The 60948-nt window shown below is 44.5% G+C and overlaps 4 protein-coding genes across 5 annotated transcripts; 1 reads left to right on the top strand and 3 right to left on the bottom strand.

Moving 5' to 3' along the window:
* Window positions 1-6078: 6078 nt before the first annotated feature.
* On the bottom strand, window positions 6079-9187 carry LOC311104565 (uncharacterized protein; the record flags this gene model as incomplete). Its single annotated transcript, XM_084146440.1, has 3 exons — window positions 6079-6437; window positions 7125-7227; window positions 9053-9187. 3 exons carry the CDS (start codon window positions 9185-9187, stop codon window positions 6079-6081), a joined length of 597 nt encoding a protein of 198 aa, XP_084002566.1.
* A 1145-nt stretch (window positions 9188-10332) lies between these two features.
* LOC311104724 (E3 ubiquitin-protein ligase BRE1A-like) lies at window positions 10333-29968 on the bottom strand. Of its 2 annotated transcripts, none has more exons than XM_084146615.1 (22): window positions 29877-29968; window positions 29273-29465; window positions 29064-29132; window positions 28853-28951; window positions 28594-28741; window positions 23662-23847; window positions 23263-23378; window positions 22576-22722; window positions 22297-22371; window positions 22021-22140; window positions 21297-21476; window positions 19606-19741; window positions 19314-19435; window positions 18995-19151; window positions 18637-18913; window positions 18370-18487; window positions 14712-14861; window positions 13386-13598; window positions 13119-13244; window positions 12713-12853; window positions 12448-12552; window positions 10333-11547 (listed from the first exon to the last, which is right to left on the bottom strand). In XM_084146615.1, exons 2-22 carry the CDS (start codon window positions 29447-29449, stop codon window positions 11371-11373), a joined length of 3039 nt encoding a protein of 1012 aa, XP_084002741.1. In that variant the 5' UTR covers window positions 29450-29465; window positions 29877-29968; the 3' UTR covers window positions 10333-11370. The 2 variants fall into 2 exon arrangements, with proteins under 2 accessions (XP_084002741.1, XP_084002742.1); XM_084146616.1 differs by having other exon boundaries at window positions 13386-13595.
* A 1790-nt stretch (window positions 29969-31758) lies between these two features.
* On the top strand, window positions 31759-36974 carry LOC311105290 (fructose-bisphosphate aldolase B-like). The gene is made up of 9 exons (XM_084147380.1): window positions 31759-31937; window positions 32699-32811; window positions 32985-33190; window positions 33517-33571; window positions 35246-35406; window positions 35627-35710; window positions 35943-36117; window positions 36285-36484; window positions 36680-36974. The coding sequence occupies exons 2-9, from the start codon at window positions 32700-32702 to the stop codon at window positions 36773-36775; spliced, it is 1089 nt and encodes a 362-aa protein (XP_084003506.1). The 5' UTR covers window positions 31759-31937; window position 32699; the 3' UTR covers window positions 36776-36974.
* A 297-nt stretch (window positions 36975-37271) lies between these two features.
* On the bottom strand, window positions 37272-39260 carry LOC311104564 (L-asparaginase-like; the record flags this gene model as incomplete). Its single annotated transcript, XM_084146439.1, has 6 exons — window positions 37272-37361; window positions 37582-37744; window positions 38294-38377; window positions 38544-38704; window positions 38796-38891; window positions 39111-39260. 6 exons carry the CDS (start codon window positions 39258-39260, stop codon window positions 37272-37274), a joined length of 744 nt encoding a protein of 247 aa, XP_084002565.1.
* Between the last annotated feature and the right edge of the window lie 21688 nt (window positions 39261-60948).

Here is a 60948-nt window from a genome sequence, read left to right as displayed (position 1 = left end):
TGACTGTAGTACGACATCTTGGAACTTTTTGCATACTAACTATATCCATACCATGACCATTAAGCATACTACATACTCAGTTTACATCCCAAATAGTATGGTTAGTGCTGTTAGTATGAGTATTCGAGCACAGCTTTTGTCTCTCTCAACAGATACTGAACAGCCCTACTTTTATGGTATGTGATCGCTGCCATGTGATCGCTGCCATCCTTCTAGGAATCTGCTGTGTGAAGAGGATCTGCTGTAAAAATGACCCCAAACGCTCGACATCTGTACCCTCTGTAGATTTCTATCATGACTTATGTACCAACACAAATAATCTTACTTCAACTTGTTTGCATCACCGCTTGGTATTTCAACAGCTCGGCATCTGACCACAAGGCGCTACAGAGGGTAGTGCGTATGGCCCAGTACATCAATGGGGCCGAGCTTTCTGCCATCCAGGACCTCTAAACCAGACGGTATCAGAGGAAGGCCCTAAAAATTGTCAAAGACTCCAGCCACTCAAGTCATAGACTATTTCTGCTACCGCACAGCAAGCGGTACCGGAGCTCCAAGTCTAGGACCAAAAGGCTCCTTAACAGCTTCTACCCCCAAGCCATAAGACTGCTGAACAGTTCATCAAATTGCCACCCGGACTATTTGCATTGACCCCGTTATTTTATTCATATTTATTCATATTTTTTTGGCAGTGACTCTCTTTCACAGGCTCAGTGTACACTCACTGGACTCTAACCACACACTCACACATACTACACCAACACTCTGACAAACATACACATACACAAGGACACACACACATGCATATTGACGCCACACACACACATACATTCACACATACGCTGCTGCTACTCTGTTTTTTAGGTAGCCTAGCGGTTAAGAGCATTGGGCCAGTAAACAAAAGGTTGCTGGATTATATTACAGAGCCGGCCAGGTGAAAAATCTGTCTGTGCCCTTGAGCAAGGCACAAGAGCATAAGAGCGTCTGCTAAATGATGTAAATGTATTATCTATGCATAGTCACTTTACCCCTACATGTACATATTACCTCGACTAACCCGTACCCCTGCACATTGACTTGCTACCAGTCCCCCTTGTATATAGCCTCGTTATTGTCACGGCCGGCCTGCTCATTAGGCAGGATTTGCCGGCAGATTAACGAGGGCGACATTTTCTGAGCTAAACTGACCAGCGATGCGTCTCTCCAACAGCACCCTGGAGAGGTGTGTCCTGCACCTCCAACAACAACACATAAAACCTCACATAATTCTGCCCCAAAACAATGACAATTTCTCTCAACCCGTGGCATAAGTGCTTTTTAGGTGAGTATTGATGCCGCCCTGTGATAAAATATTTTGCTTGTACATTCCCAGCGCGCCTCTCCAGGGTGCTGTTGGAGAGACGCATCGCTGCGGCACTCCACCAACATTCCGTCACAAAAATCATCTAACATAAATCATGTAGCAGATATAGGATGTGGCCTTTTCTGTAGGCTACAGGCTGGAGATAAAATGTATGATAATGTATTGAGGCGGACACTTTTTACACCATACAGGTTTCTCTGATTAAATAGCCTAACCTAAATGGCGCCCAATTGAATAAAAAATGCGCTGTCATGTTAACAAACAACATATCCTAAAAACAGGACAGGTCAAAGTAAAATTGACAATATGGGATGGACAATCACAACTGTTCTCCAGGAGTTTGACCCCATTGTTATGATCATTGGTTTCAAGTTTCTATCTGTCAATGTTTGACAAGCTGATCATAGCGAAAAATAAAATAATAAAGTTGGGTAGCTGATATTCAGAGCTTAAATAGCCTAATTGATTAGTCACAGGAATCATGACTAATAAAGACAATGCAACGGCCTGCTTTACAAATGGTGGGCCTACCACATGGATGGGCATTCATAAAATTCCATTGTGGGCCGACATGGTAGGCTACACCCCAGTAAGTACGAGCCGACGTCTTTTGGAAGTCTTTTTTTGGTCCTGTCCGGACGTTTTTTGTTGTTGTTATTGGTGTTTTACAAACGGTAGGCTTAGCACATAGATGGGCATTCATAACATTTAATTTCAGGCAACACTGTATGCTACACTTCAGTAAGCACGGACCGGCCTTGATTTCAACATCCACGGACATAGATTTTTGGTCCAATCCGGACCAAATCTAAACCAATCATAGATTTTGTCCGGTCTGGACCAGCCTTGATTTGTCCCAAACATAGACGTCTATAAAGTTCATTCAGAACCAAAAATGATCCTGATTTCAACATCCGGAAAATACATATTTTCAACGTCTGGAAAATACGTATTTTCAACATCCAGAAAAGATTCCTTTTCAACGTCCTGGAAAATATGTATTGTAATTTTAGACGTATTTTCAACGTCATTTGGTTACTGGGACTATTCTAGTTTTGCTGGTGGCATTTTTTGGTCTCGCCTAGGGCGGCAGAAGGGCAAGGACCGGTCCTGGTTATTGTTATTTTATTGTGTTACTATTTTATTCATTCCGTTTGGAAGTGTTGTTATGAGATGCTGCTGCTGAAAACTTAGAATTAGACAAAACTGTGTTTATCGAGGATGATGATGAGATGCATTAACTGTAGTCCTTTTTCAGTTTTAAGTGTCTCAATATCTGTGGATTACTTAATGGTTTGGGGTAGTTTTGCAGTATCTCAACAACCAACGCCCTTCTTCCAGTTACCCTAGTCAACCTCCAGCATCTGTACATCACCCCCCTCTACACTGAGTTACCCCGACCAGCCCTCCGCACCAGCGCTACCCCATCCACCCTGAAGCTACAGATTGTCTGAGTCCCCAGGTAGGTCTATCATCAATGAACTTTTTTTATTACTGTGTCATGTTTTTCTCTCCACCTGACGCTCTCTATCCCATCTCTCTAGAACCTTCTCTCCCCCCTAATTGTTATTCTATTGTAAGTGTGTTAATTCTATATGTGTTTGTTTCAGGCCTTGTTGCTGGAGATGTGGCTCCTTTTTACCCTCTGGGTTCAGACTGCCTCTCTGACTCTGCGACCCAGTTTGAGTTGCCCACCTTCAACTACCCCTCTACTCCTCGCCTCAGCTCAGACACAGCCTCCTGTGGTGATGTCTAAACCTCAGACAAACTCAACTTCCTCTAACAAAATGAAATGCTGACAGCAGCAGCCTACAACCTGAGAGGGGAGTTGCCCCTTAACCACAGATAGAGGGTCAGCTATGATTTCATCCTTTAATGGTTAAGGTTGGGAATAGTGGAAGTGGTAATCTGATCCTAGATCTGAGGTTGGGGCAACTCCTTACCTCATTTAATCACCACCACTCAAAATCCACTGGGTAACACAGGCCAAACTAGCCTGTTTTTAACATGAATTAAAACTGTTCTTATCAGGTGTCTTCTTTTGAAAATAGTTTTAAAATATATATTTATTCTGTTAAATGTATAACATTTGTTTCACAGGTGGCCGGTGGCACCTTAATTGGGGTGGACGGGCTAATAGTATTGGCTGAAACTGAATGAATGGAATGGTATTGAACACATCAAACACATTGTTTCCATCTGTTTGATTTCACTCCATTCCAGCCATTATTATGAGCCATCCTCCCCTCAGCAGCCTCCTGTGATTTTTCTTTCAAAACAATTGTTTTCTTCTTTTAAAGGGAGTAAGGATAACAATTTGGAAAAGTGTGAGTGTGATCCATTTGATGGAATAGCAATAGGATCATGTTCAATTGTAGACCACACATTGCTGTATGGTATGCTGACATGTCGACCAAACTCTCTTCTAAGCACTCGTCTTGGTCTTGTTGTTGTATAACGGTCATGGTGCCAGGTTGAATTTCTGCTACCTTTCAAACTGCCTCTATTCTGTTCTTTCCAGCCTCTTCTCCGAGTGCCTTAATTCCAAGATCTCCTCTTTGTTACTGCTGCATATATTCTATGGTGCATTGCCTCAGCAGTATACACCACTATATATCTATGGTCTCTCTAGCAGGCCAAAATACAAAATTGTCATGTTGCTTTACCGCTGATCAGACCAGTGTGGAAGTGTCACTAGTATTAGTTTTATCTATACACTGTCGATTTACTTTTTCTTATGCATCCTGCCTTTGTGCATTAATGTATTGCACTGTGTTATAATGGTCTTCTGTGAGCTATTTAGAATCAATTTAGGCAGGATACTGTTAACACAAACACTGCCACAGCCTTGCGAAAGAGGTCCTTTGTAGCTCAGTTGGTAGAGCATGGCGCTTGTAACGCTAGGGTAGTGGGTTTGATTCCTGGGAACATGCAGATGTAAAATGTATGCACGCATGACTAAGTTGCTTTGGATAAAAGCGTCTGCTAAATGGCATATATATATATACACACTACTGTTCAAAAGTTTGGGGTCACTTAGAAAATGTCCTTGTTTTTGAAAGAAAAGCACATTTTTTGTCCATTAAAATAACATCAAATTGATCAGAAATATAGTGTAGACATTGTTAATGTTGTAAATGGCTATTGTAGCTGGAAACGGAATATCTACATAGGCGTACAGAGGCCCATTATCAGCAACCATCAGTCCTGTGTTCCAATGGCACGTTGTCTTTGCTAATCCAAGTTCATCATTTTAAAAGACTAATTGATCATTAGAAAACCCTTTTGCAATTATGTTAGCACAGCTGAAAACTATTGTGCTGATTAAAGAAGCAATAAAACTGGCCTTCTTTAGACTAATTGAGTATCTGGAGCATCAGCAATTGTGGGTTCGATTACAGGATCAAAATGTCCAGAAACAAATAACTTTCTTCTGAAACTCATCAGTCTATTCTTGTTCTGAGAAATGAAGGCTATTCCATGCGAGAAATTGCCAAGAAACTGAAGATCTCATACAACGCTGTGTACTACTCCCTTCACAGAACAGTGCAAACTGGCTCTAACCAGAATAGAAAGAGGAGTGGGAGGTCCCGGTGCACAACTGAGCAAGAGGACAAATACATTAGAGTGTCTAATTTGAGAAACAGATGCCTCACAGGTCCTCAACTGGCAGCTTCATTAAATAGTACCCGCAAAACACCAGTCTCAACGTCAACAGTGAAGAGGCGACTCCGGGATGCTGACCTAGGCAGAGTTGCAAAGAAAAAGCCATATCTCAGACTGGCCAATAAAAATAAAAGATTAAGATGGGCAGTCTGAGATATGGCTTTTTCTTTGCAACTCTGCCTAGAAGGTCAGCATCCCGGAGTCGCCTCTTCACTGTTGACGTTGAGAGTGAGATCATTAAACAGGTGCACCTTGTGCTGGGGACAATAAAAGGCCACTCTAAAATGTGCAGTTTTGTCACAACACAATGCCACAGATGTCTCAAGTTTTGTGGGAGTGTGCAATTGGCATGCTGACTGCAGGAATGTCCACCAGAGCTGTTGCCAGAAAATGTAATGTTAATTTCTCTACCATAAGCTGCCTCCGTCATTGCAGTATGTCCAACTGTCCTCACAACCGCAGACCACGTGTAACCACACCAACCCAGGACCTCCACATCCGACTTCTTCACCTGCAGGATCGTCTGAGGAGAGGTGGGGGGTGGTGAGGAGTATTTCTGTCTGTAGTAAAGCCGTTTTGTGGGGAAAAACTCATTCTGATTGGCTGGGCCTGGTTTCCCAGTGGGTGGGTATGCCCACCCATGGCTGCACCCCTGCCCAGTCATGTGAAATCCATAGATTAGGGCCTAATGACTTTCTTTCAATTAACTGATTTCCTTATATGAACTGTAACGCAGGAAAAAATGCAATTGTTGCATGTTGCATTTATATTTTAGTTCAGTGTAATTAAACCACTTCAATACTTGTCCATTTCCTTGTTTTTTTAAATCCCTGTATTCGCCATGTATCACAGATGTCAGATGATATTACATGTAACAGACACAAACACCTAACGGGATAAGAATTGAGAAGCCACTTTCGTACAAGCATTTTCAATCAAATAAATCCTGGAGGTTGCTTTATTTCATTTGAGAAACTGACACATACAGACCACCATCATCACCATCACCATCCGTTTCTTTCCAACTATCCTCCCCCTCTCTCCTTTCATCACTCCTCTCCCTTCCTCCTCTCCACCACCTTCACCCTTCCCTCCAGGATGCTCATGCGGTCTTCCACTTGGACTGTCTTTTCTGATCCAGAGCCGGCCAGCCCCAGCAGGGCACACCCCAGCACCAGGCTTGCTAGCCGGACGGCTGTGGTGTCTGAACCAGCCTTGGCATCGCTGACGATCAGGCCGAAGAGCCACAGCGCCGTGCCCATCTTCAGCATCCAGAACACCCTCCTCACCACGCCCACCAGCAGGCGCAAGACGATGGACAGCACCCAATAGCCAATCAGAGCCAGCAGAGCCCACTGACCAACCGAGGCCACGCCCTCTGCGGTGAAGTGAGGGAATGGCAGGTGGACTGGAGAGAACGAGGGAAGAGAGATGAGGGGGGAGAGGAGAGGGGGGAGAGAGGAGAGAAGGGGGAGGGAGGGAGGGAGGGGAGGGAAGGAAAGGGGGAGGGAGGGGAGGGGAGAGATGGGAGGGAAGAAAAGGGAGAGGGATGGGAGGGGAGGGGAGGGGAGGGGAGGGGAGAGAAGGGGAAGGGGAGAGAAGGGGGAGGGGAGGGAGAGAAGGGGGAGGGGAGGGAGATGAGGGGGGGTAAGCGTGTTTGAATATTGCTGGGGGTAATTCAATGATTTTGTTGTCACCATCTTCACTCTTGAACTTGTCAGTGCATATATTTTAAGGCGTGAGTGAATTTGAGGAGCAATCATTGAGACCGAATGGCATGTGCTGTTAGATCCTACTACAGAGAACAAGTCACAGACACAAGAGGAAGAACTCACACCTCCCAGTTCCCATACAGAGAGGGAGAAGCAGCTCTTCTCAGACAAGGCCAAAAAAAAATAATCCCTGGCACACAACATTTAATTAACTACAGATACTGGTCCGACGCCCTGAAAGTGAACATTTTCTGGTTGCCAGTGGTGTGGTGTGGTGGCAATACATGACAATTTTAGCTCTTTAAATCCAGAAAATCGATTCTATGCAAAAAGGATTCTCTCTCTCTCCCTCCCTCCAACTAAACACAAACTCTGTCACCCACCATCAACTCCTGTGACTCTGAGGATATCTGTGACATAAACAACGATGATATTCAGTCCGCTGGCAGCTCCCTCAGCCAGAAACCGGCTCAACATCTCAAAGAACTGAGGGAGAGACAGAGAGAGAGTGAGAAGAATGTTTGACATGTGTTGACATATTTGTACCATGACGAGAGAATTATAACTGTTACTCTGGTTAAACAATATTATATTCCCTTTCTAGAGTAGAGCAGACATTCCCTTTAAAATTACCAACAAAGTCACCACATTTCCCCCGCCTAGAGCTTATGTACAGTAACATTCATTTCTTACCATGATCCTCTAGTGGGGGTTAGTGCAGCACGACTGACAAGTGATACCATTAAATTAGAATGATAGCAACAGCTGTGGTCAATCAGTATAAATAGGTTGGTCACTGATTCAATCGTCTCACTCAATGCTGACCAAGATCTTTTTGTGGGTTTCAGGTATGTTTTATCCCACAATCATATCTACAGGTTGGCTTTGATCACACACAGGCCTTCAGTTAGTCAGTTAAACAATAGCCAGTCAGTTACTATACAAGTGCAGTCCTATGCACAAGTGTCTATCCCAGCTGGCATAATGGGGGTGTTGTTGATGCTGTAGGACGTGTGTGTAAGATCGAAGCTGTCCTATCACGTCAAAAAAGACTTGACAGCTGGACCGACAACCCCCCAGACTGCATAGCTGAGGTCAATGGTAGTCATAGTAGTAGGACACACAGACTACTCTGCACCTGTTGCTACTACACAAGCAGCACTGTTCTGTGTGTCAAACAGAGGAGGCTGGTGGGCGGAGCGAAAGGAGGATGGGCTCATTGTAATGGCTTATATTTGATGCGTTTGATACCGTTCCATTCATTCCAGCCATTGCAATGAGCCCGTCCTGCTATAGCTCCTCCCACCAGCCTCCTCTGGTTCAGAGCAGGACACAGACAAATATAGCTCCTCCCACCAGCCTCCTCTGGGTCAGAGCAGGACACAGACAAATATAGCTCCTCCCACCAGCCTCCTCTGGGTCAGAGCAGGACACAGACAAATATAGCTCCTCCCACCAGCCTCCTCTGGGTCAGAGCAGGACAGACAACTATCCATCTCCTGCAGCTTGTAATGTGTCTGCATGCAACTTTTAAAAAGGCCCTCTGACAATCTAAAACATGGGCATGAATACAGCTATGAATGTAGACTATATACTGTTACAAAACACATCAAACCATATACACAACTGCCATGATGTAGCCTACAATTCCAGAGTGATGTAGTCATTGTCTGTATGACACGCTGTATGAAGTGACTGACACGTGCCCTGTATACATTGCTATAAGGAGCTTTGTTTTGGGTCCATGTCAGAGCAGAGGTTATTCAGGTGAGGAACCTGGTGGTTTCTTACCATGACCACGGAATAGACGTTGTCTTGACCAAGCACTGACTCTAGATACAACAGCACACTCTGGGGTAGGGGCGCCGGGCGCACAGAGTAGTGGCAGCAGGGGAGGGGGTGCATGGATATAAGCAGACATGAAATTAGGGCAGAGTGGGGGGGGGGGGGGGGGGGGGTCAGAGGAGAGATTATCAGGTAGTGGGGCAAGGGTAGAGGGGGAGATGCTGAGAAGGGGGACGGGGAAGGAAAAAGGGGGTGAATGAATGAATGAATGAATGAATGAAGGAGGTGATGCAGAGAGGAATACAGTCATATTTGAGAAGGACCATTTTAGTCGACAGATAAAACCACAATTATGCAATGCTTTTAAAGGTAGCAAAGGTCACCCTTAGAAATAAGACAGAATATATGAATTAAGTATAGTTAATTGATGAATGAACACGCTAGAATAACAGGAAACAGGATTAGATGCTGATTAGATTTAATAAAATAACGACTATAAAGTAGGCCTTTCATTTCCAAACATCACCTCAGCAGTCGACTCGATCACATTGGTTCCCACCACGGATTCCACGTATCTGTGGACATCTTCGCAGGTCCCCGTGACCAGGGACCGGAGACTGACTGATGCCGGGGCCGCTTGAGAGCTCTCCTCGGAAGGCATGGCCTGCCCGACGCATCGCGCTGCCAAACCGAGCACCAAAACAAGCCTGGCTAATAAAACCCGTACTAAGGATGAATATGCACGATTGTAGGAAGTCATTTAGGAAAATCAGATTTTTAGGCTCCACGTTATAAATATAATGGACAATTATATAAAAACGTTTTCTATAGGATCAGCGGCTAAATCTATGGTGTACACAGATCGAGGTATGTGCAAATTTGCTTAAAAAAGGCGTAGAAATCAGAGATTTAAAAACGGCTTCGGTTGTCAGTCATTTAAACAAAACCGCCGAGATGTAGCCTACTATTACATCGGCGTGCACTGCAGGGGTAATACAATCTGGAGACACGAGCCTTGCAAACTTGAGAAAACAGAGTTATACTCTAAACTCTAAATTAGTGCTCTAAACTCTAAATTAGTGCTCGTGGGTTGTATGATCAAACATAACATTTGTCACGTGCAAGTGATTCAATTACTAAATATCATCTCAGCGTTTTTAATTATAAACTTTGGCAACCTTACCACAATCCTTACGCACCGTTCAAGGACATTTCATATTAACACAATGACTATATTTGGTATTGAACTGGTTAAGAATAGAACGACGGTCATTTAAAAAAAATGTTTAATTTTCCAGCGGTGGACAGTCAGTCTCTTTTGAACGACAGTGATGATCTTACGTGTCTCGTTTTTTCAGGTTTGCGAGATAAAAGGAAAGATTTGGCAAGCGCGATCAATGACGTGCTGACCATGCGCGGGTCCAATAAAAGTTTTTTGGCTAAAGTATTCCGCACGGATTTGATTATATATTCTTTTTTTCCTTGCATCAACTTCAACGCCACGATGGATTGTCTTGCAAAAAAGCCGCTACTACTCGATGGGCGCTCCTTTCAGTCAAGCGATGTTGGCTTCTGGTTTAGTTCAATCTGACAGATCTCCCTTCAAACCGGTCTGGGGGGCTACAGGGGGTGGGTTTAGAAGGCTGCATAAACAGATTTGTGATTTGCACGCTGGGATTTGTGGTCACTATAACGCAGGTTAAGGGTTAAAACATGAAGATGATTTTGATGATGACATTAAATGATATACTGTAGCTAATAAAAATGCACAAACTTTACAGATAAATAACTGATCACAAGACAAGCTTATAGATTTGATGGCAGTTTAATAACTTTCAGAGCAGCAATATTACACATCGGCATCAGTTCAAGGTATTGGTAGCATGTCTGTCTATGGCCTGATGAGGCAGCTTTCAAATACAAAAAGAGAAATACAAGGACAACATTGACTGGTCACACAGACAGAGTACAGGTGGAGCAAGGGTCCATGTTGGTCCAGGGACTCTCACCATTGATTTTCTAACCATCTAAGCAAATGGTTCCTCTGTTTTTCCTTCTCCCTCACACGTGTGTAAACTGACGTGCCCACACACACCAGTCTAAATCCAGAGCCCGAGGAAGGTCATCTGGTGTCTAGTTCCCTGGGGTAGGAGTACTGGGGAGAGAAGCTGACAATATCAGTCATTATAAAATGGTTATCAGGGTCTTCAGCACATCACTGCAGCCCTTCAGGACTGGAATTATTAAGTGAAAGAGGTCTGTATCTCTCTCTCCACCAACTCAGTGAGAGGAGATAGTTCAAAAAAACATCCCCCTAAATAGCTACATCAACTATGGAAAAGCTTATCTACGAGGATCTCTTCAAGTCAAACCTCACTGTTCCCCCACACAAGGCCCTAGGTACTGTAATCCTATTGTTGAGCCACAGGCAGTCTCTCCAACAGGCTTTTCTTCCAGCAAGGCAGGCAGTGCACAGCCAGCAAATATAACCATGATCATGATCTCTATAAGACAATGTAATGTACACCCAATCCAGAAACAACCCTTAGCTCCCCCCAGTATCGTGGAGATCTGAGAGTACTGAATAGGTGTTAGCAACTCCACATAGCCTATCAGAGAGCAAGGTGGATAGATTTCCATAATGATTACATGCCCATCCAAACCTCTCAGATTTCCACGTCTAGTCTCATTCCACCTCACTCTCTAGAGGGGTGATAACAGTTTTGTTTGGCTGGAGAGAAAGCCCGGTGTGTGGATACTGCTGACCTCCCGGCACCACTATCCTAACCCCTACGCTCCCTGCCGTCAGGTTGGCCCCTTCCTCCTCCTCTTCTTCCTCCCTCTCTAGCCGATGTAGATCCGGTGGAAGTCATTGGCGCCGAAGGCGGCGTTGCACTTGGGGCACTTCCTCTGGCGCGTGTCATAGCGCGTCTTGACGCACTCGAAGCAGAAGACGTGGAAACACTTGGTCAGGACGGCGTCCTTTACCCGGGAGTTACAGCACGGGCACGTCAGACGTGCCTGGGAAGTGGGTAAGAGAGGGAGAGGGAGATGGGGAGTGAGATTGATAAAACAGGTGAATTATAGTTGCATTATTACATAATATAAAATGGGGTGGTTCGAGCCCTGAATGCTGATTGGCTGACAGCCGTGGTATATCAGACCGTATACCACGGGTATGCAGTGGTGTAAAGTACTTAAGTAAAAATACTTTGAAGTACTACTTAAGTAGTTTTTTGGGGTATGTGTACTTTAATTACTATTTATAGTTTTGACAACTTTTACTTTTACTTCACTACATTCCTAAAGAAAATAATGTACTTTTTACTCCATACATTTCCCCTGACACCCAAAAGTATTTGTTACATTTTGAATGCTTAGCAGGCCAAGAAAATGGTCCAATTCACACACTTATCAAGAGAACATCCTGGTCATCCCTACTGCCTCTGATCTGGCAGACTCACTAAACTGAAATGCTTCGTTTGTAAATGATGTCTGAGTGTTGGAATGCGCCCCTGGCTATCCGTAAATAAATAAAAACACTGGTTTGCTTAATATAAGGAATTTGAAATGATTTATACTTTTACTTTTGATACTTAACTATATTTTAGCAGTTACATTTACTTTTAAAACCAAATACTTTAAAACTTTTACTCAATAAGTATTTTACTGGATGACTTTCACTTTTACTTGAGTCATTTTCTATTAAGGTCTTTACTTAAGTATGAAAATTGGGTACTTTTTCCACCACTGAGGGTATGACAAAACTGTTATTTTTACTGCTCTAATTACGTTGGTAACCAGTTTATAATAGCAATAAGGCACGTGCTTAAGAACAGCCCTTAGCCGTGGTATATTGGCCATATACCACAACCCCTCTGGCCTTATTGCTTAATTAAACATACAGTACACCTGGTATACCTTGTAATCATTGATTTCCTCGTTGAGGATGTCGTCTCCGTTGCGGACGGTCTCGGCTGGTTTCTTGGCCTTCTCGATCTTCCTCCGCAGTTTGGAGATGTCCTCCTGAAACACAACAAGGATAAGAAGAGCAGGGTCAGGCAGGGTGCTGCAATCTTTAAATAAACCAAAGTTCAATTCTGTTAAAGTGGATTTGAATCGTGTGTGTGGTTACATGTGCACGTGGGCAGTTACCTAAACATGGCGAGTGTGTGTGTGGCCTGACCTGTGCGCGGCGCGCGTTGAAGGACTCCTTCTCTCTGGAGATGCTGTTCTCTATGACCTCCTCCCTGACGGTGCCCAGTCTCTGCTGCACCTGGTCCAGCTGACTACGCACTTCCTCCGACAGCACCGCTGACTCCTGGGTCTGGAGAGGGGAAGGAGAGAGAGCGGAGGGGAAGGAGAGAGGAGGGGAAGGAGGGAGGGAGAGAGGAGGGGGAGGAGGGAGGGAGAGAGGAGGGGGATTCAAAAGCAGATATGTTGTATGTTGGCATTTTTCAAGGAAATAGGTGTTCTTTGTGTTGGTGCTTATCTATAACTGTGTTTGTTTACCTGTGCAGTTACCTAAGCCTAGTAAGAGTGTGTGTGTGTGTGCATAAGTGTCATTTTACACAGGCGTGTGTTTTACCTACCTTGCGTTTGTTCATGTCTAAAGCCTGTGTCCTCAGAGCCAGCTCTCTCTCTGCAGTACTGATGGTGCCCTGGAGGAGGCGCTCTTTCTCCTCTAGCTTCCTCACCACCTGCAGCTGGGCATCCACCTGAGAGAGCGAGAGAGAGAGATTATTTGCTACTGTCAAGTTACTGTCTTTCACTAACCCAAACTTTATCTCTCAATTTGTGCCGCTGACATTTTGACGCTCAAATCATTTTACTGCACCGTTTCAATCACTTCCTCTCACCTGTGTTTTGAGCGTGAGCAGCTGGTCGGCGAGCTCCTCCTTCTCCTCCTTGAGCAGCTTGTGGATTTGGTTGGACTTGATGCGTTCCGACATCAGCTTGAAGTTGGCGTCGTCCTTCTCCCTCAACTGCTGCATCAGCCGGATGTTCTGCTCCTGCATGTCCTCAAAGGCCTGGCCCGTCACATCCATCTCACTCAGCAACGCATCCTCCTCCTGGGGAGAAGGGGGAGAGACAGGGGGGAGGGGATAGGGGGGGGGGGAGAGACAGAGGGGAGGGGATAGGAGGAGGGAGAGGGGGAGGGTGAGGAGGGAGAGACGGGAGGGGAGGATGGGAAGGGAGGAGTGGGGAGGGAGGAGTGGGGAGATGGGGGGAGTGGAGGGGAGAGACGGGGGGGAGTGGAGAGACGGGGGGGAGGGGATAGGAGGAGGGAGAGGGGGAGGGTGAGGAGGGAGAGACGGGAGGATGGGAAGGGAGGAGTGGGGAGGGAGGAGTGGAGAGACGGGGTGAGTGGAGGGGAGAGACGGGGGAGTGGAGAGACGGGGGGAGTGGAGAGACGGGGAATGGAGGGGAGAGACGGGGAATGGAGGGGAGAGACGGGGGGGAATGGAGAGTGGAGAGACGGGGGGAGGGAGAGGCGAGAGACGGGGGGGGGAGAGGCGAGAGACGGGGGGAGGGAGAGGCGAGAGACGGGGGGAGGGAGAGGCGAGAGACGGGGGGAGGGAGAGGCGAGAGACGGGGGGAGAGGGAGGCGAGAGACGGGGGGAGGGAGAGGCGAGAGACGGGGGGAGTGGAGGGGAGAGACGGGGGAGTGGAGGGGAGAGACGGGGGAGTGGAGGGGAGAGACGGGGGGAGTGGAGGGGAGAGACGGGGGGGAGTGGAGGGGAGAGACGGGGGGGAGTGGAGGGGAGAGACGGGGGGGAGTGGAGGGGAGAGACGGGGGGAGTGGAGGGGAGAGACGGGGGGGAGTGGAGGGGAGAGACGGGGGGAGTGGAGGGGAGAGACGGGGGGGAGTGGAGGGGAGAGACGGGGGGGGAGTGGAGGGGAGAGACGGGGGGGAGTGGAGGGGAGAGACGGGGGGGAGTGGAGGGGAGAGACGGGGGGGAGTGGAGGGGAGAGACAGGAGTGAGGGAGAGGGGTGGTGGAAGAGGAGAAGGAGGGGTGGTAGAGAGGGAGTAGTAGACAGAGACAGTGGGGTTGAAGGATGGATGGAGGGGGGAGGAGCAGAGAGGGGGGGATATGATGGTGAGAGAAATTAGTGTATTTAAAATGCTTAAATGTACATATGTAAATACCCCCCCCCCCACACACACAACCCACACACACACCTGCTTGGCCAGGGATAGCTTCTTGTTGAGGATGTTGATCTGTTCCTCCACAGAGCGGATTTTCCTCAGTGCCTCCTCGTCGGCCATCTTCTTCCCCTCTCTTCTCTCCCTCTCCTCCAGATCCCTGAGACGCTGCTTCAGCTCCTCCGCCTGACACACAGAAAACACAGCCGTCATCACAATCAATAAATCACTTCTAATCACCCAACAGTAAGTTTGGTGACCTGGCTGGTCTAGCAGTAATGCCACAGGCTCCGCCACACATCTTCAGTTTGAATCCAGCCTACTTCCCTGTGATTCAACCTCTATCTGTCCCCACAGTCATTCTCTCTCACTATCTGTTCAATCAAAATTAGAAAATACCTTCAATATAGACTAAGTCCACAAAACATTAGGAATACCTTCCTAATATTGAGTTGCACCCCATTTTGCCCTCAGTACAGCCTCAATTCGTCTGGGCATGGACTCTACAAGGTGTTGAAAGCGTTCCACAGGAATGCTGTCCCAAGTTGACGCCATTGCTTCCCACAGTTGTGTGAAGGGAAATCTTAACGCTACTAAGCTAACATATGGAATTGTTCTAAGATGGTCATCCCAAGGATCATTTAGCTATTTGATTTTGAATTTTAAAGACCCCTTAAGGTATCAAAAATATATACACTACCAGTCAAAAGTTTGGACACACCTACTCATTCAAGGGTTTTTCTTTATTTTTACATTGTAGAGTAATAGTGAAGACATCAAAACTATGACATAACACATATGGAATCATGTAGTAACCAGGAAAGTGTTAAATAAATCAATATTTAGCCACCCTTTGCCTTGGCAGAAGAGGCTATACCAACTTCAGACGAGTCTTGTAAGGCTTCTGGGCGTCCTAGAGCAAAACGGAGAACACCATCGTGTTCGTGAGAGGCTCAGTTTTCTCATTTCATGTATGTTTTCATGGAAAACAAAGCAATGTCTAAGTGACCACAAACTTTGACATTTCTTTTTTTCCATGAAAACATACATGAAATGAGTTTGAATAGGAAATATAGCAAAATGCATAGGAAATGTAGTCATTGATAATGTTAGAAATATGATTTTTAATAGAAATAATAATTGTGTCCTTCAAACTTTGCTTTCGTCAAAGAATCCTCCATTTGGAGCAATTACAGCCTTGCAGACCTTTGGCATTCTAGTTGTCAATTTGTTGAGGTAATCTGAAGAGATTTCACCCCATGCTTCCTGAATCACCTATCACAAGTTGGCTTGGCTTGATGGGCACTTCTTACGTACCATACGGTCAAGCTGCTCCCACAACAGCTCAATAGGGTTGAGATCCGGTGACTGTGCTGGCCACTCCATTATAGACAGAATACCAGCTGATTGCTTCTTCCCTAAATAGTTCTTGCATAGTTTGGAGCTGTGCTTTGGGTCATTGTCCTGTTGTAGGAGGAAATTGGCTCCAATCAAGCGCCAAATGGAGTGATAGCCTTCCTTCTTCAAGATCAATTTTACCCTGTACAAATCTCCCACTTTACCACCATCAAAGCACCCCCAGACCATCACATTGCCTACACCATGCTTGACAGATGGCATCAAGCACTCCTCCAGCATCTTTTCATTTGGTCTGCGTCTCACAAATGTTCTTCTTTGTGATCAGAACACCTCAAACTTCAATTCGTCTGTCCGTAACACTTTTTTCCAATCTTCCTCTCTCCAGTGTCTGTGTTCTTTTGCCCATCTTAATCTAATATTTTTATTGGCAGTCTGAGATATGGCTTTTTCTTTGCAACTCTGCCTTGAAGGTCAGCATCCCTCTTCACTGTTGACGTTGAGACTGGTGTTTTGCGGGTACTATTTAATGAAGCTGCCAGTTGAGGACCTGTGAGGCATCTGTTTCTCAAACTAGACACTCTAATGTATTTGTCCTCTTGCTCAGTTGTGCACCGGGGCCTCCCAATCCTCTTTCTATTCTGGTTAGAGCCAGTTTGCGCTGTTCTGTGAAGGGAGTAGTACACAGCGTTGTATGAGATCTTCAGTTTCTTGGCAATTTCTCGCATGGAATAGCCTTCATTTCTCAGAACAAGAATAGACTGATGAGTATCAGAAGAAAGTTATTTGTTTCTGGCCATTTTGAGCCTGTAATCGAACCCACAATTGCTGATGCTCCAGATACTCAACTAGTCTCAAGAAGGCCAGTTTTATTGCTTCTTTAAATCAGCACAACAGTTTTTAGCTGTACTAACATAATTGCAAAAGGGTTTTCTAATGATCAATTAGCCTTTTAAAATGATAAACTTGGAATAGCAAACACAACGTGCCATTGGAACACAGGACTGATGGTTGCTGATAATGGGCCTCTGTACGCCCATGTAGATATTCCATAAAAAAATCAGCCCTTTCCAGCTACAATAGCCATTTACAACATTAACAATGTCTACACTATATTTCTGATCAATTTGTTGTTATTTTAATTGTTAAAAAAATTGCTTTTCTTTCAAAAACGAGGACATTTCCTAGTGACCCTAAATGTTTGAACGGTAGTGTATATATATATATACATTTTTAAAAATGACCCCCTTTTCTCCCCAATTTCGTGATATCCAATTGGTAGTTACAGTCCTGTCCCATCGCTGCAACTCCCGTACGTACTCGGGAGAGGCGAAGGTCGAGAGCCAGCCGCACCAATGTGTCGGAGGAAACACCGTACACCTGGCGACCATGTCAGCGTGCATGCGCCCGGCCCGCCACAGGAGTCGCTAGAGCCCGATGGGTCAAGGACATCCCAGCCAGCCAAACCCTTCCCTAACCCGGACGACGCTGGACCAATTGTGCGCGGCCTCATGAGTCTCCCGGTCGCGGCCGGCTGCGACACAGCCCGGGATCGAACCCGGATCTGTTATGACGCCGTTAGACCGCTGCGCCACTCTGGAGGCCCACTAGTCTCAACTTTCAACAGAGTGGTTTGTAGACCATTTTCGTGAGAATACTAATTTTCGGGATGTCTCATGGTCTGACAAACACCACTGTAGCTCTGCCACCTTTCACCGCAGATGCGTAAGGGTGATATCGGCGGACGTGGTGGATTGAGACGCAACCCATGCAAAAAATAAATCTCTAGCTTAAACAGACAGATTTTGATCTGGATTTTTGTATTATGTTCATTTAATTTCCGCGGGGGTGCGACCATTATAGGCCAAGGATTAATGCCCATGATTTTGGAATGAGATGTTCGAAGAGCAGGTGTCGACATACTTTTGGTCATGTAGTGTATATTGGCCATATACCACAAACCCCGGAGGTGCCTTATTGCTATTATAAACTGGTTACCAATGTAATTAGAGCAGTAAAATGAATTGTTTTGTCATACCTGTGGTATGCACGAACCACCCAGTTTATAATAACCAATAGTAACTCAATACACAGAGCACACAGCGGTTACCACAGTTATTCCATCAATCAATTACTACCGCTCAATACTAACAACCTAACACACAGACCATTACCATTAGTATTACTATCATACCATCACTTCAAATAACTAACCAATCAATAATACACAAATAATTCAATACTATCAACAACTATATGCTTCAATTGAAGAACTTCCAACACAATGCTTGCTAGCAAAGTTTCACTGTTTTGTTAGTAACGTCAGCTAAGTGTGTACCTCTGACTTGGCCTTCTTCTCAGCGGCCATGAGCTGGACCTTGTCCCTCTGCTCTTTGGGTGCTGACCGGTACATATCCAACAGTAGTTTCATCTCCCTCTGAGACTCCTGGGCTTTCCTACATGGGGACAAACCAGAGCCTTCCTCAGCGACGACATCATCATCAATATAATCATCACCATCATCGCCACCACTACTGTCATCTTCATCATTAATATCATCATAACCCCCATCATAAATCATGACTGTCATCATCATCAAACTTACTTTAGGTCCGCCCTGACAATTTTTAGTTGCTCCACCTCCTTCCTCTTTGGTCCTCCAATCACAGACGGGCGCTCCAGAGCCACCTCCTCCGATTGGTTGCTGGTCCCAGCCTTCTCCTTCTCTTCCTTCAATGCCCCACCCCCTCCACGGGTTGGCCTCTCTCTCTCCTTCTCTCTCTCCTTCTCTTTCTTCTCCTCTTTCTTCACTTCCTTCTCTTTCTCCTCCTCTTTGATTTCTCCCTCTGTCTCTGTCCCAGGCTCTGTCTTCACTGAGGTACCTACAGAGAGAGAGGATGAATATCAGTTAAAGAGTTAATAAAGAGTTAATAAATAGTTAATAAACACTTAATAACACTTACTAGTGCTGGTGGGCGTGGCTGATCCGTTGTCAGACTCCACCTTGATGGTGACATCACCAGAGGCAGCGGGCGTCAGGGGAGAGGTGGTCTCTTCCTTCACATCCAGCTCTGTACTGGATTGTGATTGGAGGATAGCACTGCCCTTCGTAGTGCGAGCCTATGAGAGGAGGGAATTGTACATAATTCAGATGACAGGATATGTGATATAGATTTTCTCTCTTTCTCTTAATGGGCTTCACTCCCTTAGTCTCTCTTACAGTCTCCTCCTTGCATGCCTCACTCTCCCTACCTCCTCTCTCTTCCTCTGTCTGTCTCTCACCTGGCTGAGGTCAGTCTGTGCCTCTCTCAGTCTCAGCTTGTATTTTACCACCTCTCCTTTCATCTGCTGGTTGTGTGTCTGCAGGGTGCTGATCAGGTGACGCATCTCCCTGTTGATAGGACCTGAGAGAGACAGATCGAGAGAGAGAGAGACAGATAGTGAGAGAGAGCGAGAGGGAAGAAATAGATGAGAGATGCTGTTTTCAAGGAGGATCTGAAACTGCAGGTAAACAGTAGCCGGTAAGGAGGAGCGTAAAGCCATATTTGTTTTCATGTGAGGTGAAGACGCCGACCTGCTTGTTCATTGGCAGCGAGGGTCTGTTCAAACTCGATCCGGAGCATCTCGTACTCTTTCCTGACCTGGGCCAGAGTGTCCTCTAGCTGGAACACCTCGGTACGCACCTTCCTCTGGAGAGACACCTCATCATTCTGGAGGAGAGAGGAGACAGTTACTACACACACACACAAACCCATTGCGTTTAAAGGGATACTTTGGGATTTTGGCAATGAGGCCCTTTATCCAATTCTCCAGAGTCAGATGAACTTGCGGATACAATTTTTATGTCTCTGTGTCCAGTATGAAGGAAGTTAGAGGTCGTTTTGTGAACCAATGCTAACTAGCGTTAGCGCAATGACTGGAAGTCTATGGGTATCTACTAGCATGTTAGCAGATACCCATAGACTTCCAGTCATTGCGCTAATGCTAGCTATCAATTGCGCTAGCGCTAGTTAGCAACTTCCTTCAAACTGCACGTAGAGACATTTTTATCAGTTTTCCGTTAAAACAATTAGAAACATTTATAAAATTCCATGTGAATTCACAATGCAGCTGCCCTGCTGCATTGGGTCTCACGGTGCGTCCCTTTCAGATGGTTAAGCATTGGACCTGTACTACCATTACTGTACCTCAATTTCACCTCGCTAAGTTAGCATTTCCTTGTCATTTAACTTGTCAAAGTATTGCCATACAGGACTTCCCTGCTGTCACTTGCCTTTCTCTGCCATTTTTCCAACTGTTAACTACGATGACGTAGTGGTGGAGAGTGGATTCCAAAATTATTGATTCCTCCACTCCCGGCGTCAACTCCCATTCCTGAGTGTCAAGATTCAGTATTTTTGGAACGGAGGAGACTGATTAGTTGTCGTACTTCCGAGAACAAACACTTGCATCTTTCATAGCAAGCTAGCGAGGGACGAAGAGAGGGTGTAGGCATCACGGCCACCAGGCAGACAGTCAGAACCGTACACTAGGACTATCTATCGGCAATCAAAAGCTGGATCTCGCAATTTCTTGGCTTGCAAACTTTGTTTTAAAGTGTCTGTCCTATATCTGAGAGATATAAGGAAGATGAGGAAATAATTTGTATATATTGTTTTACCCATATTTAACAATAATTGTTTGGCACTAAACTCATTCCATATATACTTCCATTCATTATTATAATTTTTTTAACATGTGAGGCTTGTGGGCGACCTAAAGCAAAACAACTGACATGTACGTGTTCGTGAGTCTCACCTTTCCAGAGGGGTCATATTAGTGTGTAGCCAAAAACTGTTCAGACATTACAGACAGAAGTTGGCAGATCAGCGGTACCGACTTCAGACGAGTCCCGTGACGCTTGTGGCGGTCGTAAAACACCATGTTCTTGAGAGTCTATTCTTTCCATAGAGTGGTCATAACAGTTTGTAGGCCAAACCGTTGTAGGCCAAACCATACAGACGTTTTCATGAGAAGACCAATTTTCGGGATGTTTCATGGTCTGACAAACACCGCTGTAGCTCGGCCACCTTTCACCGCAGATGTGAAAGGCTGCCATTGGTAGATATCTCTAACTTAAATTGACAGATTTTGATGGGGATTTTTAAATTATGCTAATTAGATTGACTATAGGGGGGTATTTTTCTTCTCATAAATAGCGTTAAGGATTCTAATTTTGTTTAAACGTTTAAAAAGTTCATAGCTCTAGCTCGCACACACACTCACCTCCATGTGTTCTAGCTGTCGGAGGCGTGCCGTTCTGGTGGTGTTGAGGCGTGTGCGCGTCTCGTCCAGCTGAGACTTGAGGCCCACAGACTCATTGTAGAGGACAGAGAACTGGGACTGGAGACAGCGGTACTCTGAGCTCTCCCTCACCACCCCCTCAGCACGACTCAACAACTCCACCTAACAGAGAGAAACAGAGGGAGAGAAGGAGAAACAGAGGGAGAGAAGGAGAAACAGAGGGAGAGAAGGAGAAACAGAGGGAGAGAAGGAGAAACAGAGGGAGAGAGAGAGAGAAATGTAGATGACAAATGGATTGAGAGAGAAATTAAGTGAGAGAGCGCGAGGTGAAGAAAGAGAGAGAAGGAGAGAGATAAGAGAATGACAGCGCAAAGAGAGGGAGAAGAGTGAGAGAGAGAGAGGAGACAGAGTGGTGGTGAGCAAAGCAACAAAGAAAAACAAGAACCTCCACCCATCTATTTACCTTCCTTTGACTGGTTTGGTTGACTGAGTAAGGATGTGGGACCTCAGGTAATCCAATGGCTGGGTTGGGGGAGAAGAGGCCCTGTCCCTGGCTCTGTCCCTGGCTCTGTCCCTGGCTCTGTCCCTGGGTCTGTCCCTGGCTCTGTCCCTGGCTCTGTCCCTGGCTCTGTCCCTGGGTCTGTCCCTGGGTCTGTCCCTGGGTCTGTCCCTGGGTCTGTCCCTGGCTCTGTCCCTGCAGGCTCACCTTCATGTTGTTGTTCTCCTGGTTGACCGTCTGCAGGTCCTGCTGAAGCCGCTGCAGCTCGCTCAGACGGTTCTCCGCCAGCTCCCTGTTCTCCTCCAACTCACTGTTCATCTCCTCAAACTGACAGACGGAGGGAGAGAAGAGAGAGACGGAGAGAAAAAGTGGGCAGGCGGAGAAAGAGGGAGGCAGGAGGAAAGGGAAATGAAAGAGTTATAACTCCAGGTCCATGTTGTTTCTGACAAGTACAAATGGCAGAAGAAAGAGGATGTTTTATACCTTTCTTTTGTTGATGGTGATGGTTCCACACACACTGCTGGCCTCCCCACACACCTTGTAGCCTTTACTGTTCACCTGGGAGAAATAACACATTGAATAAACACGCTACATTTACATTTACATAGATATAGTGCTGTGGTATATAAACCACATGACACAGAAATACTTCATTACAAAATGGTAAGCATAGGCTAGTGTCTGTCAAACACACTGCTGCAGAGAGATAGAGGGACTCCCAGTCTGACTTGGATTCACAAAAACACACAGCGGCAGTCTCACCCTCTCCAGGATTTCTCCCAGGTGTGTGTTGAGGCGGGTCTCTCTGCGTCTGATCTTCTCCATGTCCCACTGGAGCTCTTCGATGAGGCCCTGCAGCTCACTGACCCGTGTGTCTGCCCGCGCCACCGCCTGGCCCAGAGAACGAGACTACAGGGACAGAGTCACTGTCAATATGATGGGGGCTGGTGGGAGTGGTGGTAATCCACTAGTAAGGTACATAGTGTAGAGATCAACAAACAGAGAATCAGTACTAGTGTTGATGTAAGACAGGGATGGGCAACTGGCGGCCCCCCCCCCGCCCTTTAATTTTTTAGGGACTCAGTCGGGGACTCAACTTACTGTTGCGAGTTAGAATAGTAGAATACACAAGGTGCAATTTCGAAATGTGGTTGTGCATCTGCAGTTTTCCTGTTGTTATGTCAGTCACTGATAGTCAGTCAATTAGCCCATGTCAGCTAACAGTTTTAGATAGCTGGCTAGACTACCTTAGCAATCTACATTTAGTAATCATGGTCGAATTACCTGCCGGGGTGCCCCCATTGATTTTGTTAGTCAGTCTCATTCAGATATCATATTATGGATGTGGGTACGCAGGCCTGTGAGCAACTGCGGCCCCTCATGATGAGTTCAGATTTTTTTGTGGCCCACATCAAAGTTGCCCATCCCTGATGTTATGCATCAAATCACCTCGCTAGTCATGTGACTGTGCTTCTGCTGGAGGTCATCGGTCAGCTGACGCAGCCGGTCATTCTCATTGGACAGGAGGGTGTTGAGCTGGAGGGCGACCTGCCACACAGAGCCCTCTGGAAATACAAGACATGATGTCATGACATTACTACTCCTGACTTTTCTCACAACAATTACCTTACTAAATGCTAATACTAGCTTCTGTTCCAAAATGGCAACAACAAAAAACACTTACACCCTTGCTGCTCTCACCATCCTCACCTCCAACTTTTCACACCTACCCACAATCCTCACCCTCCTTCCCGTCTCATTCCCTCTTTCCTCTCACCCCCTACACTCCCCTCATTCCTCTCAAACCACCTTCCCCCCAGCCCCTCTCTCTCCCCCGTCCCCCGTCACCTGCTCCAGAGTCCTGGTCCTTCTTCAGCTGCTCCACGGTGGTCTTCAAGCTATCGTAGATCTCCACCACGCGGTTGGCCTGCTTCTGGCTGGACTCCACCCTCTCCTGCAGCTCCGCCTCCATCTCCTCGCTGCTGCTGCTGGCCAGCGTGGCCAGGAAGGACGTGGTTGTTTCTCCCTGGTGGCCTGGAGGACAGCCACAAAGTGCAGACAGGAGCTAGTATTCACTACCAAATAGGCTTTATTTAATCAATCTCTATGTATTGTCGTCTTCTACACTACATCATGTGTTAGGCACCCTGTCACAAACGCTTCAGAGTACCCTCTTCCTCTGTCCCTCACTCCTGATCCAACTCTCCTCTTAGTAGTGCTGGCACCATACCATAATTTTGACTTCGATACAAGGTTTAGTATCTCAAAACCATCACGATACTCGATAACAAAACGATACCACAGCAAAAAAAGAAGCCGTATTAGCTAAAGTTAGAGAAAGGCACTTGATCCAGACAGATAAACTCAGCTACTGCTCTGTTCAATCGTGAGGTATCTTTTGAGTTAAATATCAGTACATTTGAATAATTTTTTTTACATCCATGTATGCATTAATGATTCAATCAAACAATACATTTGACTTAGTTTTTAATCATTTATTTTAATGGTAAATCTCTATTGATAAACTGGGTAAATCAAGATGTAGCCTAGGCCTATCCACAATACAGGTGAATGCATATTCAATAAGTGTGTGCATGCATTGAGTTATTGAGCTTGTTTTGGCTGATTTCATAGGGTTACAGATTACAATCTGTTTCCCTTCCATTTGGGACATATTTTATTGGACTGATCAACAACATTAGCATAGAAGTAGCTTATTTTATAAAAATGTGCGCCGTCTCTTTAACCAGTAATGCAGTCATTCAGGAGGCAGTCAGTTCGCTGAGGCTAATAATAATAGGATAATCTTTGGGAGAGATGTGCGAGAGAGACCGAATAAGTGAATGAATAAAGTTTTTGGTGCCAATCAGCTTTGAAATCAGCATATTTTGAGTTATGGTTTGCATATTATCACAAACAAAAGTACTAGGGTTGTGAATTGATGTTAGCTTTAGCTGTCAGCTAGCAAGAAAAGTTAGCCTACAAAGCTGGACGCTACTGGTATCTTCTTCCATTGTAAAGCGTTCTAGCCTGTATGGACATTGTTTTGTGAACAGTAATTAACAGTTTCAACATTTTGTGTCGCATTATTCAAGACTGTGTTAACTTCATGAGTGGGGAGCTAACATGATGCAGCCCAGACTCCCAGTGCAGGCTAGCAATGAGTAAGTGGAGCAGGCAGGGTGCGCGCTATGATAAGATGTCAGCTGCTCTGATAGACAGGCTTGATCTGAGAGACACATTTAACAGAAGTACCGAAAGTAAGACAAATGTAGTACCAAACCGTTTTTCATGTTCTAGTATTGAAAAAGTACTGAAGTTTCGGTATATCGTGCAACCCTACCTCTTAGTATCCTCCTCTCTCCATCCTTCCCTCCCTCCTTTCTACATCTATATATATATATATCTATATACAGTGCCGTGAAAAAGTATTTGCTCCCTTTCTGATTCTCTATTTTTGCATATTTTTTATTCTGAACTTCATCAGATCTTCAACCAAAACCTAATATTAGATCAAGGGAACCTGATTTTACAAATAATTTAAAAAATGGATACCTATTTTATCTATTTAATAAAGTTATGCAACACCCAATTCCCCTGTGTGAAAAAGTAACTGCCCCCTTACACTCAATAACTGGTTGTGCCACCTTTAGCTGCAATGACTGCAACCAAATGCAGCCTGTAGTTGTTGATCAGTCTCTCACATCGCTTTGGAGGAATTTTGGCCCAATCTTCCATGCAGAACCCATGTCCTTTAAATGTTATACCTTTCAAATCAAATCAAATTTTATTTGCCACATGCGCCGAATACAACAGGTGTAGACCTTACAGTGAAATGCTTACTTACAAGCACTTAACCAACAACGCAGTTGTAAAAAAAAAGTGTTGTTAAGTAAAAAATGAAAAATAATTAAAGAGCAGCAGTCAAATAAAATAACAGTAGGGAGGATATATACAGGGGGTACCGGTACAGAGTCAATGTGCAGGGGCAGCGGTTAGTCGAGGTAATATGTACATGTGGGTAGAGTTAAAGTGACTATGCATAGATAATAAACAGAGTAGCAGCAGCGTAAAAGGGGGGGTGGGGTGGGACAATGCAAATAGTCCTGGTAGCCATGATCAGCTGTTCAGGAGTCTTATGGCTTGGGGATAGAAGCTGTTAAGAAGCCTTTTGGACCTAGACTTGGCGCTCCGGTACCGCTTGCCGTGCGGTAGCAGAGAGAACAGTCTATGACCAGGGTGGCTGGAGTCGTTTACAATTTTTAGGGCCTTTCTCTGACGCCACCTGGTATAGAGGTCCTGGATGGCAGGAAGCTTGGCCCCAGTGATGTACTGGGCCGTACTCACTACCCTCTGTAGTGCCTTGTGGTCGGAGGCCGAGCAGTTGCCATACCAAGCGGTGATGCAACCAGTCAGGATGCTCTCGATGGTGCAGCTCAGAACTTTTTGAGGATCTGAGGACCCATGCCAAATCTTTTCAGTCTCCTGAGGGGGAATAGGCTTTGTCGTGCCCTCTTCACGACTGTCTTGGTGTGTTTGGACCATGATAGTTTGTTGGTGATGTGGACACCAAGGAACTTGAAGCTCTCAACCTGTTCCACTACAGCCCCGTCAATGAGAATGGGGCACGTGCTCAGTCCTATTTTTTCCCCCTGCAGTCCACAATCATCTCCTTTCTCTTGATCACGTTAAGGGAGAGGTTGTTATCCTGGCACCACACGGCCAGGTCTCTGACCTCCTCCCTATAGGCTGTCTCATCATTGTCGGTGATCAGGCCTACCACTGTTGTGTCGTCCGCAAACTTAATGATGGCGTTGGAGTCGTGCCTGGCCATGCAGTCATTAGTGAACAGGGAGTACAGGAGGGGACTGAGCACGCACCCCTGAGGGGCCCCCGTGCTGAGGATCAGCGTGGCAGATGTGTTGTTACCTACCCTTACCACCGGGGGAAGGCCCGTCAGGAAGTCCAGGATCCAGTTGCAGAGGGAGGTGTTTAGTTCCAGGGTCCTTAGCTTAGTGATGAGCTTTGAGGGCACTATGGTGTTGAACACTGAGCTGTAGTCAATGAATACCATTCTCACGTAGGTGTTCCTCTTGTCCAGGTGGGAAAGGGCAGTGTGGAGTGCAATAGAGATTGCATTATCTGTGGATCTGTTGGGGCGGTATGCAAATTGGAGTGGGTCTAGGGTTTCTGGGATAATGGTGTTGATGTCAGCCATGACCAGCCTTTCAAAGCACTTCATGGCTACAGACGTGAGTGATACAGGTCGGTAGTCATTTAGGCAGGTTATCTTAGTGTTCTTGGGCACAGGGACTATGGTGGTCTACTTGAAACATGTTGGTATTACAGACTCAGTCAGGGACATGTTGAAAATGTCAGTGAAGACACTTGCCAGTTGGTCAGCGCATGCTCGGAGTACATGTCCTGGTAATCCGTCTGGCCCTGCGGCCTTGTGAATGTTGACCTGTTTAAAGGTCTTACTCACATCGGCTACGGAGAGCATGATCACACAGTCGTCCGGAACAGCTTATGCTCTCATGCATGCTTCAGTGTTGCTTGCCTCGAAGTGAGCATAGAAGTGATTTTGTTTGTCTGGTAGGTTCGTGTCACTGGGCAGCTCGCGGCTGTTCTTCCCTTTGTAGTTTGTAATAGTTTGCAAGCCCTGCCACATCCGACGAGCGTTGGAGCCGGTGTAGTACGATTCAACTCTTTGCCTGTTTGATGGTTCGTCTGAGGGCATAGCGGGATTTCTTATAAGTGTCCGGGTTAGAGTCCCGCTCCTTGAAAGTGGCAGCTCTACCCTTTAGCTCAGTGCGGATGTTGCCTGTAATCCATGGCTTCTGGTTGGGGTATGTACGACGTCATCGATGCACTTATTGATGAAGCCAGTGACTGATGTGGTGTACTCCTCAATGCCATCGGAAGAATCCCGGAACATATTCCAGTCTGTGCTAGCAAAACAGTCCTGTAGCTTAGCATCTGCGTCATCTGACCACTTCCTTATTAACCGAGTCACTGGTGCTTCCTGCTTTAGTTTTTGCTTATAAGCAGGAATCGGGAGGATATAATTATGGTCAGATTTTCCAAATGGAGGGCGAGGGAGAGCTTTGTACGTGTCTCTGTGTGTGGAGTAAAGATGGTCTATGTTTTGTTTTTTTATGAGATGGGTCCCATTATCCCTGGCGAAAAACACAGTATTCCACAGTAAGAATCTCATACCAACGGTCAAGCATGGGGGAGGTACTGTGATGGTTTGGGGATGCATTTGCTGCCTCAGGACCTGAACGACTTGCCTTAATAGAAGGAACCATGAAATCTGCTCTGTATCAGAGAATTCTACAGGAGAATGTCAAGCCATCCGTCTGTGAGCTGAAGCGCAGCTAGGTCATGCAGCAAGACTGATCCAAATCAAGTCTACATGAATATGGTTAAAAAGCAACACTTCTGCATAGAAGAGTGGGCCAACATTTCTCCACAGCAACGTGAGAGACTGATCAACAACCACAGGAAGCGTTTGGTTGGAATCACTGCAGCTAAAGGTGGCACAACCAGTTATTGAGGGGCATTGGGTGTTGCATAACTTTGTTTATGAAATAAATGAAATAAGTAAATCATTGTTTGTGTTATTTGTTCACTCAGGTTCCCTTTATCTAATATTAGGTTTTGGTTGAAGATCTGATAACATTCAGTATCAAAAATATGCAAAAGTAAAGAAAATTAGAAAAGGGGCAAATACTTTTTCACAGCACTGTATCTATATACTTCTCTCTCCCTCTTTACCTCTCTCTTTGGCTCTCTCCTGGTTGGAGTCGCCGTCAGGTTCTGGGGTGTCAGGCTTCAGGCTCCTCCCCTCTCCTGACGGGGTTTCCACAGGCTCACTTCCTGATTGGTCGTAGCGCCTGCCAATCTGGCGCACATTGTCATCAAACTAAGAGAAGGAGAGAGGCGGAAGTAGATGTTATTTAGAATATGCAGATGTTTATCTATGTGCAATGTTTTAATTGCATATTCTTCATTATTTGAATGAATGAATAGTTACCTGATTCCAGTATCTGTTCAGGATCAGCAGGCTGGCATCATCAGTAGCCTGACGAGTCTCCAGTCTCTCGATTCTCTCTCTCAGCTCATCCTCAATCACCTGCAGAGCAACGGTTTCATTATGAATGTATATAGTGAAAAAAGTTGTAGGTTTGTGTGTGCCTGTGTATTTGTTTTTGTGTGTGAGTGTGTGAGAGAGAGAGACTAAATACCTGTCTTTGATCGAGGGATTCTCCCAACTTCCTGTTCTTCACCTGGAGAGCTTTGACATCCTGTTCCTCCTGAACACAAGAGAAAGAGACCGAACAGATGAGAACAACACAATCAATGACACTGCTGAGAGTCACAACAACTACCATATGTAAAGGCAGACAGACATAGATAGGATAAATACAGGCTAGGTACTTTGCAGCTCTCTCACCGAGTTGGACACCCCTCCGAGTTTGATGACCGTTTCCACGGCAGTGCTCCCTCCAGCAGTAGCGCTGACCCCGGGAACCCCGTCCTCTCCTCCCTCTCGCTCCCTCCGTTTTTCGGGGGGCGCCCCGGACGAGGAAGAAGGGACGCTGGAGTCACACGGACGCTTCTGTCCCGACATCCTGCTCGTCACACCGCTGCAGTAGATATAGGGAGAGATTAAATACGTATTCACTGAGATTCTAGCTCGCTAGATAACACTAATTTACGTATTGGATCTTCGTGTAGGAAACCCCACGTAGCTACATAGCCACATAACGTTAGCTAGCTACAGTCATTAGCTTACTATATCATTTCGAAAGAGCAGACATTTGTTTGAATTAAAATTCAATTTCAGCTATTTGGCTATGTTAAATTTACCAGTTAGCTAGCTAATTCCCAAATACCTTTAAGATAGCAGTAGCTAACGTTAGCCAGTTAGCTAATTCAAATATACCACACGCTATAAAATAGCCTTTCTAAACAGAAAACTTGACTGGGGCACTTTACATCAATACATTTGATCTGTTATTTCTTGTAGAGTCATTGGTTTGATTTAAATTCCTTACCGATTTATTTAAAATAGTGTTATTTACTAATTCTGTCTGTGAATGTTGATGTTGCGGCTTCTTTTGGCTCTCTTCCGGAAACGGAAGTAGCCACTGACATTGAAAATCGAACCACTCATCAATTTAAAGAGCGCCACCCCGTGGTGGACGAAATTACATTCAGAATCATACAGACTAAACTGCAGACTGGATTTGGAGAACTAGAGACTACTATATTGCTACCACCCTTACAAAAAAAATTGCAATTTTGAAACTGCAGTAAAAGTGCAGTAACTGCAGTCGACTGTGGTATTTTGGACGCAGTAATTGCAGAATAACTGCACTCTAACTGCAGTTACACTGCAAAATTACTGCAGTAAAAAAACTGTGCTATTTTGGACGCAGTATTTGCAGGATACTGCAGTTATAATGCACTCTAACTGCAGTTATACAGCAATGTACTGAAGTTATACTGCACTCTGAATGCAATCTTTTTTTCGTAAGGGCAGGAATGTGACCAGGTCAGTGAGGGCAGAAAGTGTAGGTGTTATCTGCGGATGGAGAAGTGAAGTATGTAGTACTGTATAAATAAATGTTGGTAGCTGCTACAGGTGGCATATTATCTCACTGTTTTATTTGTGGCAGCAGGTAAACAACACTAAAGACTGTAACAGCATTTTCTGGTTTTGAGGATCAAAGTAGAGAAATAAAGTTTGTGCCTCATTTGTGCTTTCACGATCTCTCACACACACACACACACACACACACTTTCATTCATTCTCTCTCCAGTGAATGAGAGGATGATGGGAATAGACTCTGACCCAGAGTGTTTGTGAGACCATTGTTGGCGGTTCCATGGTCCATCTTGTGTAAGCTTGATTTGTAATAGGTTGTGCGTTAGTGTTCCACCCTGCCTACCTCATACCCGGGGTTCAAATACGTTTGTCTGATGCAGTCATTCACACAGCCCCTACTGTGTAGCAGAGCGCCCCCTCCCAATGCCATTGTAACACTCCTTTGTTGTTTTAGCCCATTATCTCCATCACTCTGAGTACATCTTTTATGAATGATGCCTATAGAGGGAACAGGAATTTAGGTTTATCCCTGTCCATAGCCAGTAAAATAATACACCATTCACATTATACAGTTTGGTTGGCACACATTTGTACACTTCAGTATCAGTTGACCTTACAGTCTTACTTAACGGTTGTAAAGTGGTAGGCTACCGTATGATTCTACAGGAACCTTATGAGAGCAATATATCAAATAGGTGTTGACCTAGACAGAGACACACATGAGCTATTCACTGAGTCAGGGGCTGTAATATTAAAGTAAGAATAAGTCACATGTCCATTTCATAATGGGGATTCTGTCATTTGACACCGATCCATTGTAGATGATAACCCCATTCACAAACCGACATATCCAGACATATTACGGAGATGTACAGACAGACATACCAACAGACACACACAACAGCAGGAAAGACACAAGACAGCATGAAAACCTGAAAAGCAACATTATATAGCCAAGCTGTCATTACTCATTGTGTATTTATTCCTCATGTCAATTTTTCTTCTTCTATTATAATACTTGTTTTATTATTGTATTCTGCATTGTTGGGAAAGGCCCATAAGTAAGCATTTCACTTAGTCTACACCTGTTGTTTATGAAGCATGTGACAATAAACATTTGATTTGATAATAAGGACTACCTGCATTTCTCTGCAAGCACACACACCATCATCATGCACTCAACGCACGCTGCTATGTATAACAAAGGATTTGCAGAGGGATGACCCTTTTATCTCGAAGTAATACTTTCAAGTTCTGATACAACTCAAAGTCCACAAAAGATGCATTATACACAAACACGCCCCCGTCCGACTGTCTCGACCAATAGCATATCCAGTGGGGATGCACGCCCGTGCCACATCACGCAGCGTCCGTCACCGGTCGGATAAATAGCACTTTGTATCCAAAAATCGTCCTTCTTCTCAATTATTCCTAATTACTGGGAGGCAGGAGAGGCCGTTTGTCTATTCATTTTCTGCTATTGGTGTTAACTTTGTCATATATTCAAGTAAGTTTTACTTTCAGCTTCATACTTGCATCATTTTGACGATTAACTTTTATCAATGGAAAGGCTCACAAATGGCAAAAAGGTTTCCCCCTGTTGCTGGGCTACAACGCTTAAAACCGAGGCTCTTAAATGTTGCAATGGAATTAAGGTTACAATGTTTCAACCCGATGTTGCAAGAGTCTCTTGGATGTTTGCAACATTTGAGGCTCCATGAGGTATGCGGAACTCTGCAGCCTATGTTCGCCACTTCTAGTCAAATTTTAATGCCTTGTAGGCAACCCGTTTTATGGCAAATGTACACGTTTAGCTGATTAAGGTAGATATGTAAACTTGTTTAATTGAAAACACAGGTTCTGTAACTAGTTAGCGCATGCATGGCCTTGTTAATGTAGCGTGAGATTGTGTAACTGCTAAAAAAATATATACGTTGAGTCCTCCTGAATCTGATCACATTTGATGGATATTTACCATCTGTATGGTGTCAGGGATTTCAGTGACTTCTATAGTGAACTGTGAACCTATTTGTCTTAGGCAGGGAGAGGGTAACTTATTAGCTTTCAGACTAAAGTTCAAACTGCAGACAAGCCAAATATTGACAGAGTTTGGGAGGGTGAAGGGTCCTGGTGGTGGATATACTGTCAGTGTCTGAGACTATGCAACACTTTAACAACCACCAGAACTAACTTGCCTACATAACTGGATTTAGGTTAATGGACTGAAGTGATTGAATTCTGTTTTCTTCTGCGTTCTCTCCTCCACAGGATGACTACCCAGTTCCCATCCCTCTCTCCGGCGCAGAAGAAGGAGCTCTCCGACATCGCCCAGAGGATTGTGGCTCCAGGGAAGGGCATCCTAGCAGCAGATGAGTCCACAGGTGAGGAGGCCATGCTGGGCATGGATGACTGGATGAGTGGGGGGGAGAAGAAACTACTGTTGTATTTTCTCAGCAAGTAGCGGTGTTGGCCATCTGAAGGGGGAGTGTTATTAGATGTAGACGTTAAGAAGTTATAGGAATCTGTCATTCTTTCCCATAATTTCTCCGGCTAGGCACCATGGGTAAGCGCCTGCAGAAGATCAACGTGGAGAACAACGAGGAGAACCGTCAGACTTTCCGTGACCTCCTGTTCTCTGCAGTTGACCCCAACTGCATTGGCGGAATAATCTTCTTCCACGAGACGCTGTACCAGAAGTCGGACAAGGGCGTCCTCTTCCCCCAGGTCATCAAGGACAAGGGCATCGTGGTCGGCATTAAGGTGAGAAGACCAGCAATGTCCGATCCCTTTTTGAATACCATCCTTGATCTGGGACAGTTTGATTGGTGAAAACAACAGGAGAGGTACTCAGACAGGACCTGAGGCTATGCTGCAGTTGTAATGAATGACTCTCTTCTCATAGTCTACTGATAAGACTGGTTGAGTGAAGACAATTATGACCACGCCCATCCAGCCAACAACTAATTACTGGAGTATCTGCTATACTGGCTTCACTTGTCAAGATTGGATGTGTGATGTTAATATAATGACACTAACAATTACACACTACTGGGAAAGGGGTTATAGTTTGAACATTTGGTTCCTAGGTGGACAAAGGCACAGCTGGTCTGAACGGAACAGATGGAGAGACTACCACACAGGGTAAGATTACGCTCTTAATTTCTGTTGCAACTCTGTAAGTAACAAATGCGTTATAGCCATTAATGTCAAATCTGAAACGCTTTTGTTATGAGTTTCTCGGGTATCAAAGAATCAAGGATGCAAGGATATACTTAGACATTCTGTGGAGATTTCATACCAAGTATTTATTGAATCACGAGCTCGTGGGTTCATCTAACCAACGGACATGGCTTTGCCCTTCGTCAGTTGAACCCACTTGAACAAAGGAGACACTCTACCTTATATACCCTTGGTTCTCATTCCTTTCACATACATCTGGAAACCATCATAGGCCTCACTGTCTCTGTTATTACCCTTTGCCCCCGGGTCACTACATCCTGTCCATCAATCATACTACCCTAAACTAAACATCAGTAATCTACTTTGACACAAGGAATGTAGACTCAGTGGAACCAAATCACTTATCCAGTAACTCTACCTCTGTCCCCACAATACTATGACATGACATCATTACAGCTTTGAAACCAGTTTCTCAAATCTCCCAAGACCACATTGAATCAGTTTGACACGATGGATTGTAAAACGTCAGTTAAATGCGTTGCATGACTATGAAAGCAAAGAAGACTGAACAAAAATATAAATGCAACATGTAAAGTGTTGGTCCCATGTTTCATGAGCTGAAATGAAAGATCCCAGACATTTTCCGTACACACAAAGCTAATTTCTCAAAAATGTGATGTACAAATTTGTTTCAATTCTCTGGCAAAAGCTGTGTTGGACATTCCTGCAGTCAGCATGCCAATTGCATGCTCCCTCAACTTGAGGCATTGTGTTGTGACAAAACTGCACATTTTAGAGTGGCCTTTTACTTTAACCAGCACAAGTTGCACCTGTGTAATGATCATTCCTTTTAATCAGCTTCTTGATATGCCACACCTGTCAGGTGGATGGATTCTCTTGGCAAAGGAGAAATGCTCACTAACAGGGATGTAATGTTCATTTCTTTAACATAAGCCGCCTCAACATCATTTTAGAGAATTTGGCAGTTCGTCCAACCGGCCTCACAACTGCAGCCCATGTGTATGGTGTCGTGTGGGCGAGCGGTTTGCTGACGTCAACGTTGTGAACAAAGTACCCCATGGTGGGGTTATGGTATGGGCAGGTATAAGCTACGGACAACTAACACAATTGCATTTTTTCAATGGTAAAATGAATGCACAGCGATCCTGGGACAAGCTCCTGGGGCCCATTGTCGTGACATTTATCCGCCGCCATCACCTCATGTTTCAGCATGGTAATGCACATGTTGCAAGGATCGGTACACAATTCCTGGAAGCTGAAAATGTCCCAGTTCTTCCATGGCCTGCATACTCAGACATGTCATCCTTTGAGCATGTTTGGGATGCTCTGGATCGACGTGTGCGACAGCGCGTTCCAGTTACGGCCAATATCCAGCAACTCCGCACAGCCTTTGAAGAAGAGTGGGACAACATTCCACAGGCCAAAATCAACAGCCTGATCAATTATGCGAAAGATGTTCCGCTGCATGAGGCAAATGGTGGTCACACCAGATACTGACTGGTTTTCTGATCCATGCCCCTACTTTTTGATTGAACTGTAACTCAGTAACACCTTGGAAATTGTTGCATGTTGCGTTTATTTTTGTTCAGTATAATATCATCCTTCTTTCATCAGGTCTTGATGGACTCTCTGAGCGTTGTGCTCAGTACAAGAAGGACGGTTGTGACTTCGCCAAATGGAGGTGTGTGCTCAAGATCTCCGACACCTGCCCCTCTGCCCTTGCCATCGCAGAGAATGCCAATGTCCTCGCCAGATACGCCAGTATCTGCCAACAGGTGTTTGTGCATGCCATGAGAACTTCTCCCTTCTAAAACTATAGTGCCCAGTACCCTAGGATAGGATGAACGTTAATGTCCCAGAGGGGAAATTGTCAGACGCACAGTACTACTGCTGTACCTGACTTCACAAAAACTAACAAATGATCAGAGAAATTCCTTAATGGCCAGGTTTGTCTACATAAGTGTGTCCATGTGATGTTAATTCTCCTCTCGTCAGAACGGCCTGGTGCCCATCGTGGAGCCAGAGATTTTGCCTGACGGCGACCACGACCTGCTGCGCACTCAGTATGTCACTGAGAAGGTGAGCTCATAACCTTGTTATACTCTCAAATCGGCCTTCAGTTAACACCAACTGTTATTTGAATCACATTTCTCAGTCATCGTTTTCTCTCCCTTCCACAAAGCCAGTGCTGGACTTGTTTAACAGCATGAAATTACAAACCCATCCCTCACTCCAAATCTCTTCTTAGTCACACTCCAATTTACATCACTGAACCGAACGCCTCTCTAAACCCAACCCTCCTTCTCACCAGGTCCTGGCTGCCACGTACAAGGCTCTGAACGACCACCACGTCTACTTGGAGGGCACCCTGTTGAAGCCCAACATGGTCACTGCTGGACACTCCTGCCCCAAGAAGTTCACCCCCCAGGAGGTTGGCATGGCCACTGTCACCGCCCTGAGGCGCACCGTTCCTGCCGCCGTGCCTGGTGAGACCGGGTTGTAGGGTTGGTGATGGGGATCAACAGAATGAGTCCCCAAAAAATGGGTTAGGTGGATTTAAAGGAGTAAAAACTGTATATTTGGTTACTATCAGGTGACGCCAAAATGAACCCCACCACCAAATTGCTTAACCCCCACCCCCCCCCACACTCAGGCATCACCTTCCTGTCTGGAGGTCAGAGCGAGGAGGAGGCCACCCAGAACCTGAACGCAATGAACCAGACGGCCCTCCACCGGCCCTGGAAGCTCTCCTTCTCCTACGGCCGCGCACTCCAGGCCTCTGCCCTCGCCGCCTGGAAAGGCATGGCCGCCAACAAGCAGGCAGCACAGGATGCCTTCACCTCCAGAGCCAAGGTAAGATGGCGGGGCTATTCTAGGGTAGGGTGGACGCCTTGCTTAGAGGTGCTGGTTACAAGCTATTGTATGGTGGAGGCCACTTGTTCACTACTGAATGAATTAGGTTCCAATTTGTGGTCTCCTTTCTCTCTCAAAGCTTCATTCTGGAACCACATACCTTTTTGTTTACTGAATCACAAATGTCAATTTCAGAGCAACGGTCTGGCCTCCAAGGGAAAGTACACAGCGGTCAGCAGCGCTGACCAGGCTTCCATGCAGTCCCTGCACACAGCCAACTACGTCTACTAACTAGAGCACACGGCAGACGCAAGGAGCACAAAACACAACCTTGATGAGAAATGTGTCACCTGTACACGGAGCAGGAAATTATTCCGCTGGGTTGTCTGGTCTTACTGGTCCCCTCCCTTCCATGATGACATTCCCTAATTACAAATCCAGTTGTACAAGTTATTCTCTGGAGTAAATAAAATAAATGGTATATGACCAAGCCGTTGTAAAAGTGTCATGCTGTTGGGGACAAAACACTTAAGGGGATTGTCAGTATATTCCTTTATCAATAGGCAAAGCATTGTACGATAACACCTTTTGCCAAAAGTATGACCTAAACAATGTACAGAATGAACATGTTGAACTCTGTCTAGGGTCATTGGCTGGATAAAAAGGGTGAAGTTCCTGAGGTGTGTGTACTTAAAGTGAATTTGATGTGAGATGGGTAGAGACGGGAAGTGGCTGGGACGATCCTGTTGGCCAGGTGCAGCGGGTAGGCCTGTTTGTTGAGGAACTGCTAAGTGAAGGGGTGGAACAGCTTCAGGATGCTGGGTAGGTTGTTGTTCTGGGCCTCGTCCACCGCAGTCCAACCCCAGACGTCACGCTCCTGAAGTGTGCAAATAGGGTTTCGGGGGGAGGGAGTGAAACTAAGGGTTGTGTAGGAAAGGATTACAAACTGGGAATGGAAACATTTTAACATTGGTCATAACAATGAGCGCTAAATGGTGAGGTCATTGAGCTGTTAATGCTGCCCCAGGACTGCAGCCACCATATCACTGCAGTAATAAACCGCTAAACCCTTCTCATATTTACAGACAAGACAGTACCAGAGGGGTGGCTCCGTAATCCAGCAGCCTGGACACCATGGTCCTCTCCCTCAGCCTGACTGCAATGTGCAGCGCTGTACGGCCGTTATAGTCACTCTGGTCCATGTTCACCCCAGACAGGTACCAGGCCTGCAACAGCTGGTAGTCCTTGTTTTGGACAACCCTGATCGAAACACAAATACATGGACATGTACCCACACATAAAATCTACAATTTAATTGAAAAGAAACTTGATTGATATTTTCATACACAAACACTTCTAGACACTTTCTTTACAGAATATCTTCAAGCTGCAATATGTAACTTTTTGGGTGACCTAACAATTCACATTTAATGTGAGTTATAGATCTGTCATTGAAAGCAAGTCTAAGTGATCTGTTCTATGTGCGCTATTTCTATGCTTCCCGTTTTAAAGTTTTGTTTTGTTCACCAGCTTCAAACAGCTGAAAATACAATATTTTTGGTTATGGAAAATATATTTAACAGCGGTTTAGATGGTACAATGATTCTCTACACTATACTTGATTGTTTTGTCACAAACTGAAATTAGGCAAACCATTAGAATTTTAGCAACCAGGAATTGACGGAGAGATTTCTGCATAGTGAATTTTTAAGGATTAGCATAACACCCTAATTGGCTTATAGACACTGACAGATAAGCAAGCTGTATATCCTGTGACCAAACGTGTAGCTAGATAAGAGGTAGACTCACTTGATCAGCTCCAGCCCGATCCTCACAAGCTCCAGAGACAGAGGGGCTCCCTTCAGACGCAGGATGCGGATGATGTCAAAGTGCCTGGAAGGAACAATTACAATGGGTTACTTTGTCATTCCAGGAACATGTATTTCAAATTATTTTAGACAGACACAATTGTATGCTTATTTGTCAGTCAGCTGGTATTCATATCGCAAAAGCAAATCCTCTAATTATTCACACAACAGCTAATGCATTCACACTGCACCTGTTCTTGATGGCCAGGTGAAGCGGTGTGTATCCAAAGCGGTCTTTGAGCTGGGTGCTGGCTCCTTTACCCATCAGGTACTTGACCATATCTAGCCTGCCCTTCTCACAGGCCTTGTGGAGGGGGGTGGTGCCATCGTAGTCCCCACAGTTCACATCCATCTGCAAGAGGAAGGGGGAGAGAGTGTGTGTGTTTGAGGAGTTTATCTCAGACAATGTGTAAGGTGTCTGTGTGTGGTGAAGAAATCCTCACCCTCTCCAGGATCTCCTGCAGCGAGAGGAAGTCATTGTTCTCCACACATCCACAGGCGAAGGAGGGCAGCAGCTCCCCGATCATCACCTTGACCTCCTGAGAAATAGATGGTGGATATCATCATGGGTGAACATCAGCCATATTATTGTTCTCTGTAGCTCAGCTGGTAGAGCACGGCGCTCGTAACGCCAAGGTAGTGGGTTCGATCCCCGGGACCACCCATACACAAAAAAAAAATGTATGCACGCATGACTGTAAGTCGCTTTGGATAAAAGCATCTGCTAAATGGCATATTATTATTATAAGAATTGCTACTTGGTAACACACTTCTTGGCTCTTGTTCTTCAGCCATTTCAGCTTCAGCACTTGGCCTACCCAGCGCAGAAACCTTCTGTCTCTGGTAGCAGTGCCCAGAATCATGATGGATTTGGTGACAATATCAGGTCCGTCCTGTGTGCTGTCCATCTCTGCAAGGATGATTTTGAAGAAGATGAGTTAATAGGGTGGTAGCCAATAAAATTGGCTACAACCAATGATGAAATGAACCCAGAAGTAAAGTTAGCTAGCCAGTTAATAAAAATATATATACAGTAGGAAGAGAGGAAGATGTTAAGTAAGCGGTAGCTTGGCCTACTAAAACCTTTGCTTAGCTAGCCAACTTTTTAGTGTTGACTCCTTGAAATAATTCTCCAACATTGTAAAGTTGCTAGCTAATTGACAATGTATTTCCGCAAAGTAAGAGCTCAAATACCCATTGTAGACTCGAATTGGACATAACACAATTCTTGCACTTGCTTGTTTGACTCACCTGCGGCCTGCTGAGCGCTCCTCTCGATACTTGATGCGATGATGGTCAACCCGACCGTTGACCACTTGGGTTGTCACTAGTTACCACAGTCGCAAAGTCATAATTATAATTATGGCTAAAACCCGCCTATTTCTACAATTTAACCTAACCCTAACCTTACGATTAACCCTAATCTTAAATTAAAACCAAAAAGCAAATGTTTGTTTTCATGGTCTTTTACGATTTTGTGGCTGTGCTAACTAGTGACAACCGTTGACTTGATCGCGAGACCAACTGGCTTAGCTAGCTAGTACCTTGAGACTAGCCTTGAGGTAGGTAATTTCAGCTGAAAAGAAAAGCACTCCTCTAATGGTCAATGTTGGCTGTAGTGGTTTATCAAAAGCAGCGTGGCGGGTCGGGATAAGTAACGTGGCAGGTTAGGAGAATTGGCGTGGCAGGTTAGGATAACTAACATGGCAGGTTAGGATAATTAATGTAGCCGGCTAGGATAATTAACGTGGAAGGCTAGGAGAATGAGGTCAAGGTTTATCAAAAATGCTACAAAGAAACAGCAAGCAGCCCAGTTACCTGTTAGGTTTCCATATACCCAATTATGTTGATCCTCCCACTTATTTCACAACGCCCACTTTGACACACTACATATGCAGTAACCCATGACTCACATAAACGGGCGTATCAACTCACGTGGGTGTATGGAAAGAAAACAGCTAATTTGGGTGGGAGAAAAATAATAATGATGCTACACATAGCTACACATACTAGCCACATAAAGCTTAGTCTTCCATTTATTAGGCTGGGTCAGCAGCTACCATCAACACATGATACCATGAAATAGGCTAGCCAGGCTATTTGCATTCCCTTCCATGAACACTTAGTGTTAAAATAATAATAATAATAATAATATTCATACGATCTTCATATGCCATTTAGAGTGCAGAGCAGCAAAGCATTTTCACCGCCCATACTGCCCCAATACCTATGTAAATAGGAGAGATTTTACCAAACACATTCCACAATGTGAGTCAATACATAGGCGAGTCCCAGGTTAAACTGTGAGATCCCTTAGGTATAACCAGTGTAACTGTGAGAGCCCCAGGTGTAACCAACGCAACTGCGAGAGCCCCAGCTGTAACCGGTGCAACTGTAAGAGCCTCAGGTGTAACTGGTACAACTGCGAGAGCCCCAGGTGTAACTACTGCAACTGTGAGAGCCTCAGGTGTAACCACTGCAACTGCGAGAGCCACAGGTGTAACCAATGCAACTGCAAGAGCCCCAGGTTCAACTGTGAGAGCCCCAGGTGTAACCACTACAACTGCGAGACCCCCAGGTGTAACAAGAGCAACTGCGAGAACCCCAGGTGTAACCAGAGCAACTGTGAGAACCCCAGGTGTAACCACTGCAATGGTGAGAGCCCCTCACAGTTGCACCTCACAGAGCCCCAGGTGTACCCATCAAGAAACCAGTCACTGAGTACCCACCAAGAAACCAATCACTGAGTACCCACCAATAAACTAATTACTGAGTACCCATCAAGAAACCAATAACTGAGTACCCACCAAGAAACCAATCAATGAGTACACACCAAGAAACCAATCACTGACTACCCACCAAGAAACCAATTCCTGAGTACCCACCAAGAAACCAATCACTGAGTACCCACCAAGAAACCAATCACTGAGTATCCACCAAGAAACCAATCACTGAGTACCCGCCAAGAAACCAGTCACTGAGTACCCACCAATAAACCAATCACTGACTACCCGCCAAGAAACCAATCATTGAGCACCCAGCAAGAAACCAATCACTGACTACCCGCCAAGAAACCAATCACTGAGTACCCAGCAAGAAACCAATCACTGACTACCCACCAAGAAATCAATCACTGACTATCCGCCAAGAAACCATTCACTGAGGATCCACCAATAAACCAATCGCTGAGTATCCACCAAGAAACCAATCACTGAGTACCCACCAAGAAACCAAACACTGAAAGGATGGTACACTACATTTATGACCATAAGAAATTGGCAGCTGTGTTACCACTGAAAAATAACTCCCTAAAAAATTGGTTCCCGAGGAGACCATCTGCAGAGATTGCCCAGGTTCTATTCCACTTACTGAACCATTGTTGATTACCACCAAAGCAAGGTTTCTCACAGGTCCAAAATGATTGGCACCCTTGATAAACATTTGTAAAAAAGACTATGAAATAAATAATACAAATACTGAGCTACGGTCAGGTCCTGTATATACAGTACACATACTATGTGCCTGATATCTGTCAACATTGATGCATGGTCTTGGCTGTCTCAGTAATCCATATCCTTTCCTTTGCATGCATTGCAGAGATACAGTGGGTGAAAAAAGTATTTAGTCAGCCACCAATTGTGCAAGTTCTCCCACTTAAAAAGATGAGAGTGTAATTTTCATCATAGGTACACGTCAACTATGTCAGACAAATTGAGAAAAAAAAAATCCAGAAAATCACATTGTAGGATTTTTAATGAATTTATTTGCAAATTATGGTGGAAAATAAGTATTTGGTCACCTACAAACAAGCAAGATTTCTGGCTCTCACAGACCTGTAACTTCTTCTTTAAGAGGCTCCTCTGTCCTCCACTCGTTACCTGTATTAATGGCACCTGTTTGAACTTGTTATCAGTATAAAAGACACCTGTCCACAACCTCAAACAGTCACACTCCAAACTCCACTATGGCCAAGACCAAAGAGCTGTCAAAGGACACCAGAAACAAAATTGTAGACCTGCACCAGGCTGGGAAGACTGAATCTGCAATAGGTAAGCAGCTTGGTTTGAAGAAATCAACTGTGGGAGCAATTATTAGGAAATGGAAGACATACAAGACCACTGATAAACGCAAGATCTCACCCCGTGGGGTCAAAATGATCACAAGAACGGTGAGCAAAATCCCAGAACCACACGGGGGGACCTAGTGAATGACCTGCAGAGAGCTGGGACCAAAGTAACAAAGCCTACCATCAGTAACACACGACGCCGCCAGGGACTCAAATCCTGCAGTGCCAGACGTGTCCCCCTGCTTAAGCCAGTACATGTCCAGGCCCGTCTGAAGTTTGCTAGAGTGCATTTGGATGATCCAGAAGAGGATTGGGAGAATGTCATATGGTCAGATGAAACCAAAATATAACTTTTTGGTAAAAACTCAACTCGTCGTGTTTGGAGGACAAAGAATGCCGAGTTGCATCCAAAGAACACCATACCTACTGTGAAGCATGGGGGTGGAAACATCATGCTTTGGGGCTGTTTTTCTGCAAAGGGACCAGGACGACTGATCCGTGTAAAGGAAAGAATGAATGGGGCCATGTATCGTGAGATTTTGAGTGAAAACCTCCTTCCATCAGCAAGGGCATTGAAGATGAAACGTGGCTGGGTCTTTCAGCATGACAATGATCCCAAACACACCGCCCGGGCAACGAAGGAGTGGCTTCGTAAGAAGCATTTCAAGGTCCTGGAGTGGCCTAGCCAGTCTCCAGATCTCAACCCCATAGAAAATCTTTGGAGGGAGTTGAAAGTCTGTGTTGCCCAGCGACAGCCCCAAAACATCACTGCTCTAGAGGAGATCTTCATGGAGGAATGGGCCAAAATACCAGCAACAGTGTGTGAAAACCTTGTGAAGACTTACAGAAAACGTTTGACCTGTGTCATTGCCAACAAAGTATTGAGAAACTTTTGTTATTGACAAAATACTTATTTTCCACCATAATTTGCAAATAAATTCATTAAAAATCCTACAATGTGACATTCTGGATTTTATTTCCTCATTTTGTCTGTCATCGTTGACGTGTACCTATGATGAAAATTACAGGCCTCTCTCATCTTTTTAAGTGAGAGAACTTGCACAATTGGTGGCTGACTAAATACTTTTTTCCCCCACTGTATCCCCATTCTGAAAAAGATGTCCACAATTCAACCTGATTTATCGTTATCAGGAATGGAGTGAGGGTTTACACAATTACAACGAACCATTGTTACACACAGCACTGACACACACACTTACCCCACCAGACATGCCACCAGGGGTCTTTTCACAGTACCCAAGTCCAGAACAAATTCAAGGAAATGTACAGTATTATACAGAGCCATGAGTGCATGGAACTCCCTTCCATCTTATATAGCGCAAGTGAACAGCAAACCTGGTTTCAAAAAACAAATAAAGCAACACCTCACAGTACAACGCCTCTCCCCCATGTGACCTACTTGTTGTGTGTATTTACTGCCATGCTATGTTGTCTGCCATGCTATGTTGTTGTCTTAGGTCTCTCTTTATGTAGTGTTGTGTCGTCTCTCTTGTCGTGATGTGTGTTTTGTCCTATATTTTAAATTTTTAATCCCAGCCCTCGTCCCCACAGGAGGCCTTTTGCCTTTTGGTAGGCCGTCATTGTAAATAAGAATTTGTTCTTAACTGACTTGCTTAGTTAAATAAAGGTTGAATAAAATAAAACAATTAATGTACTGACATGTACAGTGGGGAGAACAAGTATTTGATACACTGCTGATTTTGCAGGTTTTCCTACTTACAAAGCATGTAGAGGTCTGTAATTTTTATCATAGGTACACTTCAACTGTGAGAGACGGAATCTAAAACAAAAATCCAGAAAATCACATTGTATGATTTTTAAGTAATTAATTTGCATTTTATTGCATGACATAAGTATTTGATACATCAGAAAAGCAGAACTTAATATTTGGTACAGAAACCTTTGTTTGCAATTACAGAGATCATATGTTTCCTGTAGGTCTTGACCAGGTTTGCACACACTGCAGCAGGGATTTTGGCCCACTCCTCCATACAGACCTCCACAGTGGCGGCTCCTGAAAAAATTCTCAGGAGGGGCAATTTTTCTGATGATTTAGGTGACCTACACACATTTTAAAAAAGATATGTCCAGCAACAACATGAAGACAGGGGCAGCATATAAGTCAATACCAGAAGCATTTATTGACTGATCTGGGGAGATGGATTCCAGTTTCTGTGACAGATTATAAATAATCTCTGATGCCTTTGTTATATTAGCTTTTGGTTGAATGTACTGTCGTAGTAAATATATAATGTTATAGCTTGGTCTGACTAAAATCTTGTGCATGACCCATTTTGTGTTGGGCGTTTGTTTTCAATCAATGCTGTTCCTATCCTATAACAATGGACAAAAGAGTCCTATCTTGTCAGCCTTGTCAGCAGGTGGCCAAGGACAACACCCACGCCATAGGTCTCTCAGTTCTTCCAACTCACGAGTTCTTGCTCTGAGGACACACACACACACACACACACACACACACACACACACACACACACACACATCATCACTGATAACACACACACACACACACATCATCACTGTTAAACACACACACACACACACACACAAAAATCCCCTCTCTTTAGGCTGAACATTTGAAGACAGAGAACCCGACTCAGAGCCAATGCAACAGTGGAGGGGACCTCGCCCAACTCATCAGGACCAATCAGAAGATCAGAACTACTAGATTCAACCTACATCATTTATTGTATAAAATGTCTGCACACAATGTTTTCGGGGCTCTCTTCAGATAGCTCCCTAAGAGTTTGACGAACGAGTCCGTGCACGCGATTCCAGATATCTTTACCTCTGAATAAACTGCCTTTATTATACCATATCCACCCTGTCCAAAGTCTCTACTTGGTCTCAGTTCTCCAGTAAACTTGTGATTATCAACAGTACACAACGGTAACAAACAATTGGGGGAACTCACGGGGCAGATAGTAAGGTCGCAGTGACACAGAAAGCAGTTCAATGTCGGGGGTACAGAGTCGCTCTCTTACCAGGATCGATTTTCCCTGTGACTGTCAGATCGCGGTCCGCTATGACCAGGGTGAAGCCGGCCGGCTCCACTTCTCTGTCCGGGACTCTGTCATCCAGCCAAGTCTCCCAGCTGTATTGGATTCCGCTGCCAGCAGCGTTTTCATTATTTAGTCCGTTCGTAGCGGGTATGTACACGATCAACAAGATCAGTCCAAAACCCACCACTGGAAATCCATGGTTGGCAGAATGTTTGTAAACTAAGTGTACAAATTAAAAACATAAAATAACGCCACTAAGTGTACAAATTAAAAACATAAGATAACGCCACACTGCAGGTCGCAACAGAGACGCTGCTAGCCGCTATTTTCTTAGTTACGTTCATGGTTACGTCACGTATGACGAAAGCGCGTAAGTGCAAGCCCACAGACACCCATAGAGATTGTATTGAAAGCTTTGAAATTTGAAAAAAATAGATTTTACATGAGAGTCTATGACAGACTTCTGGGCGATTTTCAACATGACTGAAATCGCCCCAGAAACGGGCGGGGCCATTTGAAGCACGACTTTAGCCTGATTTGACATTTAGTGGCAGTCAGATCAGATTAGAACACTGATAACTACTGTTGCCGTGATATAATTGATTAGAAAAAAAATCCCTTCCTTTTCCCGTTTGGCAGTGCGTCGCCCATATCGCCCTATTGAACACACCGCCCCTGGACCTCCAGATCCTTCAGGTTTCGGGGCTGTCGCTGGGCAATAGGGACTTTCAGCACTCTCCAAAGATTTTCTATTGGGTTCAGGTCTGGAGACTGGCTAGGTCACTCCAGGACCTTGAGATGCTTCTTCCAGAGCCACTCCATAGTTGCCCTGGCTGTGTGTTTCGGGTCGTTGTCATGCTGGAAGACCCAGCCACGACCCATCTTCAATGCTCTTACTGAGGGAAGGAGGTTGTTGGCCAAGATCTCGCGATACATGGCCCCATCCATCCTCCCCTCAATACGGTGCAGTCGTCCTGTCCCCTTTGCAGAAAAGCATCCCCAAAGAATGATGTTTCCACCTCCATGCTTCACGGTTGGGATGGTGTTCTTGGGGTTGTACTCATCCTTCTTCTTCCTCCAAACACGGCAAGTGGAGTTTAGACCAAAAAGCTCTATTTTTGTCTCATCAGACCACATGACCTTCTCCCATTCCTCCTCTGGATCATCCAGATGGTCATTGGCAGACTTCAGATGGGCCTGGACATGCGCTGGCTTGAGCAGGGGGACCTTGCGTGCGCTGCAGGATTTTAATCCATGATGGCGTAGTGTGTTACTAATGGTTTTCTTTGAGACTGTGGTCCCAGCTCTCTTTAGGTCATTGACCGGGTCCTGCCGTGTAGTTCTGGGCTGATCCCTCACCTTCCTCATGATCATTGATGCCCCACAAGGTGAGATCTTGCATGGAGCCCCAGACCGAGGGTGATTGACCGTCATCTTGAACTTCTTCCATTTTCTAATAATTGCTCCAACAGTTGTTGCCTTCTCACCAAGCTGCTTGCCTATTGTCCTGTAGCCCATCCCAGCCTTGTGCAGGTCTACAATGTTATCCCTGATGTCCTTACACAGCTCTCTGGTCTTGGCTATTGTGGAGAGGTTGGAGTCTGTTTGATTTAGTGTGTGGACAGGTGTCTTTTATACAGGTAACAAGTTCAAACAGGTGCAGTTAATACAGGTAATGAGTGGAGAACAGGAGGGCTTCTTAAAGAAAAACTAACAGGTCTGTGAGAGCCGGAATTCTTACTGGTTGGTAGGTGATCAAATACTTATGTCATGCAATAAAATGCAAATTAATTACCTAAAAATCATACAATGTGATTTTCTGGATTTTTATTTTAGATTCCGTCTCTCACAGTTGAAGTGTACCTATGATACAAATTACAGACCTCTACATGCTTTGTAAATAGGAAAACCTGCAAAATCGGCAGTGTATCAAATACTTGTTCTCCCCACTGTATGTATAACTGATAGATGCACACACACTACCTGTTAATGTTTTTAAAAGTACACTGAACAAAAATATAAACACACTGAGTTACAGTTCATATAAGGAAATCAGTCAATTGAAATAAATTCATCATGCCCTAATCTATGGATTTCACATGACTGGGAATACAGATAGATATGCATCTGTTGGTCACAGATACCTTTTTTAAAAAATCAGGAAACCAGTCACTATCTGGTGTGACCACCATTTGCCTCATGCAGCGTGAATCATCTCCTTCGCATAGAGTTGATCAGTCTGTTGATTGTGGCCTGTGGAATGTTGTCCCACTCCTCTTCAATGGCTGTGTGAAGTTGCTGGATATTGGCGAGAACTGGAACATGCTGTTGTACACGTCGATCCAGAGCATCGCAAACATACTCAATGGGTGACATGTCTGGTGAGTATGTAGGCCATGGAAGAACTGGGACATTTGTCAAATTTTTTGTCAAAGACTCCAGTCACCCAAGTCAAAGACTGTTCTCTCTGCTACCGCACGGCAAGCAGTACCGGAGCGCCAAGTCTAGGTCCAAAAGGCTCCTTAACAGCTTCTACCCCCAAGCCATAAGACTGCTGAACAATCAAATGGCCAACCGGAATATTTAAATTGACACCCCCCTTTGTTTTTACACTGCTGCTACTCGCTGTTTATTATCTATGCACAGTCACTTTACCCCTACCTACGTGTACAAATTACCTCGACCAACCTGTACCCCCGCATATTGACTCGATACCGGTACCCCCTGTACATAGCCTCGGTATTGTTATGTTATTGTGTTACTTTTAATATTATTTTTTACTTTAATTTTTTAGTAAATATTTTCTTAGCTCTATTTCTTGAACTGCATTGTTGGTTAAGGGCTTGTAAGTAAGCATTTCACTGTAAGGTTGTATTCGCAGCATGTGACACATTTTATTTGAGTTTCAGCTTCCAGGCATGCCCATACCAAAACCCCACCGCCACCATGGGGCACTCTGTTCACAACATTGACATCAGCAAACCTCTCGCCGACACGACGCCATACAAGCTGACTGCCATCTGCCCGATACAGTTGAAACCGGGATTCATCCGTGAAGAGCACACTTCTCCAGCATGCCAGTAGCCATCGGAGGTGAGCATTTGCTCACTGAAGTCGGTTACAACGCCGAACTGCAGTGTGGTCAAGACCCTGGTGAGGACGACGAGTACGCAGATGAGCTTCGCTAAGACGGTTTCTGACAGTTTGTACTGAAATAATTTGATGGGCAAACCCACAGTTTCATCAGCTGTCCTGGTGGCTGGTCTCAGACAAACCCACAGGTGAAGAAGCTGGATGTTGAGGTCCTGGGCTGGCGAGGTTACAAGTGGTCTGCGGTTGTGAGGCCAGTTGGACGTACTGCCAATTCTCTAAAATGACATTGGAGGTGGCTTATGGTAGATCAATGAACATTCAATTCTCTGGCAACAGCTCTGGTGGACATTCCTGCAGTCAGCATGACAATTGCACGCTCCCTCAAAACTTGAGACATCTGTGGTATTGTCTTGTGTAACAAAACTGCACATTTTAGAGTGGCCTTTTATTGTCCCCAGCACAAGGTGCACCTGTGCAATGATCATGCTGTTTAATCAGCTTCTTGATATGTCACACCTGTCAGGTGGATGGATTACCTTGGCAAAGGAGAAATGCTCACTTACAGGGATGTAAACAAATTTGTGCACATTTTTGAGAAATAAGCTTTTTTTGCATATGGAACATTTCAGGAATATTTTATTTCAGCTCATGAAAAACTTTACATGTTGCGTTTATATTTTTGTTTAGTATATGTAAATTGTAAAGTATTTTGTCTGTAATGTCTTTTTTGTTATGTGTCGGACCCCAGTAAGACTAGCTGTCGCCATTGACGTCGGCAAATGGGGATCCTAATAAATCAAATCAAATGATGAGACAATAATCAGTTCACATTATGGACCACCACAGGTGAGTGGTCAACAACAGATTTGGGGTCAAAAAACATTTTCTCAGTTTGCCTGATGAGGTGGTGGTCATCACAACACTGCATAAACATTTGTCTCTCTGACCTATACACAGTAGTGTCAGTGTCTATACATTAGACCCAGAATGGAAGTATCATCAGAAAACTGGACAATATAGTTATCAGGGTGACTACTTCTACATGTATTTGCACAGTGTGAATAGCATGGGTGAACTCACACAGCCTTGGGGGACACCTATATTAATGACCTTGGGCTCAGACAGGATCTTGTTCAGTCGGACCTGCTGGGTCCTGTTGGTCAGAAATGAGTGACACCAACTGATGGTATAGGTGTTGACTGACCTCTGTCTGAGGTTGCTGAGTAGAATGTGTGGCTGCAAGGTTTTAAACTAAAATCCCCAAATAGCAGTTGAGCATAGGCCTTGGGGTTATCCAGATGTTGCAGGATGAGATGTACTATGCTGAGGACTGCTTCATCAGTGCCACGTTTGTATTTGTAAGCATACTGATACGGGTCCAACAGTGTGTTTAGTCAGACTGAAGCTTACACACCATGATCATTAATGGAGGTCAGAGCAACAGGTCTACAGTGTGTTTTCTTTGGGAGAAGGCTTTTTGGGAAGAGGGGTGATGATTGCCTCCTTCCACAGAGATGGAACTGTGTGGGAATCTACAGTGCACACACATGCACACACAAACACACGTTCACAATTTCTCCACAAAAGTAGCCTGTCATTACAGCCATAAACGGTGATGCATTTTCAAAATGCAAGATACAGAAATAAACAGCGTTTAACACCTGCATTTTGAGCTGAAAGTCATTCATGTTAGCTGCCAATATCTACTAGGGATATGTCACTTATCTGGAATCCAGAGCAAGCAGGATCATACCGCCTTCATACTGGTCCCGTGTGGCTCAGTTGGTAGAGCATGGGTTGTGGGTTCGATTCCCATGGGGGACCAGTACGAATGAAAATGTATGCACTCACTACTGTAAGTCGCTCTGGATAAGAACGTCTGCTAAATGACTAAAATGTAAATGCAGCGGAGGTTGCGGGATCGGATGGAAAGAATGGTCTGTCTGTAACAGCCTTTTTCTTCCTCAAAAATATCATCATAAATTCACCAGAATATGGTACATCTTCATCCCGTATGTATTGAAGGCAGTGCGATGTTACAGCCGTATTTAGACATAGCCAGTAGCCAGCCAAACTAGGCTTACCTGAAATATGAAAAGGATAATTGAAATCTCCAGGTAGCCTATTGTTCTGGCAAAGATGAGTCTATAGCAGATTGCTAAACAGAATTTTATATGGATAATATAAACGAAGGCCTACTCTGTTTTTGCCAAACAAAACCGGAGAAAATGAAACAAGATGTTTCTGGTCACTAATCTGGATATGTGTGCCTGCCTTTGCGTGCCAATTCTGATAACTGGTCATTGGTCAACAGCCAAGATGCAAAAGTTTTGGGTTCTGAAGCACACGAGAGGTTTTTGAGATAAGAATTTGGTACCATACCGTAGGCCTATGTTATTAACCAGATCGAATAGGCAAACTTATAAACATAAAAAACAAATGGTATACTTTAAAATATGTATTTTTCCATTCAGTTTCACACTCGCGATCCTCCAAATCCTTCTCGGGGCATCGCAACCCCCATTTGAGAACCACTGATCAAAGCATACCTCTTTACAATTGTCATTTTAGTTAATGATGCACATCGATTCTTTAAGAACTTTTAAGCCTTAGAAGTTTAGTACAACTGCCACTCTGGTATATAGTATAATTATTTGTTTATTTCTTTTTTAAACAAGACAAATCTGAGGGGGCACATGCCCTTGTGCCCCCTATGGACATGACACCACTGATTACTGTACAGTGTAATTGATATGTTCTTATCAATGATAATTTCCATTGATCAGTTATAGGACTATTTCTGGCTATAACTATACATCTCCACTAGGGGGAGTAGAATGCAAAAACAGGAGCCATCGGAACACGTTTTGTTGGTAGGTGATTATAGATAAGCCTGCTGAAGTGAAGATTATCAGGAGCAGGTGACCAGTATGTCTCCTCATTTTTAGGTTTCACTCAGACCTGGCAGGATAATATCCTCTTGTCCCCAGTCTCAATTGTTTCAGAGACAGCCGGCTGGACGGGATTAGCTGGACAACAACCTACAAAACATAAACAGGTAAAGGTGAGGTGAGTCAAGGTGAGTCAGTCGATAGAAGGCTAGGTTATCCGAGTATTTGAGGACTTCAGGGCAAAACGTGCCATGGCGGACAGGAAGATAAGGAGTGCCAAGACACACAGAGAGGAAGTTATAAAGATGATCTCTGTGCTTATGATCTGTCACTGAAAAAGAGAGAGAGAGAGAGAGAGAGAGAGAGAGAGAGAGAGAGAGAGAGAGAGAGAGAGAGAGAGAGAGAGAGAGAGAGAGAGAGAGAGAGAGAGAGAGAGAGAGAGAGAGAGAGAGAGAGAGAGAGAGAGAGAGAGAGAGAGAGAAGAAAGAAAGAAAGAAAGAAAGAAAGAAAGAAAGAAAGAAAGAAAGAAAGAAAGAAAGAAAGAAAGAAAGAAAGAAAGAAAGAAAGAAAGAAAGAAAGAAAATAGTCAGTCAAACAGAAGAGTATTGACCCAGAGCAGAGCATCTCTATAGCAGGTATTTTGATATATTGTTTTTTACACAGATTGCCATATATTCATACTGTATATAATATTCATATATTATCTTAACTCAGGGGTGTAACTTTCACTGGGGACGAGGGGGACATATCCCCCCACATTCTGAAATAGCATTTTTGTCCCCCAGTTTTATCATTGGAATGTGATACAAAATGAGGCAACAGTGTCCTTTAGGACCATGCGGATGCCTCCGAGCATTCGGGTAGGCTATTTGGAGTGTTTATCCGACTGGATAAAAAGTCGTTATGTCCCCCCCACTTCTAAAACCAAAGTTGCGCCCCTGTCTTAACGTAAGGATCAGAACACACATATCTGCATATGAGCCATCCCTAATTTGATATGTGAAGACGTTGTTGATAGAAGTACCGACTATTCGGAACAATGTACCGAATTCTGTAGCCAATGGAGACCAATACACCCAACAGGGATACTATGTAGAAGGCCAAACACACTGTCAGATGCAAAGACCCTCACAAAGACTCTCAAAAACGTTTACAGATGCCCCATTGAGAGCATCCTGTCGGGCTGTATCACCGCCTGGTACGGCAAATGCACCGCCCGCAACCGCAGGGCTCTCCAGAGGGTGGTGTGGTCTGCCCAAAGCATCAACGGGGGCACACTGCCTGCCCTCCAGGACACCTACAGCACCCGATGTCACAGGAAGGCCAAAAAGATCATCAAGGACATCAACCACCCGAGCCACAGCCTGTTCATCCCACTATCATCCAGAAGGCGAGGTCAGTACAGGTGCATCAAAACTTGGACCGAGAGATTGAAAAATAGCTTCTATCTCAAGGCTAGCAGACTGTTAAATAGCCATCACTAGCCGGCTACCACCCGGTTACTCAACCCGGCACCTTAGAGGCTGCTGCCATATGTACATATAGACATGGAATCACTGGTCACTTTAATAATGGAACATTAGTCACTTTAATAATGTTTACATATTGGGACACAAACATTTTGCTACACCCGCAATAACATCTGCTAAATGTGTGTATGTGACCAATACAATTTGATTTGATTTGAAAGGGAAGGAGATTGACATGGAGCATTAGGATTGGTGAGAGGGCTATTGCAACTGTTGCACAGACAGATAAAACCAATGTGAGAATACCATTTTCTTGGAGGGGTGTAAACCCGTATAGATTAAGAAATTGATAGAAAAAGAGCTGAGATTATAAATCACACATCTTGGCCATTGCACAACTAGTTAATCAACCCAGCTGTATTTGTTACATTAATAAAAACCTATTTATTCAAAGCACATGAGGATTTTCTTCTTACTGATTGAGTGTGAATGCTGAACTACAAAAACCAGCATGCCGTGCATTACATGGCCACGCCCCCTGGTGGTTATGGCGAGTAGCCTACGTTGGCTAGGTTACTCTAATGTAATCTGTTACAGTTACTAGTTACCTGTCCAAAATTGTAATCAGTAACATAACTTTTGGATTACCCAAACTCAGTAACGTAATATAATTACTTTCACCTTAAGAGGCGCAGGTTAGTGATTATGTAGGCTTATGTAGTGTTCTTCTAACCCATTGCTTTCTACTACAGATAATAATACGATGAAGGCTATATCTTCACATAAAAAAAAAAAAAACTGAGTCTGTCAGATTTCCAGTTATACCCCTTGATCTATGCTTTGAGCACTACCGAAAAGTGCCATTTGTATGTGAAAAACTAGATGGTAATTTTCCATGAAGAAAATAAAAGCCCCACTCCTGGTCTTCTTAAATTCAACTAGTTGTTGACAGTATGGAGCACAATACCACGGGGGAGTTTAGAAGGGAGGAACTCAAACTTTTATTCCATAGGCTGGGATCCGCACTATGCAGCTGTTGCAAGAGCGCATTTTTCACTGGCTGTCCACTGGCGTAGTCATTACTCTGATTCTGTTGCAAAATGTTTCTTAAACGTAACGAAACGGGGAGGGACCTGAATTTGTCCAATAGAAACTCTCGTGTTGCCCTGTTTGCTTCCATTTGGTTCTTAAACGGTAAACGGTTTCCGTACTAATACACCCCAGGTTGCAAAAACATAGGCAGCTTAAACTTCTTATATTCAACCATTATTGAGTTGAAATACACATATACAGTGCTTTCAGAAAGTATTCACACCTCTTTACTTTTTCCACATTTTGTTGTGTACACAACCTGAATTTAAACTTGATTAAATAGATATGTTTTGTCACTGGCCTACACACAATACCCCACAATGTCAAAGTGGAATTATGTTTTTATTTTTTATTTTTACAAATTATTAAAAAATGAAAACCTGAAATGTCTTGAGTCAATATGTATTGTTATGGCAAGCCTAAATAAGTTCAGGAGTAAAAATGTACTTAACAAGTCACATAATAAGTTGCATGGACTCAATGTGTGCAATAATAGTGTTTAACATTATTTTTTTGATGACTACCTCATCACAGTCGAGCAGTGAATTTCAAACACAGATTCAACCACAAAGACCAGGGAGGTTTTCCAATGCCTCGCAAAGAAGGGCACCAATTGGTAGATGGGTAAAAATAAGAACAAAAAGCAGACATTAAATATCCCTTTGAGCATGGTGAAGTTATTAATTACACTTTGGATGGTGTATCAATACACCCAGTCACTACAACTATACAGGCGTCATTCCTAACTCAGTTGCCGGAAAGGATGGAAACCGCTCAGGGATTTCACCATGAGGCCAATGGTGACATTAAAACAGTTACAGAGTTTAATGGCTGTGATAGGAGAAAACGGAGGATGGATCAACAACATTGTAGTTACTCCACAATACTAACCTAAATGACAGAGTGAAAAGAAGGGAAAAAAAGGAAGCCTGTACATACTCCAAAACATGCATCCTGTTTGCAATAAGGCACTAATGTAATACTGCAAAGAATGTGGCAAAGCAATTCACTTTTTGTCCTGAATACAAAGTGTTATGTTGGGGGCAAATCCAATACAACATATTACTGAGTACCACTCTCCATATTTTCAAGCATGGTGATGGCTGCATCATGTTATGGGTATGCTTGTAATCATTAAGAACTATGGAGTTTTTCAGGATAAAAAAGAAATATAGCTAAGCACAGGCAAAATCCTAGAGGAAAACCTGGTTCAGTCTGCTTTCCACCAGACACTGGGAGATAAATTCACCTTTCAGCAGGACAATAACCTAAAACACAAGGCCAATCTACACTGGAGTTGCTTCCCAAGAAGACAGTGCATGTCCCTGAGTGGCAGAGTTACAGTTTTGACTTAAATCTACTTGAAAATCTATGGCAAGACCTGAAAATGGTTGTCTAGCAATGATCAACAACCAATTTGACAGAGCTTGAAGAATTTTGAAAAGAATAATGGGCAAATGTTGCACAATCCAGGTGTGGAAAGCTCTTAGAGATTTACCCAGAAAGACTCACAGCTTTGAGTTAATGCACATTTTCTGGGATTAAAGGTCGAAAACGGTAATACAGCGCTAATTTGACCGCTGCACGTCAAAGTACATGACCCTACGGTGTAAGGAAAAATGGAACCAGCAATTTAACTATCGTAGTTTACGAGAAATCTTACAACGTCATCTTCGTGATGATAAAACAAATATTTTTCTTGTAGAAAAAAGTTATAGGTCCAGTTGAGGCGTGTTAAGGCGGATCCGTTAAGGCAGGTTTCAGAGCTCTACGTGATCTCTGTGATTTTATGTGATTTTCTGGGTAAAATTTTTTCATTTGCCATTACATATATTGCCAGTGCCAATATTTAATATTGCAATTGGACAGACTAACACAAGTACTCTTTTGAGACCCAAAGAACCACCCCAGAAGCCCAGGACACAGAGAAAGCACCCATAGAGACATGCTCTAGCCTGACAAGTGCTCACACTAGCCATCAGACCTCCGAGAAAAACTCACACACACAGTCAAGCTGGAGTGATACAGTGTGGGGCTTACAGACGCACAAAACCTGCAATAGTTACCTGAATTCGAACCATCAAAGAACCGTCAGACCTAGAGCTCTGAAACTTAAAAAAACTGTTCTAGAGCTTAAGTCAGTCCTGCACAGTGAGTTCTCCGGCCGAGAAACAGCCTCGTCCATTTGCAATATATTCAGTTCATTTTTATCATCACGAAAATGACAACATTTAGAAAAGTCCCAGAATCACAAGACTAGGTGCATTGAAACCACCCCTGCCCATAGAAATGGACCCTATACGTTTCTGGCCGATAGCTCATTCAGGGACCCCGTAGCAACTCCTGAAATAAGTGATTTTTCAGCACTAATTAAGGTCGCTGCTCGGGCTCGGAATGACCTATCAATCCGAAACTCGGGATTCCGGTTCGCCTCAGCTAGGCCTACACATAATGTCAGAATTGGACCCGCAGCTTGAATGTAACTACGTGTTTTATGTTTTTTTTATGGTTTCGAACAGAAGGCGCTATGTATTTTGGTCCGGCTCTGACATATGTGATAGTTGGACAAAACGAGTTGAACAAAGTGAGTTTGGTGTCAGTATGTATCCGTTTGGTGTCAGTATGACATTTTTTTGGACTTATGGCTGAGTTGATGGCTGACTGTCCAATTGCAGTATAAAATATTGGCAGTGGCAATATGTCATATGGCAAACAGACACTCTCCCTTACCCATCTGTTTAAACAGGGAGTCACCATCACCAAATTGTCAGGCTAAAATCATCACTGAAAGGCAAATGGATGGCGTCACTGTAGTCTCTAGGCCGTTCCGAGTTCAACGAGGTGCCCCACTTGACCGTAGCTCGCTCGGTCTGACCGCAGCAACTGTGCAAATAAGTAGGCCGGTAATGAAGCCTGACTAGTAGTGATTTCAACATGATTTGACATATTGCGGCCTCTGGGTCTCACAGAGACACGCCCTCATCGGGGGGAGGTTGGGGTGGACAAGCCACAGAGTTATTCTAGCTGCGTGCAGCGGTTCATTCTGTTTTCTGGCTATAAGGTGAATGTACCAATTTGTAAGTCGCTCTGGATAAGAGCGTCTGCTAAATGACGTAAATGTAAAATGTAAATGTACCCATCCGAGTTGTTCCCCCTTTTGACAACATTGGTTTACAGGTTATGCTCCAACTCTGCTCCTGTTTACTCAATTTGAAAAATTCATTTTGACACATGTTCAGGGTCACCTGTAGCTCTACAGATATCAATATGAATAGAGTACATGGTCCCCTTCATATCCTAAAACGGAAGTATGACCTTTACTATCAACAAATGAACAGGCTGAAATCAACAAACAGACTTTCTGAAATCAACACTGAGAGGCAAATGAATGGCATCACTGTTGTCTATAGGCCGCTCCGAGTTCAACGATGTGCCCCTCTTGACCGTAGCTCGCTCGGGCTGACCGCAGTGACTGTGCAAATAAAAAGGCCCAAAATGAAGCCTGACCTAAATATATACGCTTTTGGGTGACAGCGGGAGAACCGTTGAGGCTAGAAACACAATTCAACCACAGGAACGCTCCTAAGGTCCTCCCGATCCGTGCAAGCCTACCCTTGATCATGTGGAATTAACCCTTAACAGTGAAAACAGGCTGCATTTATTCACACTCTGCTGCCCTAACTTCAACTTGATGCCTATGTGGGTTTTGATTGCCATATCAAACTGTCTTCTTTGTCAACCCACCAGGCCACTATTACCTGTGTTGAGTTTAAACTTCCTGGAGCAAACGGAAGTGGTACGATTGACCCTAAACCTGGTTTTGATTTCACTCCCTGCAGTTAGTGAAAAACACTGCATTCAACCCTCTGTAAATAATTCAGTTCTTCATGTATTGACCTGAAACTCAGGATTCTGTAAGAGCGTGTCCCATTGAGGATATGTGTTAATTTCAACCGGAAGTGCCTTAAAATGGGCTTAAAAAGGTCACATCCTTCAAAAATGTCACGTGTGATTAGGCAACCCTCATGAACCGGTAAATAGCAGAAAACAGGGTTTTTATCCGGGGGTTTTTGAGTGCACAGCTTACTCCATGGAACTACAGACCTCCAGGCCTCTAGGCCTGCACTCCCTGCCCGGTCACCAAAGCTGCAGGGGTGCCCAAGGGCAACGTTACTCTCATTTGAAAAACGTTGAGAGGCTAGGTGGATCTTCTGTGGAGAAATTCTTCCCAGCATTTCAACCTCCCTCCTCCCTGACCCAACAACATAATGCAAGGAGAATGGCATGTTATATAGGAATATTCATTTGGAAGACAATTGCCCACACAAGGTGTTGAAATTAATATATTTCCAGTTTATGGTTGGGGGCATATAAAGAGCAACATACAGTGGGGGAAAAAAGTATTTAGTCAGCCACCAATTGTGCAAGTTCTCCCACTTAAAAAGATGAGAGAGGCCTGTAATTTTCATCATAGGTACACGTCAACTATGACAGACAAATTGAGATTTTTTTCCCCAGAAAATCACATTGTAGGATTTTTTATGAATTTATTTGCAAATTATGGTGGAAAATAAGTATTTGGTCAACTACAAACAAGCAAGATTTCTGGCTCTCACAGACCTGTAACTTCTTCTTTAAGAGGCTCCTCTGTCCTCCACTCGTTACCTGTATTAATGGCACCTGTTTGAACTTGTTATCAGTATAAAAGACACCTGTCCACAACCTCAAACAGTCACACTCCAAACTCCACTATGGCCAAGACCAAAGAGCTGTCAAAGGACGCCAGAAACAAAATTGTAGACCTGCACCAGGCTGGGAAGACTGAATCTGCAATAGGTAAGCAGCTTGGTTTGAAGAAATCAACTGTGGGAGCAATTATTAGGAAATGGAAGACATACAAGACCACTGATAATCTCCCTCGATCTGGGGCTCCACGCAAGATCTCACCCCGTGGGGTCAAAATGATCACAAGAACGGTGAGCAAAAATCCCAGAACCACACGGGTGGACCTAGTGAATGACCTGCAGAGAGCTGGGACCAAAGTAACAAAGCCTACCATCAGTAACACACTACGCCGCCAGGGACTCAAATCCTGCAGTGCCAGACGTGTCCCCCTGCTTAAGCCAGTACATGTCCAGGCCCGTCTGAAGTTTGCTAGAGTGCATTTGGATGATCCAGAAGAGGATTGGGAGAATGTCATATGGTCAGATGAAACCAAAATATAACTTTTTGGTAAAAACTCAACTCGTCGTGTTTGGAGGACAAAGAATGCTGAGTTGCATCCAAAGAACACCATACCTACTGTGAAGCATGGGGGTGGAAACATCATGCTTTGGGGCTGTTTTTCTGCAAAGGGACCAGGACGACTGATCCGTGTAAAGGAAAGAATGAATGGGGCCATGTATCGTGAGATTTTGAGTGAAAATCTCCTTCCATCAGCAAGGGCATTGAAGATGAAACGTGGCTGGGTCTTTCAGCATGACAATGATCCCAAACACACCGCCCGGGCAACGAAGGAGTGGCTTCGTAAGAAGCATTTCAAGGTCCTGGAGTGGCCTAGCCAGTCTCCAGATCTCAACCCCATAGAAAATCTTTGGAGGGAGTTGAAAGTCCGTGTTGCCCAGTGACAGCCCCAAAACATCACTGCTCTAGAGGAGATCTGCATGGAGGAATGGGCCAAAATACCAGCAACAGTGTGTGAAAACCTTGTGAAGACTTACAGAAAACGTTTGACCTGTGTCATTGCCAACAAAGGGTATATAACAAAGTATTGAGAAACTTTTGTTATTGACCAAATACTTATTTTCCACCATAATTTGCAAATAAATTCATTAAAAATCCTACAATGTGATTTTCTGGATTTTTTTTCCTCATTTTGTCTCTCATAGTTGACGTGTACCTATGATGAAAATTACAGGCCTCTCTCATCTTTTTAAGTGGGAGAACTTGCACAATTGGTGGCTGACTAAATACTTTTTTTCCCCACTGTATGTGAAGATCAGCAGGCTCTGACGTTTATTGGGCTAAAATATTGACATCCAGAAAACACAATTCAACCAAAGGAATGCTCCTAAGGTCCTCCCGATCTGTGCAAGCCTACCCTTGACCATGTGGAATTAACCCTTAACAGTGAAAACAGGGTGCATTTATTCAAACAGTTGACTGTGACCTCATTTTCCATAGAAATACATTGCCTGCTGCCCTAACTTCAACTTGATGCCTATGTGGGTTTTGATTGCCATATCAAACTGTCTTCTTTGACAACCCATCAGGCCACTATAAGGATTACCTGTGTTGATTTTAAGCGTCCTGTGACAACCAGAAGCTCTCTCATTGATTTAGATTGGGTCACCAAGTGCATATTGTTAAAAACGTATTTAAATGATCAGTGGCGCCCCCTTGTGGCCGAACCTGGGTGGTGTGTGTGTGGCCCACCTAGGGGGTCTCCCCCAACCCGGTCATGGACCCCTAGCCAACCCCAGTGGGCCCCTGGAGCCATCCCCACCTTGTACTCCTGGTAAGCCGTCCGATCACTCTGTGCACGGCTGGACTAAGTGCAATGAGTGAAAAAGGGGCACTTAGTCGTTTTTTGGACCATTTTTCACATTTTCCATTTAAAAAAAAAATACTTCCATAGGGGTTAGAGGTCCCAAATTTGGACTGGTACCCTCTCTCATGATTGGCTACAGTTACCCATGGGCGAAGTATGAACTAAACGGGAAGTATGAACTTGCAATATATCATATGGCAAATGTAATTGTAAAATATTGCAATTGGACAGCAATCAAGTCAGCCATTTCATTGCTTCAAATCATCATAATCATCATAAACAGAAAGGACAGCACATATGAATTGTATATGTACAGTAGAGTGTCCCAGTAGTGGACTTTATTAGTTTAAACCCTTTAACAGCATGTCCAATTCGTGTTCATAAAAGCCCATTA

This window comes from Coregonus lavaretus (assembly GCF_964263955.1).
Source record: "Coregonus lavaretus genome assembly, chromosome: 29".
Lineage (NCBI taxonomy): Eukaryota > Metazoa > Chordata > Actinopteri > Salmoniformes > Salmonidae > Coregonus > Coregonus lavaretus.
This window is presented reverse-complemented; position numbering and strand designations above follow the sequence as displayed.

Coding starts and splice junctions, on each gene's coding strand:
- LOC311104724 (XM_084146615.1), bottom strand. CDS start 29,449: ATGTCGGGACAGAAGCGTCCGTGTGACTCCAGCGTCCCTTCTTCCTCG. Junction 21,477..22,020: donor AGGAGAACAACAACATGAAG/GTGAGCCTGCAG, acceptor TCTCTCTGTTAG/GTGGAGTTGTTGAGTCGTGC. Junction 12,854..13,118: donor TAGACATGAACAAACGCAAG/GTAGGTAAAACA, acceptor TCCCCTCTCCAG/ACCCAGGAGTCAGCGGTGCT.
- LOC311105290 (XM_084147380.1), top strand. CDS start 32,700: ATGACTACCCAGTTCCCATCCCTCTCTCCGGCGCAGAAGAAGGAGCTC. Junction 35,407..35,626: donor ACGCCAGTATCTGCCAACAG/GTGTTTGTGCAT, acceptor TCCTCTCGTCAG/AACGGCCTGGTGCCCATCGT. Junction 35,711..35,942: donor CTCAGTATGTCACTGAGAAG/GTGAGCTCATAA, acceptor CCTTCTCACCAG/GTCCTGGCTGCCACGTACAA.